General features: G+C 37.9%; 1 protein-coding gene across 1 annotated transcript; it reads right to left on the bottom strand.

Annotated features, from left to right (window-relative positions):
- Positions 1-31051: 31051 nt before the first annotated feature.
- Positions 31052-32394, bottom strand: LOC110914983 (BURP domain-containing protein BNM2A). Its single transcript, XM_022159598.2, has 2 exons — positions 32238-32394; positions 31052-32131 (listed from the first exon to the last, which is right to left on the bottom strand). The coding sequence occupies exons 1-2, from the start codon at positions 32283-32285 to the stop codon at positions 31310-31312; spliced, it is 870 nt and encodes a 289-aa protein (XP_022015290.1). The 5' UTR covers positions 32286-32394; the 3' UTR covers positions 31052-31309.
- Positions 32395-72089: the final 39695 nt, after the last annotated feature.

The following is a 72089-nucleotide window of genomic DNA, read 5'->3' as shown; positions in this document are numbered from 1 at the left end:
ACATCGTGCGGTCGTTTACTTATAATTCATTTCTTAACACTTTTCGGCCTATTAAGGCTTACTTCATAAGTGTCTTTTAAAACCAATAGTTATGGTGGACTATCTTGTTCCGTACGTCTACACGCCGGAACATCATACCTCAACTATGTATTTATCTTATTCGTAACTAATACGATAAGAGAATATTCTAAAATATAAGACTAGTGTAAGCCATACTTACCTTACTTCCCAAATTATGCTTTTCCGTCATTTTTGCTTCGTTTGACCCGCTTCATTCCCAAGCTTTCACCTAGCTTGTTAATCGTCAAACTATCATTGTAAATTGTAAGATGGTTGGACTAGTCATAATTATTCAAGACTATTCCATCTCACTTATTTCATAAGTCGAAACTACTATTCGACTTCATGATTAGTTAACTTAGCTTATTAAAGTTAACTACTTTCGATCACATGATTTACAACATTAGTTCAAATCAATATGATGATTAGAACTCTTCTTGTTTCATATTTCATATAACTTGCCATATTATTCAAATACACATTTTCACTCTAATTTCAACACTTTAGTTTTCATTTAGGCATTTTAACAAACACCTAATGGGCATACATTTTTACACATTTACAACTAGTTCATAACTAGTTATTTCTACTAAACATAAACATAATTTCAATTCCATTATGTCTAGCATGCATACTATTCTCAGATTCATCTCTTGGAAATCAGTTAATCATCATTTTAATAGTCATAATTCTAGGGTTCATCTTATTTCTACAAAACCCATTTAACACATAAATGGATAATCATGAAATTCATAACTATGAACCTCAATTCAACAAGTAAATGACTAGGGTTTACTCCTAGACATAAAAATCATTCCTAACTTCATCCTTGGATCATAATCCATCGATTTATTAGCAAGTAACCTACTTGTCTCAATTTTCAACTTCAACCAATCTAGTTTTTGCGACATACCTTGTGATCCCCATGACTTGGTGATCGTTTCTACGCGTTCATGCACGAATTTGAGACCCAAATACTCCTTCAATTTGGTGATTTGTTGAACTAGGGTTTATCCCCCTTTCTTTTGGTCTCCTGGTCGATCACGTACACACACACACTCTTAGTGTGTGTGTGTGTTGTGTGTTATTACTTGTTTTTAATTAAAACAAGTTTCCCCACTTGGCAAATATTAGTCCCTCATGTTTTATCTTGATCAATTGAAGCTACAACTTACCATTTATCACTTAGGCACATACTAGTAACTAGGTTAATTATCTCTAGTTAACTTACTAGGTTCGGGAAGTCATAACCTGTTTTATTTTAAGTCCCGTTAACTCGGGCTCTTATAAACTCAATTCTTAATTCTTTAATTCGCTTGTATTTAATTATTAGGATTTCTTATTTAAATCCAAATATTTACCGGGTTATTTTTTACTACTAACGGTACTTTACCCATCTTTTAGTATTAACGGAGTTTGATTACCAAACCCGTTTTCGGGGTGTTACAATGACTCATCCGGTTACCCGTTTATGCTTATACGTGTACGGTGCGGTTTATGTGACTAGTTTGCATAAATTAACCAAAACGGGTTAAACCTTATCATTTTAACTTCAAATTCCAGAATGTATTTAGTTTACCCATATAATAAAAGTCTCCATACTTGCCGGGTCTAAATTACATTCCAATCCGGTCATCTATTAATCTAGCGTTTCGTATCCTAATTCCTTCTTTAAACTAACCGGTCTAAGTTTACAACTTAAATAAGACCCGTTAGTAATCTAATAGGTTAATAAAACCTTCGTTCCAGATTAGGAGACCTGGTAAAAGCTACTTGCACTAGTTTGATTAGATTATACGGCTGAGTAGACAAATCTCGCATTTTAAAGCTCAGGTAAATACTTTTAACTTATTTTCCCTTATACGGGCTTGGGATATGGTAAAATATATTACCACTTGGTCGGGTATGGAATCATTAATCGAATAGTGGTTAATTCATTGACATAACCCGTTTAATCTGTTTTGTTTGATAACCTAAACATTTAGGGGTTAATACGACCGTGTCCTAGATATCCTCGGCTCATTTCATTTGTAAATGGCCACGACTTAAGCACGGGGTGTAGGCATATACCTGACAGTTGCGTATGTAAAAACATATACGCACTTGTTGGGGATAACTCCTTGTGGGTTTATATTAGTGGTGTGTTTATTAATTATGACTCGGCTTCTATCCCGGGCCTGAACGTACGACAAACATGTAAATCTGATACAAGATTATTTTTATATAATTGTCCCAAGTTATAAAAGAATATTTTGTGCATTTAAATCAATTTTCATAAATGTTTTCAAAAGAGTCGGTTAATTGTATTTACCAGTGTAAACTGACGTATTTTCAAAAAGGCTAAGTGACAGGTACTACTCGTAATTGGCTGGGAGCTTCTGGGCGTTAGTTAGAGAATCTTGCAAGTTCGTAATGCCTTAAGTCTGTTGAACAATGTTTTGTATTATATTTAGATTCGCTGTGGATCCTTTCTTTACAACCGTCTGTATATTCTTTTATTCGTACTTTACACTTTCGGTTTGTAATAGTAACTTCTACCAAGACTTCCGCTGTGCTATAAACTGTGTATATTTGACTATGATTATATCAACTACGTCACGATACTCCCCGCCGGGCCCACCGGTAATATGTGGAAATATCGGGGTGTGACAGAGTCTAGTCATCCTGGTTAACCAGATGTCCGATCGCCGCCAATTGGTCTGACAAACCCTTGAATTGACGACCAAAGTCAGCCACAGTTTTGGACCCTTTTAGAAGAGTGCGAAGCTGATCACGTAGGTTCTGGACCCGTTAAATAGAAGTGTTACCATAGGCAGCTTCAAGAGACTGCCACCTTTGACGAGCGGTGGCCTGGCCAACCACTACGGTCATCGCTTCCTCCGATAGCGTGGCATTGATGAGAATAATGGTGCGTTGATCAGCAGCGAGCCATGAAACATAATCAGGATTAGGGGAGGTTTTATCATTAGTGGTAACGATGGGAGTTGGGGAATTAACCGAGCCATCAACATGTGATGTTAGACCTTGAAGGGACAAAAGAGGCTCCATTTGGGTTTTCCAAAGTAGGTAATTGGAGGATGAGAGTTTGATGGGGATGAGATTATGAAGAGAGTAAGGGAGGGGGGTGGATTTGGAGAAAGAGGAAGCCATAGCAACCGACGATGAAGAATGAGGGAGGGAGGGTGGATCGGTTTTGGCTCTATACCATGTAGGAAATGATAACTCTCACTATGACTACAAGTTATAAGAGGATCATACATATAGGCAAAGAATGAATGTGAAATTAATAACAAACATCAATGAGAATAAATGAATAATTATGGAGACTCTTGAGTGTTAGGAGGAATGTGATAGGTTGTTAAAGGAGAACATGTCAACAAAGGTTGAAAGTCACACAAAGGTTGAAAGTCACACAAAGTCAATTTAGTTAACTAAAAATATAAGAGAAAGTGTTAATGTACAAACTACACGAATAAGTATCACTAGCAGGATATTACCGATAAATTGAATTTGTCAGTGATTATTGGTGTGAATCAGTAAAAAAGCAAAAAAATAAAAAATAAAAATAAAAAGAAGAATGGATTAATAAAGGTAAATTAAAAAGGTTGTAATATCAGTGTAAAAAAAAATTTTCCTCGTGTTTTTTGTATCGAGATACCTCTGAGCAAATATTAGTGTATTTTAACGTATTTCAGCGTATTTGATCGTAATTTGACGTATTTTAGCATATTTTCATGTATTTTAGCATATCTTAACGTATTTCAGCGTATTTTTGCGTATTTTAGAGTATTTTTGCGTATTTTAGCGTATTTGATCGTAGTATTTTAGCATATTGCAGAGTATTTTAGCATATTTTCATGTATTTTAGCGTATTTTAACGTATTTCGGCGTATTTTTGCATATTTTAGAGTATTTTTGCGTATTTTAGAGTATTTTAGCGTATTTTGACATATTTTAGCGTATTTTCGCATATTTTAGGGTATTTTAACGTATTTCGGCGTATTTTAGCGTATTTGATCGTAATTTGACGTATTTTAGCATATTGCAGCGTATTTTAGCATATTTTCATATATTTTAGCGCATTTTAACGTATTTCGTCATATTTTTGCGTATTTTGGAGTATTTTAGCGTATTTTGACATATTTTAGCGTATCTTCGCATATTTTAGGGTATTTTGAGACAACGAAAGATAATGAACGAACTGTTGGACTTCTTAAAAGATGCAACTTTACGGCATGCTTACCTTAATCACATCTTCCATGGAGTCACAGATCCGACAATAGGGCCCACGGATCTTATGCCCACTCGAGACCGACCTCTGGATTACACGTTCTCCGAAATCGATTCGGGTCACGCATTGAATGATAATATTAAAAACCGACCATCTTTCACAAAGAAGGATAACACAAACAAGTTCCCCACAGTTTGTTATTCACATCTCTATTCGGTCATCTTTCCAAACTGCAACACACGAATGTGTGGTTTCATCAAATTGGTGTGACTCGGTAGTTAAATAACGATAAGTTTAAACTTTATAGTGTGTGATTTGACCAGGAAAGGATTGGAGGTGATTTGTACTTTCTATAATTAAATTAGTTATTTTAGTCCTTCTCAATTAGATATTATTTATTGAAACATAACTGAAACAGTTGGAAAAAAATTGAACCAAACCAACATAGTTGAATTGATTGAAAAACCAGTGCGGTTGCCGTGAGCCTACGGAACTTTTAATAAGTTGTCACAGTTGTCAAATTCGTTGCGTGCATTCATATTGTTTGAACAGTCACATCCCAGCAATTAACATCCACTAACCATACTGTTATTACATCCGAGACGATTCAAGTGAGTTCTATGAAGCAAGTGTTTGTCTATTCAATTGAGAGAAATCATTGCATTACATTCCCGTTGAAAAACAGAATCGCAGTCCTTTTCCTTCAATTTCCAGAACAGCCAACAGGAATACCAGTTTGTTACAAGTGCAGTTGCCATGAGCCTGAGGAACTTTTAATAAGCTGTCACAGTTGTCAAATTCGTCGCGTGCATTCATATTGTTGAGACAACAACAGATAATGAATGAATTGTTGGACTTCTTAAAAGATGCAACTTTACGGCATGCTTACCTTAATCACATCTTCCATGGAGTCACAGATCCGATAATAGGGCCCACGGATCTTATGCCCACCCGAGACCGACCTCTGGATTACACGTTCTCCGAAATCGATTCGAGTCACGTGCTGAATGATAATATTAAAAACCAACCATCTTCACCAAGAAGGATAACGCAAACAAGTTCTGCACAGTATGTGCAAATGGAGGTTTCCCGAAGAAATCGCAGGCTGATACATAAAAATACACATAACGAGTTATCGTCTTCAGAATGGGTTGTCAAATTCGTTGCGTGCATTCTTTTTAATAATATTGTACAAGCATGGTTCACGTGTTGGATCAGTTCTGTTAAACATAAGGGAAAACATGTAAATAATACATGTTACAGCAGACAGGCCAGCAGAGAATCCAGTCAGAGATGCAGCCATTGAGTTCGACATACTTGTCAGGATGATCTGGTTCCTCCTTAGGGTGTAAAGTTATGATGGTGATAAACCGAGACTAGGGAGGAATCGGTTATGGAGAGAGAGCCGTGAATGATGTTATGAGGGTTGTGTGAATTGTGTAATTGTCTAACCCTTAAACTCTCTAATGATCTCCTTATATATACACCCAAGAGGAAACCTAATTAGTTAATTACGGGTAATATAGTCCATCAACAATTACCAACTAATTATTAATAGGTTATTAATATATTTTGATCTATATAATATAAATGATTATAATGGCCACAAGATTAAATATTATAACAATAATATATTTAATCTCACATTCTCCCACTTAGCCGAGTAATCATTTATCATGAGTATTAGCTGAGCCTGGCCAGGAGTTAACACTCATTTTAGCCTTAAACCAAGAACTATAGCAGAGAAATACAGCCGTTGAATCATCATTCGACTCAGGACCCCCATTAGTCATACTATAGCCTCAATTTAAAACCTAATAGTTATGATCAAAATACTTATAAGCCCTTTAGCGTCTGATTTGTATTTATATTTGTCTATATGTCATTACACCGGCAGAACATATGTTAGAGACATACAATATCAAACTGAGGAAATTTTATTAACTAAAACATAAGTTAGTACAATATGCCATTAAATAAGGTCTTTAGTAAGTCCCATATTCGATACATGTTCTTCGAAAACTTTAGGTGGGAGACCTTTAGTCATCGGATCCGCAAGCATATCTTTAGTACTAATATACTCAATACAAAGATTATTTTCCTCAACTCGTTCACGTACGAATAGATATTTTGTATCGAGATATAAACCAGCTCCAGTCGAATTGTTACTGTTCGAGAAACTAACGGCAGCTGAGTTATCACAGTAAAGCTTCAATGGTCTAGAAATGGAATTAACGATTTTGAGTCCAGTGATCAGATTTCTAAGCAACATTCCATGACAAGTTGCGTTGTAAATAGCAATGTATTCTGCCATCATTGTGGAAGTTGTAGTTAACTGTTGTTTATGACTCTTCCATGAGATAGGTCCGCCTGCTAACATAAAGATGTAGCCCGGAGTGGATTTCTTGTCATCTTTGCATTTGGCAAAGTCAGAATCAGAATAACCTACCACTTCTAAGTGATCACTTCTTCTATAAGTCAGTTTATAGTCTTTTGTCCCTTGCAGATATCTAAGGACCTTCTTAGTTGCTTTCCAGTGATCTAGGCCAGGATTAGTCTGATAACGGCCTAGCATTCCAGCAATATAAGCGATATCTGGGCGAGTACAGACTTGAGCATACATCAGGCTCCCGACTACTGACGCGTAAGTTATCTGGCTCATTTGCTCCTTTTCAACCTCTGTTGTCGGACACTGGAATGAACCGAAAACATCTCCCTTAACTACTGGAGCAACGGAGGGTTTACACTGTTGCATGTTGTAACGTGTAAGGACACGATCTATGTAAGTCTTCTAAGACAATCCTAAAATCCCTTTGTGTCTATCTCGGTGAATTTCGATGCCAATGACGTAAGAAGCATCTCCGAGATCCTTCATGTCGAAGTTATGCGAGAGTAACTGCTTTGACTCATGCAACATGTCTAAACTATTACTTGCCAATAGAATATCATCTACGTAAGGACATGTATAGTAAAATTACTCCCACTCATTTTGAGGTAGGTGCATTGATCCACTTGATTCTTCATAAAACCTTGCCTCTTCATGACTTCATCAAACTTGAGGTACCATTGATGTGATGCTTGTTTTAACTCATAAATGGATTTCTTCAACTTACAGACTAGATGCTCCTGACCTTCAGGTTTAAAGCCTTCAGGTTGTTTCATGTAAACATCTTCGTCTAAGTCTCCGTTAAGGAAAGCAGTTTTGACGTCCATCTGATGCAGCTCTAAATCAAAATGAGCTACTAGGGCCATAACGATCCTTAATGAATCTTTACGAGAGACAGGTGAAAACGTCTCTTGATAGTCAATTCCCTCTTTCTGAGTGTAGCCCTTTGCAACCAATCTCGCTTTGTAGCGTTCAACGTTCCCATTCGGATCCAGTTTTGTTTTGAACACCCATTTACAACCTACAGGTTTGACACCGTTGGGTAATTCTACCAAATCCCAAACGTCATTTTTCTTCATGGATTCAAGCTCATCAATCATTGCTTTATTCCATTCAGAAGACTGATCACTGCTAATGGCTTCATTATAAGAGATAGGATCATTGAGCTTTCCAACATCCATTTCAGTCAGGTAGGTAACATAATCATCCTAATTAGTAGGCCTTCTTTGCCTAGATGACCTCCTGAGTTGATTATCGGGTTCAGCGTTGTCTTGGTTTTGAGCGTTTGATGTGCCTTCGTTATGAGGTATAATGGGTTCTGATTGTGGAGATGGAATTGGTGCAGTAGCTTCAGGTGCAGTTGCATGGGGTACAAGAGGAGTAAACGGAGTAATGGTAAGCGACGAGTCTCTCCCCCCCGCGTCTTGTACTTCTTGCAATTCTTTGTAAGGGTTGGTACTGCTCCCACTGACCTTGAAATCCTCCAGGAACGCAGCACGCTTGGTTTCAACAATACGGGTGACATGGGAAGGACAATAGAAACGATAACCCTTTGAATGATCAGGATACCCGATAAAGAAACAGGTAACTGTTTTAGGGTCAAGTTTCCTTAGGAAAGGATTATAGAGTTTGCTTCAGCAATGCAGCCCCATACTTTCATATATTTAAGACTCGGTTTCTTTCATGTCCAAAGTTCATAAGGAGTCTTAGGGACAGACTTAGAAGGAACTCTATTGAGTATATGAACAACTGCTTTTAACGCTTCAGTCCAGAGGAATAAAGGCAAATTAGTGTTGGCTAACATACTGCGCACCATGTTCATAAGGGTACGATTTCTTCGTTCAGCGACACCATTCTGCTGAGGTGTACCAGGCATGGTGTATTGGTTCATAATCCCCTGGCCCTTACAAAACTCATAAAATGGACCAGGAGCTTGACCCACATCAGTATGTCTTCCATAATATTCAACGCCTCTGTCTGATCTCGCAACTTTAATCTGACGATCTAATTGCTTTTCAACTTCAGCTTTATAATCTTTAAAAGTTGTAAGAGATTCAGACTTTTCCTTAATGAGATACAAGTACATGTAACGAGAATAATCATCAATGAAAGTGATAAATGAAGTATGTCCCGTGATGCCAGCGATTTGATAGGGACCACTAATGTCAGTGTGAATGAGTTCTAATAAATTAGAGCTCCTAGTAGCACCTTTCTTATTCACTGATGTCATTTTGCCTTTAAGACATTTGACGCATGTTCCAAAATCAGTGAAATCGAGAGGAGGTAAGACTTCATCCTTTACGAGACGATTTAATCGTTCTCTTGAGATGTGGCCTAAATGTTGATGCCACAATATAGATGAAGTCTCTAAGTCTCGAATCTGTTTCATCTTTGTGAGTGATTCATTAATATTATATGACAACAAAGATTTGGAAAAATTATCATCTAGTTCTAATCTATAGAGACCACCATCCAGAATGCCAGTACCATAAACAACGGAATCATAGAGAATAGAGAGTTTGCGATGACCATGAGAAACGACAAAACCGTCCATGTCTAACTTTGGTCCTGATACAAGGTTTCGAGTTACCTCAGGAACATATAAGGTATCATAAAGTTTAATACATAAACCGGTTTTCAAAAATAATTATAATTTTCCTATGGCCTTCACTTCTAATTCCCGATCATCCCCAACTTTAAGTGTTCTTTGGTTTCTTCCCAGCTTCCGGATTGAAAGGAATCCCTGAGTAGAGTTAGTTACATAAACCATAGAACCAGAATCAAACCACCAAGAATTAGACGGAACATTTAAATTAAAGGACTCAAGTATCATGAAAAAATCGTTACCTTTCTTAGCCAGCCACTCCTTGAAATCAGGGCATTCCTTTTGCTTATGTCCTGTTTTCTTACAGAACTTGCAATAGGGTTTGCCTAAGGAGCTCTTAGAGCTGGAAGGTGCACTTGTATTAGGATTTGGCTTTTGAACTTTAGAAGCATCCTTTCTTTGATGATTGTGCTTCCTCTTCTTAGAGTTGGAGGTTGTGAAGTTAGCAACATCAGTAGTGCGATCCATCTTCATACGCTCTTCCTCCTGTACGCACATAGCGACCAGCTCACTCATCGTCCATTTCTCCTTCTGAGTGTTGTAATTGATCTTGAATGCTTCATAGGATGAAGGAAGCGAAGTGATGATGAAGTGAACAAGAAAACCATCACTGATTTCCATCTCTAGCCCTTTCAGCTTATTCGCCATGTCATGCATCATCATGATGTGCTCGCGAATGCCGCTCCTCCCATCATACTTAGTCGTCACCAGCTTGAGGATAAGAGTGCTAGCGTGTGCTTTTGATGTTCCTTTGAATTGAGCCTCCACAGAAGCCAGGTAGGTTTTAGCATCTTCAGAATCAGGAATGGCGCCTCTAATAGCATTGTGAATGGATTGCTTCATGAACATGAGAGACATGCGGTTACATCTAGTCCATTTTTCATGAACTATCTGATCAGCAGCAGTACTTTGAGTAGTAAGATCTGCTGGCTTATTCTCTCTAAGAGCATAATCGAAGTCTAGCAATCCTAGTGTAAGCATGAGGGCATCCTTCCATTCAGCAAAGTTATCACCAGTCAAAGGTGGAAACCCGCAATTGGGTGCTGATAGTGGAAATAAGATGAGCAAGTTATGATACTAAGAAAGAAGTCCTAATGTGATCTAAGGGCATGTTATACTAAGGCAGGCATAAATAATGACCATTTTAATTATGAAGCTGTGATAATGTCTATTACTAACATCAAAATAATAGACTTAGTAAAATTCTACTTAAACGAAGACAAATCAGCTTTGGCCAGAAGTGTAATCATTTAAGTATGTGTGCAAAGTAATCGTAACAAATCAGCTTTGGCCAGAAATGAGACAATCACTTTAGTTATGTACTTGTCAAGCATGCTAAACATAAATGAATTAAATCAGCTTTGGCCAGAATTAAGACATTTCACGTTTGTAATGCATACTCAACATAGCTTTTATAATACTTGAACAATAAATAGATGTATTAAATCAGCTTTGGCCAGAATTAATACATCAGAAGCTCATTCAAGTTAAGCTATTTTGGTTTTGTAAAAAATTGTATAATTCTGATTAGTTAATTAAGTGTTAACAAAACCAAGTATTTAATAGCAAACTACCTGGGGGTGCAGGGGGACAGCGTGCCCCCGCACGGGGTTCGGGGCGGAGCCCCGAGCTAAATTTTAGTTCACATCAAACAGCCCAAGGTAATGAGGTCTCGAGTTAGGTTTCGACTGAGTTTTGAGATCTCGAGTTAGTTATGAGGTCTCGAGTCGTAACCTTTGTCTCGAGTCGAAACCATGGTCTCGACTACTGTATTTTATGAGATCTCGAGTCGTAATAAGGTCTCGAGTCGCAACCACAGTCTCGAGTTGTGAAGATTATGGTCTTGAGTCGCAACCTTATGGTCTCGAGACGAGACCTTTGTCTCGAGTTATAAAGATTTAAGCCCTTATGATTTCGAGTCGAGACTTTGTGGTCTCGAGTCGAGATTTGTTGGTCTCGAGTTGTGAAGATTTAAGGACCTCATGATCTCGAGTCGAGACCTTATGGTCTCGAGTTGAGACTGATGATCTCGAGTCGTAATCTGATGGTCTTGAGACCACTGTTAACAGCTGTTTTGTGATAATAACTGGAAACTCGAAATTTTTGGGATTGTGGGATAATGTTTCCTGTTTTAATGCTGATCTAAACTTATCAAAAGATTTCAAAAATAATAACTGAAAATCTATTAACAGTTTTCGAAAATTTTAATAGATAAAATTCAGATCAAAATCAGTAAAAACACCCACTAATCCGGATTATATTCCAAAACTTAATGAATTTTCGAGTTTTCTTAGAACAATATGATGAACCCTAAAATATAAACATAATTCTGGAAATCCGAAACCTGAATTTTAATGGTTTTGTAATGGATTTCGTAACAACAAGTTTAACCCTTTATGATTTCGAGTCAAATATATAAACATTCTTCCGAAAACAGTGATTTCGGCACAAGGTACTCGAAATCAGCCGAGACATTTAAAAGGCTTTAAAAATTCCGTTTTCCAGATTTTTGATCCCAGAATAATGGATACGAAAGCAGAACTGATTTATCAACATATGCTCTGATACCACATGTTGGATCAGTTCTGTTAAACATAAGGGAAAACATGTAAATAATACCTGTTACAGCAGACAGGCCAGCAGAGAATCCAGTCAGAGATGCAGCCATTGAGTTCGACATACTTGTCAGGATGATCTAGTTCCTCCTTAGGGTGTAAAGTTATGATGGTGATAAACCGAGACTAGGGAGGAATCGGTTATGGAGAGAGAGCCGTGAATGATGTTATGAGGGTTGTGTGAATTGTGTAATTGTCTAACCCTTAAACTCTCTAATGATCTCCTTATATATACACCTAAGAGGAAACCTAATTAGTTAATAAGGGTAATATGGTCCATCAACAATTACCAACTAATTATTAATAGGTTATTAATATATTTTGATCTATATAATATAAATGATTATAATGGCTACAAGATTAAATATTATAACAATAATATATTTAATCTCACATCACGTTCAATACACTGTTTAGATTTTCCTAGATGTTTGAAGACCAACAAATGTCCAAACTTTAAGCAATAATGCTTATGAAACTCAGGCCAACCCTTCTGCAGCTAGAGCTTACTGTCGTTAGACACCGTCCAACCGAGAGGCCAAACCTTGTCAATATAATTCACTGTCCTGTCAATGTTAGGCTTCATTGTCGTTTCATACCACGCGATCCGTCCCGTGTAGTTTTCCATCCAATGTGCCGATTCTTCGCCCGTGTGACAGAAAGCTACCTTGGAAAATTAAATCAACACCTTCAATACGCATCGTATAGGCCTATACGATGCGTATTACTTTTTATAAGGGGGACATTGTCAGCCTTTGACTGAACTTGAAGTTTGAACCAACCTTAATACGCATCATATAGGCTTATACGATGCGTATTGAAGGTGTCGATTTAATTTCCAAGGTGTGCAAATAATACGACTCATAGTGTATAACAAAGGGGCATATGAAGAAAGAATGGTCTTTTCAAAACCAGAATGGCCAAAGTTTTACACTCAAGTTTACGTACAACTTGAAGTACACATTATTTTCCTATTATAAAAGCATACTGTGAGCAAAAAAAAAAAAAAAAAAAAGAGAGAATGGACAGCTCAATCAACTTATTATAACACTCATGACACACAAACCCAAACCCCCCCCCCCCCCCCCCCCCTAGCTCCCACCCACAAACATATATATAGTATAGGGTATTAACTAATAAAGTAATAATAAAAATACTACAAGAATAATCTAAAAAAATTGATATGTATACACACACATATACACATACAGATTTGAATTGATCCTTTTAAAAATATACATATTTTTAATTGATATATGCATGTCATCCCATGTATGTATATGTATATATAATAAACATTTATGTATGTGTAGTTTTAATACATTTCTCTAATCTACACATGTACAAAACTTATTACAAGAAAAAGAGGAGACAGAAAATAAGAAAGTTAATTAACGAGAAAAAAAATCAGTTAATCTTTTATATTTTATGTTGTATTTCAATGACTTCGATATCATTCCACACGAAAAAAGGCAATTATATGTGTATATATGTATTTGTGTTATTTCTGATTAGGCATTGAAAGTTTCACAATATATGTGTATATATGTATATATATTGTATATGTCAAAGCGACAACGAGTCATACTGATTCTATTTTTTTTTTTTTTTTTTTTTGAAAAGTGAACTTCATTAAGAAAACCAGCTACCTCAAACCGAGGCAACCACAAACAACTACAACGACATTACAAATTTACAAATTTACATCAATCGTCTCACGACGTTTCTATACCTTTATTCCTATTCTTGTACCATAAAAAACCCATCTTCTTGACCTCACCGATAATGTACTCCAGCTTAACCTCTTTATTCTTAAATCTCGCTTCATTTCTCATTATCTAAAAGACATGTAGTCATTATTTAAGTTGTGTATAACGTTAACATGTAGTCATTATTAAGACATATTAATATCATTTTCAAAAGACATGTTCATGTAATAAGGCTCTGACTTTTATAGATAGATTCCAAATTTAAAAAAAAAAACAAACTTGTTGGAGCATTCTATAAGACTTTCCAAGTACAATATAAACCACTAGGCATACACCTCAGCTAACATGGTTGATGGTGAATACTCTAGATTGTGGTTGTTTTCTAGAAAACAATTATAGACAAAAACTAGTTTTTGACCAAAATTTATAAAATAACAATATATTCTTAATATTGTGGGACCACAATTTTGACATAAAGTTTTAAGTCAAATTGTTATCAATCTATAAATAATAGCAATTGGTAAACCCTAGCAACGGACAACATCACCATACAAGACAAAGGCATGATGAAATTGAAATCTCTCTCAACTCTTATCACCTTCTTCTCCCTTCTCTTGGTAAGGACTCATCCTAACTTCATCTTTATATCAATTTTTTTCGAGTTCTTACCGCGTATAAATCGTTTCATTTTCTAAGTATTATTAAAACAAAACAAAGTAACTATCAAAACAAGATAAACCTTTGGTTCTCATAAGTTCATGACACGCCCCTAACAATCCGTTTGTGGACTACCTATACGCGGTGTACTTAATTTTAGTCGAGTATCATTAGGTTTTCTAAAACAAGTTTGACAAAATAATCTTTGAAGTTTTGTGTTGAAAAATGAAAACTAAGAAATGTGTAAAACTAATAAACCCTAATTTTGTGTTGTTATGTCATGTAAACAATCAGATTTTGAGCCGTATTGAAGCAAGAAGCGATCCTCGAGAATATTGGAGAAGTGTAATGAAAGATGAACCCATGCCAAAAACGATCCAAGATGTTTTGCCTCTCGAAGATGGTATGAAAGTGAACAAAGATATATTCACTAGGAACTTTAATTTAAAGCCGAATCTCATAATTTATCGTTCTCATGTTGTGTATAGTGAAAAGAATCATCACATAGTTTCTTCATCGTCATCTTCATTTGATGAGTTGAATTAACTAGTCTAAGTTGTTTGTGTATTTGTGAGGAGAAAAAAAAAGTCAAAACTTAATTGTTAAGTATGCATGTATGTATTGTTGGAAATAATAAAGAGGTAAACATACAAGTTGGTATGTTTCCTCCATCCCACATTGGTGGAGTGATTGAAATTAGAGTGGCTTATAAGGGATTTCCCCTTTTGGGCCTTCATAGTGATAAATGGGTTGAGAAGTGGGTGAAGCCCACACGCGCGCCGAGCCGAGCCGAGCCGCGAGCTCGCGAATGGTCGCGTTTGAGGCGCGAATGGGCGCGTTTGAGGCGCACTTCGCACTTCGCACGTACGCATCGTCGCTAGGAGCTGAGGAGCTGAGGAGCTGAGGAGCTTTTACTTTTAGCTAAGGTTCGGTTTCAGGTGGGTCAGATCTGTAAACCGAATGAGGTGAGATAAGAAGGAGATAGGGATGGATTCGAAAACTGTGGGGGTTATCCCATAGTCAATCGAATTCGTTTAAGGATAATTATCTAGTAACCGAATTCGTATGAGATAGGTAATTCGAATTGGTTATGGATTGTTATCTCTCTCCCTATTTTTCTCACTCTCTGGTATAACCCACAACTATAAATAAAGGCTTCCTGTTACCCATTCAAACACTGAAAATTTCGCAGCCTACTCTCCTCCATCTGGGTGTTCGTGTTTTCGTTCCAGCTTCTGCGTTTTCTGGTTTCCATTGCTGTTGGAATACCAGATCAGTTCTGCATTAAATCCTGGGAGTTTACGCTGCAGCTCACAGCAATACGAGCGCGTAAAATCCTTTAAGGACAGGAGTTTTTCCGTGCAGTTCAAGGCTTTCGTTCAAGGATCTTCGTTCTCACTCGCCAGGTTGGTTTTAATTTACTTGTTCTTTAAATTCGTCCGACAACGGGACAGTCTCCTTCTACCTTTCTTTAATCAGTTTGCTCAAGTTGGAACAAACTGGTTTGGCTGATAACTCGGTAATTAATAAATTAATTGTTGATTAAATTATTTTTTCAACAATCTTAAAGGATTTTAACTTGTGTTTTAATCAACAGAATTAATGGACTCTGAACTACCAACAGCCAATCTGAGATTCATGAATCAAGAGTTTGTCAAGTTGGACAGATTCGATGGTCAGAACTATACCCGCTGGGCGGACAAGGTTAAGTTCATGCTAGTTGTGCTGAAACTTTACTATATCCTTGATCCTGACTTGCCTGCAATCCCTGATGACCCTCCTGGTGAAGCAGGAGAGCTCCCAAATGAAGATTTGGCAAGGCAAAGACTTATCCGTAAGGAAGCTGAAGATCTTTGCCTGGGTCACATCAAAAATTCCCTTTCGGATCGTCTCTATGACTTGTACGCGCCAATAAAAAGTGCTAGAGAATTGTGGAAAGCTTTGGAAGATAAGTACAAGGCTCATGAAGAAGGTACTAACAAATACCTTATTGCCAAGTACCTAGACTTCCAAATGGTCGATGACAAGTCAATCTTGGAGCAGGTGCATGAACTCCAAGTTCTTGTTAACAAATTGACTGCACTTTCTATTCCGCTGCCAGAAATATTTCAAGTAGGGGTTATTATTGCAAAATTGCCTCCTGGTTGGAAGGATTTCTCAAAGAGAATGATGCACAAGTCTGAGGACTACTCTTTGGATGAACTGTTGAAGCACCTTCGAATTGAGGAGGAAACGCGCAACAGGGACAAAAGAGGTAAAGTCGGATCGAGTGTGAATCATGTTGCTGGTGGATCTGGTCAAAAGGGAAAAGGGGCATCATCAAAGAATAAGAAGTTTACAGCACCAAAGAAGAAAGAATTCAAGAAGTCACAACACACTAACAACCATCAACCAAAGAGGTCTGGTAAATGTCATGTTTGTGGAGAAACAGGGCATTATGCACGAGAGTGCTCTCAGAGGAAATCTGGATCTACGGTTGGTTCTACGAGTGCTATTGATGTTGAGAAAGTCACCAATCTAGTGGCCAATGTGGGTCTTGGTGAAGTTAACATGCTCTCTCAATATACACGCATTGTGACATGTAGAGGATGGTTTTTGGATTCTGGAGCCACTGTTCATGTTTGTGGGAATCGTGGCTCGTTTCTTACTTATGCTCCTGTTCCTCAAGGAACAGTGGTGGTATGTGCTGATGGACATCGTGTAGAGGTTCGAGGTAAAGGCACGGTGCGTCTAAACTTCAGAGATGGTCAAGTGGTTACTCTTCAGGACGTGTTGCATGTTCCTGGTATCACCAAGGGTCTTGTTTCTGCTGATAAGTTTGATCGGAATGGTTACAAGCTGGTTATCAAGAATCTCCGTGTGAAGTTTTCTCTAAATGACATCTATGTGGGTCAAGCAAAGAACACGGGTGGAATGTATCGTCTTGACTTAGCTGAAGATGGGATTGGTGAAGAAGAAGATTCGGATCAAGGGGGCGTTTCAGTGATTGACGGGTTTGGGAATGAAAGTGATAGTGATAGTGGTGGTAGTGTTAGTTCTAGTGTTGGTGAATGTAATGCAATTGGTTTTGATTTGAATGAAATTATGTCTTCTGATTATATCGCTTGTTCAATTTCTTTATGGCATAAACGTTTAGCTCATACAAATATTAAAAACATTGAAAAAATGCAAACTAAAGGTTTATTAAAATTAAATGATAAAGACTTTGAAAAATGCGAAACTTGTGTTAAATCAAAATTCACAAAGAAACCTTTTCCAAGTGTTCCTAAACGCAATACATCACTACTAGAACTAATTCATTCAGATATTTGTGAACTGAATGGAGTTCTTACTCGTGGGGGTAAGAGATACTTTATCACTTTCTGTGATGACTCGAGCCGATACTTATATGTTTATTTGTTGCATTCAAAAGACGAAGCTTTTGAGGCATTCAAAATATATAAGGCTGAGGTTGAAAAACAAAAGGAGAAACGCATTAAAATTCTTCGCTCGGACAGAGGCGGAGAATACTTTAACCGAAGGTTTGATGCATTCTGCGAAGAAGAAGGCATCATACATGAGAGAACTGCACCATATACTCCCCAACAAAATGGTTTGGCTGAGAGAAAGAACCGAACCTTGGTAGAGATGGCTAACTGTATGTTAAACCAATCGGGTCTACCTCGTAATATGTGGGGGGAAGCTGTGTTAACCGCATGTTATGTTCATAATAGGATCACTAGTCGTGTGATACCTACGAGTCCATATGAGTTATGGAAAGGAAGAAAACCAAACCTAGAGCATTTGAGGGTTTGGGGTTGTCTTGCTTACTATCGCGTACCTGATCCAAAGACACTCAAACTGGGAGAACGAGCTTTCAAGAGTGTATTCATTGGATATGCTTCGCATAGTAAATCTTACCGATTGTTGGATGACGAATCAGGTATAGTTGTAGAATCCAGAGATGTGGAATTCTTTGAGAACAAGTTTTCTAGAGATGATGAAAACTCAAATGGCACCACAACTTCTAGTACTTCTGAGAAAAGGGTTCATCCCTCACCAATAGTTGAAGAACCAAGGAAAAGTACTAGAGTTAGAAAAGAGAAAAGTTATGGAGATGATTTCTTTTCTTACCTGGTTGAAGGAACTCAAAAGAAAGTGACGAGAGAGGTCATTTTTGCTGTAAATTTGGATGATGATCCTAAAACTTTCAACGAGGCAATGTCATCAAGAGATGCTCCTTTGTGGAAAGAGGCAGTCAATGATGAAATGGATTCCATTATGGGAAATGGAACTTGGGAGTTAGCTGATCTACCCAAGGGAAAGAAACCTATTGGATCCAAATGGATCTTCAAAAGAAAGTATCATCCAGATGGATCCATCTCTGCCTATAAAGCGAGATTAGTGGCTAAAGGGTATAGGCAGAGAGAAGGGGTCGACTATTTTGATACCTATGCACCTGTGGCTAGAATAGGTTCTATTAGAACTCTAATAGCGGTGTCTGCTTTGAAAGGGCTGTACATCCATCAAATGGATGTAAAGACAGCATTTCTAAATGGGTATCTAAATGAGGAGATTTATTTGGAGCAACCAGAAGGGTTTGTGATGCCTGGACAAGAGAACAAAGTGTGTAGACTTATTAAATCTCTGTATGGTTTGAAGCAAGCTCCTAAACAGTGGCATGAGAGATTTGACACCACTGTGACTGCTTTCGGGTTTCGACACAACAGTGCTGACATATGTATTTATACTAAATGCGAACCCAGTTATACAGTCGTGATTTGTCTCTATGTTGATGATATGTTGATCATTAGCACTCACCTTGAAGGTATTTCTGAAACAAAGAAATATTTGTCCTTGAACTTTAAGATGAAAGATCTAGGAGAAGTTGATACTATTCTTGGGATCAAGGTGAAGAGAACTGGAAGTCAGATTTCTCTTAGTCAATCTCATTACATAGAGAAAATTCTGACTAAGTTTCAACACTTAAATATTAAAGAGTTTAATACTCCATTTGATCCAAGTGTGAAACTTAATGTGAACTCTGGAAGAGCAATGGCTCAACTGGAGTATGCGAGTGCTATTGGAAGTATGATGTATGCAACGCATTGCACTCGTCCTGATATTGCTTTTGCTGTAAGCAAACTGAGTCAGTATACTGTTAATCCAGGGACAGAACACTGGAAGGCAGTGGGTAGAGTACTTGGATACCTGAAAAGGACCAGTAACTTAGAACTGACATACACGTCTTCTTCCAGAATACTTGAAGGTTATTCTGATGCAAGCTGGATTGATCGCACAAATGATTCAAAATCTACAAGTGGGTGGATTTTCACTCTAGCAGGAGGAGCAGTTTCTTGGGCGAGCAAGAAACAGACGTGTATTGCCCACTCGACTATGGAAGCTGAGCTCATAGCGCTGGCTGCGGCTGGTAAGGAAGCAGAGTGGATTAGAGATCTACTTACTGACATCCGTCTGTGGGATGTTCCAATGCCGTCTATTCCCATGTATTGTGATAGTGAGGCCACACTATCTAAAGTGTACAACGCAGTGTATAATGGGGATCAAGACACATAGGTCTTCGGCACAATTATGTGAGACAACTGCTTGAAAGTGGTACCATCAAGGTTGTCTATGTCAAGACAAGTAAGAACTTGGCAGATCCATTTACTAAACCTCTGACGAGAGATTTGGTTGTGAATACCTCGAGAGACATGGGTCTAAAACCACAAAAGAATCGTTAGTGATGGAAACCCAACTTGAACTTAGTGCTCCTATTTCTCAAGTTTAAAGGGTAACAACGAAGTCACTTAACGATAGAAGGTACTATCAAATTTGATAGATCCATGTGAGGTATGATAGTACGTCGTTGCCGAGAACAAGGGTGAGCTTATGCTCTTAACAAAGTTTTGGAGGCATCCAAGCAACGTGGATGATGTAAAATTTTGCCTATATGATCTAGGGGTGGTGCCGCCTCGAGTGAAGATTAGTGGTTTATCTTCTAAAGGGTCATGAAAAGGATTTATAGCGCACGGCCATATTCGCGCTCAGTGAGAACGCAAAGTCAACTGGTGATGTGTGGGGGTAAACCGAAGGGGGCTATCAGGTTAATGGTTTAATTCCATAGGACACCATCTAATCTGTCTCTTCTTGTTTATCAACATAAACTGGGTTTAATCTTCGTGACACCTAGTGACATCATTAGTCTAAGTGAAAGGAAACATTCCAACTTGGTGGGGGATTGTTGGAAATAATAAAGAGGTAAACATACAAGTTGGTATGTTTCCTCCATCCCACATTGGTGGAGTGATTGAAATTAGAGTGGCTTATAAGGGATTTCCCCTTTTGGGCCTTCATAGTGATAAATGGGTTGAGAAGTGGGTGAAGCCCACACGCGCGCCGAGCCGAGCCGAGCCGCGAGCTCGCGAATGGTCGCGTTTGAGGCGCGAATGGGCGCGTTTGAGGCGCACTTTGCACTTCGCACGTACGCATCGTCGCTAGGAGCTGAGGAGCTGAGGAGCTTTTACTTTTAGCTAAGGTTCGGTTTCAGGTGGGTCAGATCTGTAAACCGAATGAGGTGAGATAAGAAGGAGATAGGGATGGATTCGAAAACTGTGGGGGTTATCCCATAGTCAATCGAATTCGTTTAAGGATAATTATCTAGTAACCGAATTCGTATGAGATAGGTAATTCGAATTGGTTATGGATTGTTATCTCTCTCCCTATTTTTCTCACTCTCTGGTATAACCCACAACTATAAATAAAGGCTTCCTGTTACCCATTCAAACACTGAAAATTTCGCAGCCTACTCTCCTCCATCTGGGTGTTCGTGTTTTCGTTCCAGCTTCTGCGTTTTCTGGTTTCCATTGCTGTTGGAATACCAGATCAGTTCTGCATTAAATCCTGGGAGTTTACGCTGCAGCTCACAGCAATACGAGCGCGTAAAATCCTTTAAGGACAGGAGTTTTTCCGTGCAGTTCAAGGCTTTCGTTCAAGGATCTTCGTTCTCACTCGCCAGGTTGGTTTTAATTTACTTGTTCTTTAAATTCGTCCGACAACGGGACAGTCTCCTTCTACCTTTCTTTAATCAGTTTGCTCAAGTTGGAACAAACTGGTTTGGCTGATAACTCGGTAATTAATAAATTAATTGTTGATTAAATTATTTTTTCAACATGTATTGTAGCCTTTTTGGTTTTAGCTGTGATGGGGTTACTATATATTGTTTATATCAATATATATATTGAATGTTATTCATCATAGCCCTGGTGTTTTTGGAAGCATATACCCTCCTCAATTATGCTGATTTAACATAATCATTTGATGAGTTGAATTAATTATGTTTTTGTTGAGTTATATTATATGATCGACTGAGAAGATTTTTGCTGAATAAATATCTATAACTCGAACTCGAAGTAGTTAACACAAGTTTACTAACACGATTTTTAGCAAGCCTCCTGTTGGATTCGTACGCCTTTAGACAATCAAATCAACGTTACTAGAAATATAACTTGCTGCAATGAAAAATTCACCAATATATATAGATCATATTTATAAAAAAGAAAAAACAAGGTTTTTAATTTTTATTACTCTTCATTGATCTGTTGGTATCGTTGTAATAGTCGACGGACTATCGATAAAAACGGAAAATCTAAATATCGGTCGGTAAAAAAACCAAGTAGCTAGCTATAGATAAGTAACTGTAAATCGATTTTACATCCTGTTGTTATATTGTCAAAACATAATCTATAAAGGGGGGTTGAATTTATGTCTCTCATGTTATTAACGCGTAGTCATACAATTTATTTAATATATTACATTAGTTACATAACAATGGACTAAAGTTGACTTGAATAGATTGGTGTCTACTATTTGGTTTCAAGATTTTTTTTATTAATAAAAATATGATCATTGTTGGAAGATGTATATAGTAACTTAGTAAGTTCAACGAGATGCGTATATATTACATGCATGATGTCAACATTTAGTTAGGGTCATCTTTTTTTACAATCAATCCTACATTGTTTGCATACAAAGTAGAAACTACTTACAAGTTATTTCACATAAGCATTAATATTCTTATTCTTATCTTTCTACCAAGTACGTACTTTAAGAATACAAAATGGTAGAACACGAACATACTTAACGGCATGTAAATTAGTAAAAGATGAATGCAAACGTTATGTGAGGAACCAAAACTTAATCGAACCTATATTAGGCGTACGAAGATAGACATTCATCCACGTATGAGGTTCGTCGTCCTCAATTGTCAACCTATATTCTGACACCACTGACGCCCCACCCACCCACTATTGCAACCTCTACCCCACCACCACCACCACCACCACTTTTCCACCAACATGTCCACTATTGTCATCGCCACACTACCACCGACACTCCATCATTGCCGCCTCCACCACCCACCACCACTACTATCGCCTCCATCTTCGCCACCATCGTCACAACATCATCCATCACTGCCGTAGCCGCCGCAACCACCTATACCATCGACACTAGCCACCTTAAAAAAAGCTATAGCATGTAAACCTATTTTGGTATTATTTAAAAAAAACGAATCATTTCGACTTACTTGCATTTTGACAAAACTCGTTTTCACACGAATTGAAATCAATATTCTTTTTAAATGACGTGTTTCGACCCAAACTCATTTTGCTTAATAGTATTGACCAAACCCATTTTGACCCGTCACCCGACAGTTTGCCATGCTTAGTGATCACCATCGGATCATATCGAATCACCATCAACTACCTTAATCCCCAATATGACCCAGAAAGCACAAAGTCAACAAATAAAAAATAAAACAAAATTAGAATTTAATCAAACTAAAACATGAGTTAATAAGTAAAACACAAGAAAATCAAAATCCCAATATAAATGGTTTGGGCCAAAACTATGGATCAAGGCGTTGTTATTCAATCAAAATAATTACAGGGGCTAATGCTGCTATTTGTTTCCTTGGCCCAAATCCATGCTTGTCCGTTATGCACTTATGTTAACCATATGCTCCTTGCGATACGTATGCTTTGATCTTTTCTTTTTTAGGAATTACGGAATTTGTTTTCACTCTTTGTTGAATCGTAACGTGTTTCATTCTTGTTACTAACAAACGTTAAAACATATGCTAAGACTATACGGAGTGGGGGAATGAAAGAGTTGCGCCAGAAAAAGTAGCCTGGTACAAAAAAGGAGGAGTGGGATGGGGCGTGAAAGAGTGGTGTTATTCAACACGCGACACACATTTTTTATTATTATTTTAAAATTAAAAAAAAACATCAGTACTAAACTAAACAAATGACAATAATAGAAAAAAACATTAGATAATTTAAAAATAAAAACATTACATAACTTTAAAAAATCGAAACTACAAAAAACACAAGATATAAACTAAAAAAACTTTACATAATTAAATAAAAACGTTAAACCTAAGCACAATTAAACAAAAAATCTAATTCTTCGTCATGCAAAAACGTGTTTAAAGTCACGGTTGTAAGCGTGTCTGTAGTTGATGAGGGCGACTTTTATGATGTCGTCTTCCGCAAGGTCAACACCTTCATTTTCCACCGTGTTGTGCACCATTTCAAATCTTTTACTATCCAAACGGATAATCCTAAAACGTGAAGAAAGTGCATCCATGGTTCGGGTGTTGTTACCCCTATGAATACAAAATTGTTGGAAAATACGCCCCTAAAACGGACCCCCTGAGCGATTACGAGGCGTGTAGTGGGTAAGCGCTTCGACCCACGATTCACACAACGCAATGTCCTCTTCTTCGGTCCACGGAATCGTTGCCATTTTTTTTTTTTTGAAATTTTTGAAGTGAAAATGTAACGAAAGTTGATAGGAAATTAGATGAATTGAGAGAGTTTGTAAAATGATACGGTAGAAATGAGATTGTTTATATAGGAGATGTTATTTAAATAGTATAAATTAGCAAGTTAGTTATTCATATATGTGTTGTATGCTTTGGGAGTTTTTCAAAAATAATTTTGAAATTTTCATTTCTAACTCTAAAGTTTACATATTTGGCAAATTAGGTTTAAGGGTTTTTTTTTTTTTTTTTATTTTAACACAAAGTTTTTCAACTTTTACAATTTAACCCCAACACTTTTTTACTTTTAATTTTGATCTCTTAGACTTTTCATCTTTCGTAAATTTTCCGTTTAACGTTTCGTTCTAAATTTTCCGAGTTAACACGTCGCAATGTCCGTGTGGGGTTCAATGTTTTTTCATCTACTTTTCCCGTTTGACAGGCCCATCGCAGTGCGTCTATTTTTCCTGTTTGATAGGTCTGTCGCAACACGCGGTCAGAAATCGACTTAGTTATTCTTTTCTATGTTTTACACACAGACTCGTGGTCATGCAAGAAACGTTTGCATTTCATCTAATACGATATATAACTAAAGAATCCCCGTCGCATTGCGGCGGGTGGTAATTCTAGTTTTTATTTAAAAGGTAAAAAAAAAAATTAATTTATCCGTTGGCACAAAACAATTATAACCCACGTCCATTCACAACGTGCCACGTCGCTCCACATCAGTCCTCCACACCAGTAGAAATCTTACCGCCTCAAGCTCCACGCCGCCCCCACGCTGTTGGAGGGCCGGTGTGCACGCCATGGAGAGGCCACCACACCATATTTCCACCCCCATGCTGTATAGAAAAAATATGAACGATATCCCTAATTTATCCTACTTCCCTCTTCCTTTCTTCTTTTGTGTGTCCCCTGCCCCAACCCATCTTAAACTGCAATGGATTGCCCTCTACTACCTCTCCACTGGCAAATAACTTCATAGTCGGTCTTCGTTCATAAATTAAAATACTGATTTCATCGTTTCTAGAGTTTTTTTTTTTTTTTTTGGTTAATTTTACGTATGAATTATGATGCTATATGTGACAAAAGTTTAGCATCAAATATATATTTTTATCAAACATATATAAAGTAAATGTTTGATAGATTTAGAAGATTTCTAAAGTTTACTCATACTACAAAAATTCACACATTTTGTATATGTTGGATCAGAGGAAAACGAGACTTGATCGGTGCATATTAGACACACTCTATTTTATATTAAATTGTATTATATATGCATCGATATGAATATAAAACACTCTCTTTATATAAGTTTATCTTTTATAGGTCTCAAGTGACAATAAATTAAAAATGATAGAATTTATACGCATTAAAGGAGTAAACAATAATTAATATTAGCTGAACTCAAATTACTAAATTATTGTTTTGATTCATAATTTCTTTCTTCGATATTGCAGCTTGTTATTTCATATAGTGGAATAAAGAAATCAAGTGCATAGAAAAGAAAGAACTAATGGATAGTGTAATATATAAATTTGGTCTTGTATGTTGTCTAGAGAAAAAGAGTGAATTAAATTGTTGAGTAGACTGCCATTTTGGTTCCTGTGGTTTGGCCAGTTTTGCCACTTTAGTCCAAATCTCAAACTTATTACATCTGGGTCCCTGTGGTTTGCATTTTGTTGCCATTTTAGTCCAAAATCCAAAAACCCTCTATTTTGACTGTTGAAAAATGGTTATTTTGTCCTTTAGTGCAGGGGCATTTTGGTCCATATTAATTTATTATAACATCTCAATAATTAATAACATAATCTTCAAGAACATCATCATCAAAACCCAGAAAATCAAGAACATCTTCAAGAAAATAAAGAACCCAGAAAATCATCATCTTCAAGAATATCATCAAAACCCAGACATCGTTCATCTTCAAACATCATCATCAAAACCCAGAAAAATTACAAAAATCAACATACGATTTCTGAACAAAAACAAATAGACAAAAAACACAAGATGAATTACCATTCTCCTTCTCATTAATCTCTCCAGAGCTCACATCTGATTTCTGAACAAAATCCGATTCGATTACTGAACAAAATCAACAAACCAACTAGTTCAGTACAAATCAACAAAACCCAGAAAAATTACAAAAATCAACAAACGATTACAAATCCGATTTCTGAACATCCATTGTATATGTGAACATCATCAAAACCCAGAGATGCAGATTCAAGTAACAAAAACCAATCCAAAAACACAAGATTTCTGGTGGTTACCTAATGTAACTTGAATCGGATTCAAGTACCCCTCAGAAATCAAATCGGATTTCTGGTGTTATTGTTCAGAAATCAAATCCGATTCAAGTACCCTCATCACCATCTCGCCAAGCACCACCACCACCGCCGCCGTTCTTGCCCATCTCTCTCCTCCTCCGAAGAAGACGATCTATTAAACCCTTGAGGATGAACTTGTGTAGCAGTGGCAGAACACGATAAATCCCCAATAAGTGAACGTTTGGCTCGATTAGGAACAAGAGGGTTTCTGGAATTCGTGGTGGACGCCAGATCTGGTTTTCTTTTCAGCTGCAAAACCTTTGACGATGTTAGAACCCCAGATCGATATGGGTTTTAAATTCGACTGTGCATTGTTGTTTTTAGCCCTTAACGGCACTCGATTCTCATCGGAGTACTTTGCTGATTGCTTCAATCTGTTCTCCGATGATGATTTGGTTTCTCCCATTTGAAAAACTTAACGGGCAATTCGTCGAACAAGTTGTGTGCACGTCGGAAAGCTGGGGAAATTTCCAGGTTGATTGGGAGTGGTGGTGGTGGTGGTGGTGGATGGTAGTTGTTGGTGGTGGAAAAATGTAGAGAGTGGGGGTAGAGAGAGAGGATGCAGGTTCTATATAATTTTAGAGAGAGAGAGAGAGCGCACAGTTGTATGTTGAGAGAGAGATATTTATTATAATTGAGTTATAATAAAAAGATAATAAATCTAAAATGACCATAATGCCCCTGAGGGTAAAGACAAAATAGCAGGTCATTAATGGGAAATCTGGTCAAATTTGAAATTTGGACTAAAATGGCAACAAAATGCAAACCACAGGGACCCAGATGTAATAAGTTTGAGATTTGGACTAAAGTGGCAAAACTGGCCAAACCACAGGGACCAAAATGGCAGTTTAGTCTAAATTGTTTAATGGGCAAATTAGTTATGGTGGGCTCTTGATTGAGTTGTTTTGGGTTGCCAAAGTAAAACGACCGACCTATTGCAAATCACAAGGGAATAAAAGGATAAGGAATTCTACGGCAGCTTTTACGTTGTGTTCCCGAGTTTAATAAACAAAAGAAAAGAAGAGAAAATGAATCAAGGAGAGAAAAGAAAATGAGTGGAAAGAAATGATTTAATTAAATATTGTGTTCTCGAGTTCGAGAGAAATAAAAAGAAAACTAAAGATTATATGTGTTAAAAACGTTTTCCTTTCAAATCTCTCCAATTTGGAAGGATTTAAAATGAAGGAAAATTACTTAAGTTTTCCTTCCATTTCCCTCCGTTTTCTTTCTTAAAAAAACTCAGGAACACGACTTTTTTTTTCTAAATCCCCCCAAATCATTTCTTTTCCTTCATTACATGAACCGTCACCCTAGGGGGGGGGGGTAGACGGTTGAAGTTTTGAGTTTGTTTTAGCTGCCCTACACAGTTCAAGGCGGTTAGACTCTCAGTGGCTTCCTCTAAGGTGACGGTTCGTAGGGTTTAACACTTTTCCAGTTTTTTTTCATGTTTGGATTTGTTTTAACATTGACAACGTGCTATAAACAATTTGATGTGTTGGTTTATTTAAACTATTTGCATGTATTTTGAGTTCTTGCTTTACAATTTGTTCAGTTGATGACAAAAACTAGTAGCTTGTTGGTTGACATAAAGTAGGTTGACTCATACTAGTAAATAGGGTAATTGAACTGTAAAAGATCTGATGACAAAGACCTATTTTTTATTACCATTTAAATTAACCAACTTTTCAGCACCATGTCTATGTGGTGGCCAATCAACTGAGTAAACTGAGTTTGTGTAAATCTAGAATCTGAACTTGGAGGAGGTTACCTTTTTCTAAACCTTTTGTGACTTCCCCCGGATGAACGATTGTTTGGTTTTTATATAAATACTCTGTTTTTATGATTGCTACAACCGATATATCTTGATCACTCGTGTTTAGATTTGATAAACATTATTTATATTTGAATTGTCTGTCTTTTATCAAACGTATTGGCGGTTTCTTGCATCGTTAGCGGGTTGATAATTAGGTGGGTAGTCGGTATATCTTAAAGGATCATTAGGTCGTACGGTGATTACCAAAAACTATCCCTAATCATTATTTCAAATTCATAAATTCAAAGACCATGTCTATATGGTGTTTAAATCATTGAAACGGAGTTGTGTTAAACTTGCAATCAGGATTCTAGGTGGGGGTTACTTCTTCTTAAACTGATAACACTTTTCTTAGTTAATTAATTAGATAATCTAGCTAAACACTAATTGCATATTATCTGTGGAGATGACCTTAATTACACGTACTAGTACAGGTATTTAAGTCTTAAAAATACTTGTTTTTTATTAGGCCACGACAAATACATCAAGACTTAAACAGTTATACACCTAAGAAAATAGGCAAGGAACTATTTTAGTTTGTTTTAGTTAAGTCATTCATACATTTTTTTGTCTTCCTAAAGTAACTAAACTTTATTATAGTGTTTTAACAGGTCATTAGGTTACTATTTATTTCTTTTATTTTTATATTTTTTAATTTTTAATGCTTATTCCTTCGACTACTAACCCAACCATGGCTGACGTTTCAGATCCGACAAAGAGGCATGTGTGCTCGTGTATGGAGTAGCTTTTTCAACAGGTATGAGATCTCATATTGATACATAATTGAAATAAAAAAAAAAAAATTTAGAGTAAACTGCTATTTTGGTCCCTGTGGTTTGGCCAGTTTTGCCACTTTAGTCCAAATCTCAAACTTATTACATATGGGTCCCTGTGGTTTGCATTTTGTTGCCATTTTAGTCCAAAATTCAAAAACCTCATTTTTTTTACTGTTACAACCTCCTATTTTGTCCTTTAGTGCAGGGGCATTTTGGTCATTTTTTAAATTTTATTTGTTTTAGTTTTTTTTAATATATATTGAGGATGATGATGTTGGGGATGATGATGATCATAATCAGTTCTCTCTCTCTTCTCTCTCTCTCTCTATAGCACCACAACCGCCACCTCCTCCCCCTCTCTCTCTTCTCTCTCTCTATAGCACCACCACCACCGCCACCTCCACCCCCTTCCCACCACCACCACCGTGAACTCCACCACCGCCACCACTGAAACCCTAAAGCGCCACCACCGTTGTCACCATGTGGTCAGAGATGGTGGTGGTGGAGGGTTTACGGTGATGGTGGTGGATGGGAGACGGTGGTGGAGGGTGTACGGTGGTGGAGGGGAGACGGATGATGATCTGTGATTTTGTGATGGATGATGATCTTTGATTTTGTTAGTTTTAAGGGATCGAGATGATGGATGATGATATGTTAGTTCCTTTTATTCACATCGAGATGATCTGTGATTTTGTTAGTTTTTGTGATGGATGATGATATCTGATTTTGTTAGTTCCTTTTATTCACCACGAGGCTGTGATGATTTCACCTAATCCGAGTCAAAATTGGGTCAACATTTGAGATTTTCCGCAGCTTGGCGTGGCAGAATCGGAGGAGGGCAAGTGCACTTGCAACCTCTGTTTGCAGCCATGGCGGTTTTGATTTGTTGTTGGAGCCTCATTTCTTTTTACAAATCGGTTTTTGATTTTCTTGAAGATGATGTTCTTGATTTTCTGGATTTTCTGGGTTTTGATGATGATGTTTGATGATGTTCTTGAAAAGGTTTTTGATTTTCTTGAAGATGATGTTCTTGATTTTCTGGATTTTCTGGGTTTTGATGATGATGTTCTTGAAGATACAGATCTGAGCCTCGTTTCTTTTTACAAATCGGTTTTTGTTTTGATTTGTTGTTGTCTGTATTTTGATTTTTGTGATGGTTTCTGGTTTTGTTCTGGGTTCTTGATTTTCTTGAAGATGACGTTCTTGATTTTCTGGGTTTTGATGATGAAGTTTGATGATGTTCTTGAAGATGAATTTATTAATTATTGAAATGTTATAATAAATTAACATGGACCAAAATGCCCCTGCACTAAAGGACAAAATAGGATGTTGTAACAGTAAAAAAATGAGGTTTTTGAATTTTGGACTAAAATGGCAACAAAATGCAAACCACAGGGACCCAGATGTAATAAGTTTGAGATTTGGACTAAAGTAACAAAACTGGTCAAACCACAGGGACCAAAATGGCAGTTTACTCATTTTTTTATTTAAAAAACAGAACACCCACATGGTTCTTCTTTACAAACCTCCATGATCCTCACCAGCAAAACCCATTTGGAAATTACATCCAGAGAGTGGAATGAAAGCAAAGTAGATTGCCGTGTTTGGGGTTTTAATAAAAAAATCCATGTTGCTATTTATTGTACATTAAAAAATAAAAAATGTAACTGAACCTGACAAGTCATCAAGTGTAACCACTTAACCTGGTTATTACGCAAGATTGAACATAGGATAGAAGTTTGGTGATTTTATGGAGACGAAGAAGGTTTAAGTGACTTAAATAGAACAATTGATAAACTTGGTTACATTTTTACAAATTCACCTCCTAAATTTAACGTGAAGTTTTATTTTATAAATAAGAAATATGGTGTATAATTATGATATAACATGACATTAATATATATACACTCATGGGTTTATCAAACAACCAAGTTTTCTAGTTTGTAAATATAGTGATTTGATTAGTTATATACATAAGAAAAGAAGTATAACATGTTGGTTAAAAGAAAAACAAGAGTATAATATATTGGTAAGAAAATAAAAATGCAAAGTAATAGAACTACGTACATTTAGTAAATGACTTTATTTTAGTAACATCATTCAAACTAAAAGTACACATTTGTGTTAACTACGAAAAATAAATAACACTTTCTATAGTCTTCATTAACATGCCAAGAAGTACCTGACATCGATCGTTTAAGTATAACACATGACAAAACATTACATAAACAAGCTGGGACGACTCGTAGACAAACTTTTTAACGTTACAAATGAAGGTTATGTAAACTTTAAACCGTTCTTTATTTGAGCTCAAAGGACTTATTACACCGTTGCGAAAGAAGGTATGAGCACGAAATTATCACTAGGAAAGAAGTGGCAAACCGAGGTCTCTCCTGGCTCGACCCCAAGCACGCTAAACGCGATGTGACCACGGCCCCAGTGAGACGTGTCCATGTGGCAAACACTCAATGCCTCGACCACATCACCGTCTTCGCCTTCTAATGTAACCATAAGCACTTTGTTTTCACTTTCTTGGCTATGGCAATAGAACACCGCATAGGCATATGGCATGGTGTGACAAGCCACTAATTTTGGAGATGGTATGTTTTGTGAGATTGCAATAACTTTATAGTTTTGTAAAACTCCAATTGGTGGATCTTTTAGGTGGGTTGTGGCCAAAGTTTGGACTCGAGTGTCGGATCCAAATATATCGCCTGCGAATTCTTGCACGGATTCCAAAGAAGTCGCACAAAGTTTGGTCTCGCCCTTGATGGGCTTGACCTCACATTCTTTGAGTGTGCTTTCCATGGCTTTGGCTTGTGGCGAGCCTTGCGAGAAAGAGAACAAACGAAGGATGTTAGGCAATTCGGCTAGCGAAAAAGGGATGTTATCGGCTTCGTGTTTAGGCAGTAGTTGAGAAGGAGAAACGTGTCGGTTTGGGAAGTGAATTGGCATGATTTCACCTACTTTTAGATCTTGTAACATGAAGAAAACCATGACTCGAGGGTCTTTTTGATTCTTGGATGACGACGACGACGGATGATGACCATGAACATGACCTTGGTGCATATGGTCATGTTGATGGACATCATCCATGGTATTGAGTCTTATGACACTTGCTCCTTTAGATCCATCTCCTTTCACCTACAAAACAAATTATAGACTAAATAAACAAATGGCTAGCTAACAAGTGTGTGTGTGTGTGAGAGAGAGAGAGAGAGAGAGAGAGAGAGAGAGAGAGAGGTGTTACAAGAGTAAGAAGAAGGAAAAGAACCCAAGATGCCAATCTGAAAGCCATCACTTGTTGTATGAAGGTGAGTGTGTTTTCTCTTAATACCTGAGAAGCTTAAAGAGGATGTATATCTAAAACTATACACAATTAAAATAATGGAAAAATACTATTTACGGAAACAAAAATAAATAAAAAACTTATGTTAAACAAGCTAAATCGAATATATATTAAAATAAACTTGAAAAGAACATATGGTTGGTTATCTTATATAATACAATATGTATTTAGTAATCAAATACAAGTTTCTAATGTGTTCTCTTAGAAAGTTTTCTAGCATTAACATAATCATTGAACTTGATTGCCTATCAAAAAAATCAGAATAAAATAACTAGAACACGTTTTATTACAGTTAGAAAGAATAAAATAGTTCTACATTTAGGTGGTGTTTGTTTTTTGGCCAGAAGCACTTTTGGCCATTCATGTCTGCGCCGCGCAGACGCGCGCAGAGGTTTGGAGTCCGCAGCTTGTTTGTTTTCTTGCAGACCTTTCATTAAAAAAGGTCTGCGAGACCTCTTCACCACACAGACATGATTCCATGTCTTCTTGGAACCTCTTCTTGGCAGACCTCTTCTTCCACCACCTCCACCACCACATCCCTGCCTCCACCTCCACCACCACATCCCTGCCCAAACCTCCACCACCACATCCCTACCCAAAAACCCCAAATCGAACCAAAACCCCCAAATCAATATCGGTGAGAGAAATACCGTAGAGAGAAAGAGTGAGAGAGATACCGTAGAGAGAGAGAGAGATCGGTGGTGGTGCTACCAGATCGGAGATCGGTGGTGGTGCTACCGCCGTTGTCACAGGAACCACAACCACCGTCGTTGGCACAGGAACCACAACCACCGCCGTCATCATCTGTTATCGTCATCATCGATCATCATCATCCTCGTACTCTCTCTCTCTCTGGATCTCTCTCCTCCCTCGATCTCTCTCTCTCTCTCTCTCTCTTCAGAAACCCCCAAATCGAAATTAGGGTTTCGGTTGGGTGGTGGCTGAAGTGGTGGTGCTTGGTTGTGGTGAAATTAGGGTTTTGGTTGGGTGGTGGCTGAAGTGGGGGGGACGGTGGTTGTGGTGGTGGAGGTGGACGGTGGTTGTGGTGGTGGAGGTGGACGGTGGTTGTGGTGGTAGAGGGAGGGAGAGAGAGATCAGACAGATGTGTGTGTTTGTGTGTGTTGAGAAGATCTTTTGTAGAATAAAAAAAACAAACCATCTTCTCCTTGCAGACTGCAGACATTTGGTCCACCTCTTCTCCTGCAGATGCTTGCAGATGTGGTCCGCAGACTGCAGACCTTTTCCCGCAGAAAAAACAAACAGCACCTAAGGCATTTACTTTAAAAAATATTTAGAGTAAACTACAATTTTGGCCCATTGGTTATATCACTTTTACCCTTTTAGCACAAAAAGGAATTTTTTAACATCTGAGCCCCCAACGTCTTTTTTTCTAACCCTTTTGGCCTCAACGTCTTTTTTTAACCCTTTTGGCCCCTAAAAGTAAATGGAGGGGGTTAGTGTTAGGGGCTAAAAATGTTAGAAAAAAAAGACGTTGGGACCAGATGTTAAAAGATTCTTTTTAGGCTAAAAGGGTAAAAGTGATATAACCACAAGGGCTAAAATCGTAATTTACTCAAATATTTATATTAATACTATGATAGTAAAACAAAACAGAATACAAACATATCTACTAGAAATGGATTATTATTAGTTATGGGAAGATATTAAAAGTAAATTAGAGCTTATCCAGTAATTGAGGTTGGGTATTTCATATATCAAGTTTGACTTTACTCTTAAGCTTAGGGGTAGGGGTGGAATAACTCACTAACCATTCCATTACTCACAACATCCAATTAGGTTCTACCATGTCATCAACCATTATTTCCATCACTCACTAATTTTTTTATTTTTTATTTTTTTACATTATAAATTAACAATGGTTAAATGATATAAAGTATATATAAAGGTTTTCACAAATCTCGCGTTTTTGTTGAATTACGATTGACTTTAACGGTTCGTTGAGATGGTTGTGCGGCTCATACAAGATTTTTAAATCTGTAAACCGTTTTTTTATAAAAAACTGTAAACTGTTTTTTTTTATAAAAAATCTGTAACTGTTTTTTTTAATCTATAAACTGTTTTTTTTAAATCTGTAAACTGTTTTTTAATAAAAAAATCTGTAAACTGTTTTTTATTTAATAATAAATGTAAACTGTTTTTATTAATAAAAAAAGACCCACAACCATTCCATTTTCAATTTTGAAAACGCGTGCTCCGTTTGACGCGTTATATGTAAAACGCGTTATACATAGGGGCGGCGCCGGTGTTTGGTTTTCAATCACGAGTGATGGGGGGTCGATAACGGACCACCCCGGGTACTCTAAACGACTATGTTATGAATATTATTACAATAACTTCTAGGAAGCGTGAATCGTGATGTTTATAAAGGTAGTGTCTGAGACAAAAAAAAAGCATATGAAATTAAGTTGGGAGCGTGAGGGAAAGGATGGACGGGTTTTTGTAAAGGGGCATGACATTAAGTTAAAATCGCAAATTAATTTGGATTTATGTTAGGATGGTCTACTATAAGGCGAATATACACATCTTAAGGAGTGTAAAAGAAAAGTATAAGGAGAAAAAACAAAGATTTGCGTATGGTGTTAATTGACCTTTAAGCGATTTACGACAACGTACCCTGTAGCGTAATTTAGGATAGTCTTGTAGGGAGAGGTTTCCAGGGAGATACTTGGAGGTGACTAGGGATATGTATGTTGGGGCCAAAACAAGTGTCCGAGCACCAGTGGGGTATACAAACCTTCACCAAGGGTCCGTGTTGAGCTCATTTCTTTTTGTCATAGTCTTAGATAAGTTGTCCAGATCGATTTAAAAGGCAATCTCGGGATGCATGCTTTTCGCCAATAATATTGCGTTAGTAGTGGAGAGTAAAACGAGGCTAGATGAGAGACGAGCAACCTCAGAGCGCAAAGGTTTAAAGATAAGTCGCTCTAAACTTGAGTGCCTTTACTATATAACTCAACTTGTGTAAATAATGAGAAGGATACCCAAATCAGTATTGAAGGCCTAGTTGGCCCACAGACAACCAGGTCGTTCAACCAGGACATTGATAGTGATGTAGCTCATCGAGTCTTATTAGGTTGGTGCAAGTGAAGAATAGCCATAGGTATATTGTGTGTGTGTGTGTGTGACAAAAGGTTCCCAACAATATTAAATGGGAAATTTTATAAGGCTGCAGCTCGACCAATTATGTACGGAACCCATGTTGGGCCATCAAGAAGACAAAGGCACGAACGTTGGAGATAAATGAGCAAGTTGAAGTGGATATGCAGGCACACAAGGATGGAGCAAATCAAAAATGAAGTTTTTTCGAGATAAATTGGGGTGGCATACATCTCAGATAAGATAAGGGGTGAGATATTGAGATGGTTTTGGCAAGTGAAGAAAAAACTGATGACTCTGGTTATAACCATGGAAGCTCTCACGATGGAAAGGAGGAGGTGCATAGGCGGACCCAAACTAACATTGGATGAGCGGATTATGAATGATTTGTTAGATGTGCACCTCTCATATGACATGATCGAGGATATGAGTATTAAAGACGTTGTATTAAGGTTATGAACCCTTTAAAGAATGTATAGATTTTATAATGAAAAAAAAAACTTAAGTTTTATATATGTGTTTCATTCATATCATTTTATTTAGATTTTATTATGTAAAAAATAAGTTTTATATGTGTGTTTCATTCATATCGTTTTATATAACATATATAAAAATATTTATAACTTTTAAACAGAGTGAAGAAATTTGATTAAATTAATTGACATATCTTTGATGAAAAAAAGAAAGAAAAACGTTTCAAATTCTTTGGAAAAGTGGGATGAGTTTTTAGGGTATAAGGAGTGGTTAAACAGTTTAGAGTGGCAAAACATTGAACCGACCAATGAGAGCGTGCCATGTCAATTAGGCAAAAGTGTTTAAACTTTGGTGAAAAATGTTGGCAATGGTTTAAACATTTGGTGTAGTGGTAAACTTTTTAAATAAAAAAAAGGAAAAAAGATGTGATTGGTTGAGATTGGAATGGACCCCACCCCACACCCCTCTCTCTCTCCTCTTCTTCCCTTTGCCGCAGCGGTGTTCCATCACCGATTTACCCCCCATTTCATCAAACACCCACGCAGCAAACAAGTTGGCAATGGTTTGCCGTGCTCTTGCCGATCGGTGATGGCCTTTTGCCGCCCACCACTCCGCATCCCCTTAAGATTATTACTCAATATCTTCCAAAATCCAATAATTTAAGATTATTGCTCAATATCTTCCAAATCCAATAAATAATTGAGATAACTGTCCTTTTGGAAGCACTGAAAATGCACAAAAATACATGAATCATCAGGTCAATTATTGTTCTCTACTTTTTTTTTAGAGTAAATTACAAATCTCATCCTTTATGTTAACATCATATTGCAAAGTGTGTCCTTTGTCTTTAAAAATTATAAAAAACATACTTGATGTTTGCAAACCCTTGCACATTATGTCCTTTAGCCCTAACTCTGTTATTTTTCATGGTTAAATCGGACCAAATGTACCCCACATGAGGGTATTTTGGTCATTTTACCCTAAAAAATAAATAAATAATAAAAACCCATCTTTCCATCTCCTTCAAAACTCTCTCTCATTCCCTCAACTCTCTCTCTCTACAATCAGGAGGCACGACCGCCTGTCGCACCACCACTGCCGCCCTAGCACCACCGCCATCACATCACCACCCACCGGCTACCGCCTCCTCACTCCTGAAATATCTCCTACCAATTTCACACCTGATCTCCTAATTTCTTCACTCCAAGTCAAACACCAAATTCCTTTAATAAATCTACAAAATTCGAAATCAAATTCATCGCATTTCATTTCATTTCAATTAATTGTGAATATGTGATCATAATTTCGATCTGCAATCGATGGGTGAAGAAGTGAGCAACGACGACGAGGACGTTCGAGTTTTAGTGTGGGAGCAAGGGTTACCGACCGTCGATGATCTGATGCCATTGCACCAAAACAGCGCTGCCGTCTTCAGAACCATAGATTCAGATCCGTCGGTGCCGTTCCACTTCCGTGCTTGGGACGGTGGTGGTTATGGGTGCAGCGCTGCCGTCTTCAGAACCATAGATTCAGATCCGTGGTCGCCGTTCCACTGTCATGCTTGGTACGGTGGTGGTTGTGGGTGCAGCACTGCCGTCTTCAGAACCATAGATTCAGATCCACCGTCGCCATTCCACTGTCGTGCTTGGTACGGTGGTGGTTGTGGGTATTTGTGGAAGATGGTGTGTGGAGTGTGGAGGTGGTTGCAGGTGGGTGGTTGCCGGAGCTAGGTGGTAGTGGTGACAGGGGTCTTGTGGCCGGAGAGGATAAAGAGACTGCATTGTGTTTGTGTTTAACTGTTTATAGTGAGAGAGTAAATTGCTTTATATAAATAAATGGTAAAATGACCAAAATACCCTCATGTGGGGTACACTTAGTCTGATTTAACCATGAAAAATAACATAGTTAGTGCTAAAGGACATAATGTGCAAAGGTTTACAAACATCAAGTACGTTTTTTGTAATTTTTGAAGACAAAGGACACACTTTGCAATATAGTATCAACATAAAGGACGAGATTTGTAATTTACTCTTTTTTTAATCTATATCGGCTCATCGCATTTTTTTTATTAGAGGCTTAGTCCTACTAAGGTCAGACAGTCGTTCATAACAACAAGGTCTATGTTGACATAGAGAGTGACACGACATTCAACTAGATAAAATCCCCCCAAAACTACCAAACCGGTTAAGTGCTCCCACCCATAGTACAACAAGCGAGACTCGAACCTGAGCTTCAAAGGCAAAATCAGAAGGCCTGAACCATATTACCATGTCATCATTGCCTATTGTTCTCTACTTTATTTTGATCCAATACACGTGTTTTATACATACTAGCTATTAAAATTTGTTTACATGTGCAATTGTATCGTGTTTTTAAACAAACGATCAGTAACTAGACAATATATGCATAGAAATATTTGTAGATATTGTTTTAAATGTGATACATGATATTATTATATAGAGGCGCAACTATTAAGGGGCCGGGAGAGGGGAGGGCGTCCGACCCCTCGAATTTTTCGCTCAAAAGTATTATATATGTACGTTTCGTATATAAATTTTTAGGTATATTCGTTTCGATCCCCCGGTTTTATAAAAAAAAAATTAGATATATTCATTTTCGACCCCCAAATATTATATAGCCCAAATAATCATATTTGGCCCGAAATATTGTATTTGTAAACATGTTTGGAAGAATGTATTGTTTATAGCCCAAATAATTAGATACTAGATAGCCCAATTCCCTAATTAATACAATTAGACAAAGCCCAGCCCACCCTATTATAAAAAAAACCCAAAATCGCTGCTTGTTGGATACGACCAGACACCAGACGTTGTGCTTAACTGCTTGTTGGAGGATACGACCAGTCGACCACACCCAAAATTGATGTGCTAGTGGCTGTTGCCCTTCAATCTTCAACGGATTGCGACGGATTCTTCTTAAATCTTCATAAGGTATGTGTTTTTAATCTTTAGGTTTAATTTAGAGCTGCAATATATATGATTTTGGTTGAAATTTTGGGGCCAAATTTTTGCCCTAAACTTGTTGAATCTTTCTCTTAACTTGAAATTTGAGGTGATTTCTTAACTTGTTAGAGCATTCACATCCCGGGAATCAAAATCTGTGTGTGTGGTTTTTAAAATATAAAGAGTATAAAAAGTGGTTGTGAGTGGAGGAGAGAGAAAATGTTACTATTCATCTGTATATTTGGGGAGACATTGTTCACCCACTGTAATTTTTTAATATATATTGAAAGTGGTTGTGAGTGAAGGAGAGAGAAAAATGTAATGATAAAGGTATAAAAATATTATCTAATTGAAAAGGAGAGAGAAAACGTATTTGTTTTTAGTGGAAATATATTGATATAGGAGTTGTTTTTTAGTGGAATGTATGTATATTTTTAGGGAGCTGGATGTGAATGCTCTTATTAGATTATGCTATGGGGAAGAATAAAACTATAACTTCTTTTTTCAAAAGAACGAATGAAGAACAAGGAAGGGGAATTGATGATGAAAACCATGAGATTAAACGTCAAAAACCTTCAACTAGCGAATCGGTTAATGAACCGATTAATAAAGCGGATCAAAACATTCAACAAGAGCATGATATTCCTCAAAATAAGATTAACATCAATGAAGTGGATGTTAGTAGTCTAGAAAGAGATCCCGCTAAGCGACTCGGAATGTGAAAATATCCGGTTAATATAAGGGAGCAAGTAAGACTAGCTTATGTATCATTAGAAGTGTATCAAATAAAGCTTGAAGAGTATAATCCTAGAGGTCCAAAGAACAATCTTCGTAGATTTAAATATGCTTGGTTTGATATGTTCTCTAATTGGTTAGAGTATTCTCCAACGAAACACAAGGCTTATTGTTTCCTTTGTTATTTATATAATGATTAACTGAATGAGAACCACAGACATAGTGTATTTACTAGTGAAGGATTTGACAATTGGAAAAAAGTTAATGATGGGGATAAATGTCCATTGTTGAAGCACATTAAATCTTCAAATTATAAAAACGCTTTTCTATTCTACAAGAACTTGTTGAATCAAGAAGCACACCTTGAAAATTTCATAGAAACGCGAAGAGAGTCACGAGATGAGTAAAAAATGAGCAACTGGCGATATTTTTGAGAATTGTTGATGCAGAAGGGGTGATACGGGAAAGGTTCTTGGATTTAGTTCATGTTACGGATACTTTATCAGTAACCTTAAAAGTAAATTTGTTGAATACATTTTTGCATTACAATTTTGATGTTAGTAAAATCCGTGGTCAAGGCTATGATGGTGCTAGCAATATCAGAGGAGAATGGAATGGATTACAAGAACTTGTTCGATAATATAGTCCTTATGCATATTATGTTCACTACTTTAGTCACAGGTCAATTACTTGTCCTTTTTATCTTTCTTTCTTCAGTTTGACTAAAATACTCTTATGGTTACATTTTTGTTTTTTGCTTACTGGTTGCAACTTGCCTTGGTTTATGTCTCAAGGGATGTTACTCCGGTACACCAATTCTTCTCATACATAGTTTTTATAATTATGTGGTTTGTGCTTCTAGTAAGCGCCATGATGAGTTACAAATGGCAAAGGCAGTTGAGATTAAAAAGTTACTAGAACTGGATGAAATCAAATCGGGAAAATGACAAAATCGGGTTGTGTAACACCCCAAAAATATTAAATCATACACACACACACACACATATATATATATATATATATGTTGGTTATAACTTTATAAACAATAACTAGGAACATCTAACCTAGTTAATGGCATGAAGAAAATAATGAAATCATGAAATATGGTCCTTTTTATAACAAAATGAACATGAGGGACTAAAATGGTCAAGTGAGTAAGCTTGTTTTATTAAAACTATTAATCAAAACACAGCACACTCATTAGAGAGTGTGTGTGTGTGTGTGTGTGTGCGTGCGACCAGAAAGGGGAAAGAACACCAAACCCTTACTCTCATCAAAAGACCAAATTAAAAGTGTAACCGAGTCCCTTATTTGTGCATTAACGAAGAATATTGATCACCTATACTAGGGAATCATAAGGTATGTTGAAATTTAACATTTGGTGATGTTATAAAGTTTGATGAAATTCTTGATTTTTCAATTCTTGCACAAATCGTAAGAATTAAAGATAAATAAAGGTAGAATAGATGTTTAGAATCATCACACTTGCTATGTTCATGAAACGATTTCTTAAATAAAGTGTTAAGGTTAGTTAACACAACTATAAGTAGGTGGGTTTTGGTGAAAAGGCTAAATCAATGAAAACTAGATGTTTAACTTGAGTATATGAGGTTGTAGTAAACTGAATTGTTATGATTAAAACGATCATAGTAAATGTACCTACTTGATAGGTTGAGTTTACATGGTTAGAATATTGTTAAATTGAAATAACATAACTAGATAAAAGTTATGCACGTAAGGTGTTTGACAAAACGCCTAAACGAGATATATGTTGTTGTCAATGATAAACGAGTAGCGTTGATACGACTTATGATTTAATGTTTGGCAAATATATATTCCATGGTATTGGACAAAAAGGTCTTATTGATAATTTGGGTTGCACACTTTAGGCAATACAAGTGAAGCATCGGGAAGTCAAGTCGGAGCAAACACACGGTTGAAGGAAAAGCTATAAGGTACGTGGCTTTATGCTTTGTAGAATTTCATTAATATTATGTATTGATATTTGTTGAATAATTAAGATAAAAGCATGAAATTCGATTTGTTCTAAAGCGGTGGATTTCGTATGAATGAACCGAATGGATTAATGTGATTGTTTGGTTATTAAAAGTGATGGATTTCAGTAAAACATTCAAACGGGTCAAAATGATGAACTGATAAGGGTTTGGTTGAATAAAAGCGATAGATTTCGCTAAGTCAACCAAACGGATCAAAAACGAAGTCATAATGCAGACCTGAATGGTTGCATTAATGACGACTTCGGTTAATACCCGATTGAGGGGTAAGATTTGGGTTTTGGTTGTTAAAAGTGATGGATTTCACTAAAACATCCAAACGGGTCAAAAGAATGAATTGATAAAGGTTTGGTTGAATAAAAGCGATGGATTTCGCTAAGTCATCCAAACGGGTTAAAAATGAAGTCATAATGCAGACCTCAATGGTTGCATTAATGATAACTTCGGCTAATACCCAGTTGATGGGTAGAATTTAAAATATATGCGTAAACCGAGAAAACAGGAGCGCAGATTAAAAACCAAAGAACTCAGACAATGAGTTATGACTAAAATATGGCGAATTTCGCAAATAGAATTTGTGTTAATCAAGTTCAACTATTTAGAGGTTGAACGGGTTGGATAATTATAATGCATACCGGGTAACTGATGCATAAAATTTAAGGATGGTAACCCGAGTAATGGGTAATAATCATAGATAAAACATCCATGTAAATGAGATGTGTGTATCAAGCTTCTTGTTAAAAATTGCAAATGGGTCGAATAATTTTCATAAATAAATGTTAGGCCGAAGCTTGTAGGATAAGAAATTTGTTAATCCGGATGGAGGATCTTGAGTCTATAATATGGGCGATCCAATTACGATCACGTAGAAACAAACGTGAGGTTAAACGGATAAGCGGATAAAAAGTTATGGTTGTTTTCGTGTTAAGGGCAAAACACGGAATTTCAGTTCAGCAGAGCTGAACCGTAGCCTACAGTTGAAGGCCGTAAGCTACGGTGGTGAGAAACAAGTTTGGCAAATCAAGCCGTAACCTACGGCTGGAGGCCATAGGCTAGGGCTAGCGCTTTCTGTTCTCTTTTGACATCGTCGACCGTAAGCTACGGTCTCTTAACCGTAGCTTATGGTGGGAGTTAAAATGTTGTTTTGTTTGATGTTGTTGATCATTGTGAGTTGGTTAATCATATCTAAATTGTCGTTTAACTAATGTATAACATGGTTTTGACTCATAGGTGATAGTAAACCTCGTGATGGATGAAGATCAAGCGAAATGAAGAACCAAACACGTCTAACGTCACGTTTCCGCAATTTTTGTACCTATGAATATTAAACTTAGTTTATGGATAGTTTATTGACATGTTTTGATAAATCTTTGGAATTATAAGAAGCTCGAAGTTTAGTTTTGTTATGTCCCAAACTTATGATCAAACTCAAAAAGTAAACAAATAGAGTTAGTTGCCAAAATCGTCCCTGAGGTTTGAGCAGGTTTGTCATTTTCGTCCAAAATAACACCTTTGTACCAAATTGACCCCAACGTTTGTAACTTTTTACCATTTTCATCCAAACCACTAACTTAATTTATTTTTTCTGTTAAGTTGAGGATATTTGGATGAAACTGGCAAATATAAAACCATAGGGACGATTTTGGTAATTTACTCAAACTCTTTTATTGCGAGAACCACCCTTTATTGCGAGAACCGCGAGAACCAGTGTGAACACAAACAGTAATACCTAAAAAAATCTAAAAAACACCCAAAAAAATTTTTTTTATTTTTTTACTATTTTTTATATAAAAATCGCTACTTTTAGTAAAAAAGTAAAAAAAAAATTTAGATTTTTTTTGATTTTTTTTTTGATTTTTTTTATTTTTTAGGTTTTTGGGGGGTTTAGTTTTTAGCATTTTAGCTTGGGGGGGGGGGGTTTGGTTTTTGGGGGGTGGGGGAGGGGGGTTTAGGTTTTGGGGGGGGGGGGGTGGGGTGGGGGGGTTAGGTTTTTTTGGGGGGGGGAGGGTTAGGTTTTTGGGGGGTGGGGGAGGGGGGTTTAGGTTTTTTTTTTGGGGGGGGGGAGGGTTAGGTTTTTGGGGGGGGGGGGTGGGGGGTTTAGGTTTTTCGGGGGTGGGGGGTGGGGGTTAGGTTTTTTTTAGGGTTTTTTTAGGTTTTTTTAGCTATTTTAGCTTGTGTTCACATTGGTTCTCGCGGTTCTCGCAATAAAGGTGGTTCTCGCATGAACCTTACCCTATATATATATATATATATATATATATATATATATATATATAGAGGAGGAGTTGGGTAGAAAGTGGATTTTTCCTAGAAAGTCTAGGAAGCAATCAGAATGCAACACGTGGCATTGAAGGATTTCAACTAGAAGGACAATTATGTACTTTCACAATCTATTTTTATTTTAGGAAATTATCTTCAATAACTAACTATCCATAATGAAAACGATTTGCTCCATAAATTTTGGAATTTTTTGTTTTCGATTTCTGATCTCCCTTAATATCAATCATTCCTTCGTTTTCTTGCTCACAAGATTCATCGCTGATCATATTTTTATACGGAGAGAAAAATCATGGCATCTGGAATCTATCAGCATGATCTTGGTACTGTGTTTTAACAGTTAGAGGGTTAAAGTCAATGTTTTTATAGATCCCATAATATGAATGATGTTTGGTAGCGCTGGAGGATTTATCGACATTGTGTTTTAACAGCAAGCAGATTAATACAGTTGTGTTTTAGCATTCATGTTGGTAATGCTGGAGGTTTTCTTGACACTGTGTTTTGCCAGCAAGCAGATTAATATAGTTGTGTTTTAGCATTCATGTTTGTAATGCTGGAGGATTTCTTGACGTTGTGTTTCACCATCCATACTGGTAATGCTGGAGGATTTCTTGACATTGTGTTTTAACAGCAGGCAGATTAATACAATTGTGTTTTAGCATTCATGTTGGTAATGCTGGAGGATTTCTTGACGCTATGTTTTACCATCCATGCTGGTAATGCTGGAGGATTTCTTGACATTGCGTTTTAACAACAAGCGGTTTGATACCGTTGTGTTTTAGCATTCATGCTGGTAATGTTGGAGGATTTCTTGACGCTGTGTTTTACCATTCATGCTAGTAATGCTGGAGGATTTCTTGACATTGTGTTTTAACATCAAACAGTTTGATACCGTTGTGTTTTAGCATTCATGCTGGTAATGCTGGAGGATTTCTTGACGTTGTGTTTTACCATTCATGCTGTTACGATGTGTGACATTTGTCACGATGTGTTTTCTTGATGTTGTGTTTCTTCATGAAGGATAGAAGGAAGAGAGAGAGAGAGAGAGAGAGAGAGAGAAAATCGCAAGAAATGTGGGGTGGTTATGGAATGACAGTTATTTCCATATTTAAAACAAGCTAATTGACATATCTACCCCTGAGTAATTAAATAATCCTATTTTTAAGACACACATATTACCAAAATGCCACCAATATGATCTCAACCATTAAACACACCCATTGGATGGCCCAGATCGCTTCCTAGACTTTCTAGGAAAAACACACTTTCCGCAGGATCCCCACTCTATATATATATATATATATATATATATATAGGGTGAGGTTCGGCTAGAAAGTCCAAATTTCCTAAAAAGTGTAAAAAGTCATAAAACACAATAATTTCAGGCATAAAACACACCTAAAACTCACAAATAATAGAATGAAGATTACTAAAGCACCAAATTCAAACTCTAATAGTCCATAAATACTTCAAACACATCATCGTAGAACTATGAATATAAAACACAAAATGCTAAACAACATAAAACACAATAATATTGGTCATTCCATAATCAGAGCCTTAACATCTAAAACACAACACAAAACCCACATACATGATGTTTTAGTAATCTTCATCATGTTATTTGTGGGTTTTTGGTGTGTTTTATGGTTGACATTGTGGTGTTTTATGACTTTTTATACTTTTTAGGAAATTTGGACTTTCTAGCCAACTCCTAGCCTATATATATATATATATATATATATATATGGTGGAGTTTTAGAGTGAACAATAGTGTATATGTGAACTGAGTGAACAAATCCTGACCATTGACTTACATCATCAAATTGTTAAATACACTACTGTATTTTCATCATCAAATCTCGGCCATTGATTTACACTAGTGTATACACTTGTGTATTGATAATCAAGGGCTTGGATTAGTTCACTAGTGTTCATAATCAAGGGGGTTGTTCACTAATGAACCTGACCCTATATATATATATATATATATATATATATATATATAGGGTAGGGATTCTAAGAGAAGTCCACCTTATTTGAGAAACTTGAGAAGCATTCTGGACCACAAGTTTCCCTAAGCTTTTCGTCATATACACATATGTATAGTTTAAAATCGACTATATACATATATGTATATTGTCAAATCTTGAATTATACACATATGTATACAGTCGATTTTAAACTATACATATGTGTATAGCACGAAAAGCTTAAAGAAAATGTGTGGTCCAGAATGCTTCTCAAGTTTCTCAATTAGCCTAATGCTTCTCACACGATCCTAATCCTATATATATATATATATAGGGGAAGGTTCAAATGAAAACCACTTTTATTATGAAAACTCGATAACTAACTAAAAAATCCTAAAAAACACACCAATTTTTTTATTTCAATTTTTTTTATAAAAATCGTAGGATTTTTTATATAAAGAAAATTTTCAAAAAAAAAATTGTAGTACACATGTGCACTACAATTTTTTTTTTTGAAAATATTTTTATATATAAAAAATGGCGAAAATTGGTATGCAAAAAAAAAATTTGTATGTTTTTTTGGCTTTTTTAATTAGTTTTCGAGTTTTCACCATAACTAGTGGTTTTCATTTGAACCTTCCCCTATATATATATATATAGGATAAGGATCATGTGAGAAGTAGTAGGCTATTTGAGAAACTTGAGAAGCATTCTGGACCACACATTTTCCTTAAGCAAAAAAAAGAATAAAAAATGTAAAAAAAATGCAATTTTTTTTTTGAAAAATCGCAGGTTTTTCTTTAAGAATTTTATTTTTTATTATTATTTTTTTTTCAAATTGTTTTTTTTGGATTTATATACATGTGTATATTGTTAATCTTTTTAACTATACATATATGTATATTGTCAATTATACATATATGTATATACATGTTTAAAATTGAAAAATAAGTGTTATTTAGGGTTTAGCATTAGTATTTAGCGTTTAGCATTAGGGTTTAGGGTTTACCTTTATGGTTTAGGGTTTAGCTTTAGGGTTTAGCATTAGGGTTTAATAATAGTATTTAGGGTTTAGCATTAGGGTTTAGCTTTTGGGTTTAGCATTAGGGTTTAGCTTTAACTTTTGGGTTTAGCTTTATCTTTAGGGTTTGCATCAGGGTTTAGCATTAAGGGTTTAGCTTTAGGGTTTAGTTTTAGCTTTAGGGTTTAGCATTAGGGTTTAGCTTTAGGGTTTAGAATTAGGGTTTAGCTTTAGGGTTTAGCATTAGGGTTTAGAATTAGGGTTTAGCTTTAGGGTTTAGGGTTTAGCATTAAGGTTTATCTTTAGTGTTTATGGTATAAGGTTTAGGATTTATAACACATATTTTTTCAATTTTAAACATTTATATACATATATGTATAATTGTCAATATACATATATGTATAGTTAAAAGATTAACAATATACACATGTGTATAAATCCCAAAAAAAAAATTTTAAAAAAATTAAAAAAAATAATCCTTAAAGGAAAAGCTGTGATTTTTCCAAAAAAAAAAATTGAATTTTTTTCACCTTTTTTTTGCTTAGGGAAAATGTGTGGTCCAGATTGCATTACTATATTAAAGTTAAACAAACTTTTACTAAATTTTCATTTAGTAAGTATGGGTCTTACATGTTAGGACATTAAGACGGGCTGGTGATACACATTGGGGTTCTCATTTTAAATCTGTTTCTGTTTGTAGTTTGGTTAACATGTTTGATGTCTCCTGTGCTGTTCTCAAGGGAATAATTGAAGACACGTCTCATGCTACTGGTTCTCAACGTGGAGATGCTAATATAGCTTATGCTACTGGTATATTAGCTTATGCTAATATACCTCGCAATGAGATGTCAGATGTCACACCTCAACCGATGGCGGAAACATCGGGGCACGACACTAAGCGAATCATATTGCTCGAGAGATTCCACAACACTATTTGTTTCGATAATGATTAATCAAATTTCATAAATAAATCTAAAACATCCAACATGTTCCACAACCACATAAAGTATCAAAATAACATAAGATTCAAACATTGTTCAAAATAGTCTAAATTTTCTAATATGAGTTTCTAAGCATCATCCTAGCTTGTTTCTTGAATCCCAGTGTCACACCCCAACCAATGGCGGAAACATCGGGGCGCGGCACTGAGCAAAGCAGATTGTCCAGAAGTTTCCATAACAATTACATTTACCAAATATTTTAAGTAACATGTCCCATACCATGTCATATAAGATAAAAAAAAATTATTACAGTACAAATCTAGGCAAATTGTTCTGTTCCGACAACTCAGGTTTCATTAGTACAGACAACTATTTGTTGGTCTCTAAGACTCTTTCCTAGCCTTGATTTCCAAGCAAATAGACACCTTAAGCACCTGTCACATACGTTAAAATAACAGTCAATACACATAGTGTAAAGGCGAGCATACAAGTTTGATAATAGCTGATGCGTGTGTAGTGTAATATATTTTTAATGTATAATTAAGCCCTTTTTTACACCTTTAGCCAAGTTTTAAATTTATAAAACACGATATTTACTAACACTAAACACACATATGGGCAAGTGCACCCATCGTGGACGTAGTATAGTGTTGGTAAGCTACCGAGGTCGTCCAAGGACACAAGAGCTTTTAATACCGGTTTATCCTCAACGTCTAATCAAATCAAAAAGTTAGAAAAGATTTTTAGACTAAGAAAATAAAAACTAACTAAATGCTGAAAAATAAAAATAAAATAAAAACAGATAGACAAGATGAATCACTTGGATCCGACTCGTGTATTAGTATAACCTTTGATTATTTTCGCACTTTTGCACTTGTTTAAGAGATTATCTTAGTTATTGTAGTAGGCCCCTCTTTTGAAGGCGACGTTACCCTCAACCCAGTAGTTTGAGTCAGGAAGGATACAATCCTAAAGGGTTGGATTATTGGAAGATAATGAATTAAGTTATTAATGCAAATTATGGTAGGCCCCGCTTTTGGCGGTGACGTTACCCTCGGCTAAGTAGTCTGAGTCAGCAGGGATACAGTCCTAAATAGCCAGGTTATATTATTAATAGTAGTTAACTTATGAGGGGGTCAAAGAGTTTGGATCCCCGCCATCCAATACCTATGGGCATTGAAGGAAATCCTACTAAATTTGACCCAGGTCCCTTGCAGGACCTCTAAACGCTGAACAAGGGTAAGACCCTTACCAAACCGTTCCCTTAACCCCCGACCAGGTAGCCAACATACCTCCATATAGACCGTGGAGATATGAATGGTGAAAATCTTTTATTTTATATAGATAGTAAAATAATGCCAACACACCACGGACAAACGATAAGGAAAGATCACCTTCAACATAAGCAACTAGTTATTAAAGTCATTAATACAAAACCAAATAAAAAGTGCAAAAGATTAAAAAATAAAAAGTATTATACTAAACACTTGTCTTCACCAAGTGATGTAAGAGACTTAGGCAAACATGGCCTTGATTGTCAAGAACTCTTAGTATCAATCTTGGATCCCGAGACGACTCACACACTCTACGATGGACAATGGATGATGGTGGTGGATGATGGTGTTATGGTGGTGGTGGGTGGTGGATGAAGTGTGAGAGAGGTGGTGTGCCAAGGGATGAGTTGGAATGAAACCAAGCACCCCTATTTATAAACTGAACAGAAGGCTGGGCACGGCCCCGTGTCCGCTGGACACGCCCTCGTGCCCCTCTGACATTCTCTCTCTTCATTAATTGTAATTCGCAATTACAATTATTGCGCCTGCTGTACTTTCGCCACGCCCCCGTGCTCACTGGACACGGCCCCGTGGTGGGCAATAGAAGCTTCTACAGGTTTGTCTTTTCTGCTGCTTCTTGGGCACGGCCCCGTGCTGGCTGAGCACGGGGCGTGTTCAGTCTTCTGTTTTCTCTTCTTTGCTTGGGAGGATGCCGTTGAGGGTTCGGGCAGTCTACTTTTATCCCTTTTCTTGTATTTATGTTAGATTTAGCTGTCTTTTTGCTTCTTTTGTGAATTTGAGCTCATTTCATCCTGAAAATACAAAAGGAAGACAAAAACACTCTTTTTCCAACATTAGTACTTAAAAAGGGTTAGTTTTATGCCTCATTTGATGTAATTTATATGTTGCATTTTACACACATCAAATACCCCCACACTTGAACTTTTGCTTGTCCTCAAGCAAAACTCTTTAAATGTGGCTTACACTCCCAAATGGAATGGGTAGAAGAGAAGGTTTTTGGCTTGTCATAGAGTGTCGGGAATCCAAGAATTTTTTTGGGTTTTATTTTTATTTATTTACAATCCTATTCGTTATGATTTATTTAGAACGTTTCATAAGATAAATTACTTATTTGGGCATAACATGCCTTTTTTTTTTAAATTTCATTTATATACAAGTTCACATACCTCACGGGAGAAATCACTCAACACTCGGCCGAAGGTGTATTTTTAGTGAATCACTCGAGAGCGGCATGGAACTTACGCCTACCATAGGCTTGCCAAGCAATCAATCCTCCTCCTTTTTAACTTTATACCTTTGTAAATATCAAGAGGACTTTTTGGGTGAAGGGTTAGGCTTGGGCTAAAGGTGGGTGGTTGGGTTAGTGGTTAGTAAAAGGGCGAAAAGCGTAAAAAGCGTCGGTTTTCGTAAAACACTTTGTTTTTAGTGACTTTTTATTTTGAAGTATTTCTCCAAACAAGCTTTTGTTTGCATAGCTTTGTTTGTTTTTAACTTCATCAATTTTTTTTTCAGTCACATAAAAGAACGAGCTTGCGAAAAACCGAGCTTGTTACTAAAATAAAGGGTGAAAAGTAAAAAGGGTTTTTGGTGGGTAAAAAGGGTTTAGGGTAAAGAAACGAAAGGTTTAGGCTCAAAGGGGTTAACTAGGGGGATTTTGGGTAGGTGGTAAAAAAAAAATTGAAAAATAATGGTGTAGAAAGAAAAATGGTTAGTCCTAATGCCTCCATCATTTACTTACTTGGGTTTAAGTTGGTAAGGACCGGGAATGAATCGTCGTGGCAAGTTCTAGAGTTGTAAGAACCAAGCGGCTATTCACACAAGAAACGAAAAATGAGCATTTAGTCTAAGGATGTAAATTTGTATGCTCAATAAAGGCTCAAAACTCACTTTTGTGGGAATGGGTTTTTAATGTGATCAAGTATATATAATCAAATTTTAACTAGACTTGTTATGCCGTTTCATAATTTTCTTGTGTTGGTTCTTGTTATCACGACGCTCTCGGTTGTAAAATTTATAAAAATATAACCTTATTAATCTTGGGATCCCTAACTTAAACTTTAGACAAGTAAAAAAAATGAAAATTTTTTTGAAAAAATTTGGGGTGTTTAGCGGTTCCAATAGAGTTTTGTGTAAGGCTTGTTGTTAGGACTTGCAAAATTTCAAGGTGTTAGCTTCCCCCCCCCCCCACACACACTTAAATTACACATTGTCCTCAATGTGTCCCAAAAATAAATTTTTAGGTTGAATGGATATGTAATGTGGTGTTAAAAAGCAAAGATTTATGTTACTGGCAGTCTGGACACGGCCCCGTGGGGACCGGACACGGCCCCGTGTTCAGGTGCCAGTAACAGAAATTAAAGAAATGAGACAGAAGCCTGGACACGGGGGCGTGTCTGGTGAACATGGCCTGTGTCCAGTTACCTGAACTGGGCGTTTTTTCTGCAGGTAGCTCAACACGGGGCCGTGTTGGTTGAGCACGGCCCGTGTTGAGCCTTCTGTAATGGAGATTTGTGTCGGGTTGCCTCGTTCTTGTGCATGGGGCCATTTTTCTCGTTCCCTTTTTCATCCATTACCACCACGAGTGCGTTTTATTTATTATAAACCATCAAACTTTAGAAACCATCATTTCATTGCAACCATAGAGAGATATTACATAAACATAAATATTAAACCATGGAGTTCTAGCCTTATGTTTTATTTTAATTAGCAAAATTTCCAAGGAGCTACTAATCTTGGTTAGATAAGGCTTTTAAAACTCCTTCTCCCGGATGTGGCCCTCCTCACATGTCGGCGAGCCACTCCTCCACCTCCCTTGGAAGGAGAAAGGAGGGCTCATTTGCATTAGTTTGAGGAGTTTCGATTTCCGCTGGAATCTCTTGTTGGTGTTCCATGGGAGGTTCCGCTGGAAAGTCTTCCCACCCGGTAGGGTTGTTAACCCCGAGTGCCAAGTTCCAATCCTGTTGTGGAAGGACTGGTTCCATCGGGGGTGCTACAAGAATATTTAACCTCTGGTGCAAGAGGTTAATTTCTTGGAAGCTGCTTTCGAGCCCCACCGTAAGATCGTTAATACGGTCAATTAGGATCTCCTCTACTAATGTCATTTCGTTGAGAGCCTCCCTTAATGCTATCACATAGTGCACAAGCGTAGCTTCAACGGAGGGCCTCCTTCCTCTTCGGCTGTTTGATGAATGAACGGATGATGTTTCGCTGTTTTCACTCGACACTCTACGAAAAATAAACCGAAAAACAGTTTATTTGATGAAACAGTATCTGGACACGGCCTCGTGCTCATTGAGCACGGCCCCGTGTTCATCTTTCTGCAGAATTTTGAAGCAAGGAAACTTGAAGTTTTAAGTTATTTTCTGAACTTATGTAGGCTTTTTAGATATTAATAACTTTAAGCAATGTTACTTAACATGTTTTTACCAAGATTCCTTAAACAAAACTCATTGCTTCCTACAACAAAGTTTGAAGAATTCAAACTTTTAATGGTAGTTCTTGGAGAAAGATGAAAAAGAAGGAAATGGCTAGAAGAGGAAAGGACAAGATGGGTTGTTGAAACCTTCTTTTAGACTTACCTAGGATAGTTTGAGAGAAGATTCCTTCAAATCTCTGTCCCAAGTTGGTCCAAATATGCAGAATTCTTGGCTGCATTTATAGAAAACGACAGCATCCTGGACACGGCCCCGTGTTCGTTGGACACAGCCCCGTGTGCAGGTGAATTCTGACACAGTTTGTCCGTATTCTGACGTACTGATCAGAAAGGAATCTTTTGGTGAACACGGGGGCGTGTTGGCTGGACACAGCCCCGTGTTGAGGGATCATTTTTATGAAGTTGTCTAGTTTTTAAGGAGCTTCCTGTATCGGGTGGCTCTTGATTGGTTGGAACAACCCCAAAGTGCCTAAGATACCTTAATTGTCCCATACTAAGGCGAGAACGCAAGAGGTTGTCGGTGAGGGTAATTCCTATTTTCATTCTAGGTGGACAAGTCCAACCCTTTCCCGGGCTCTCGTTAAAGAAGGTGTATGCCGAATCGCTCAGGTCTATGTATGCATCGAACGAAGTCAATGGAGAGTCCTTCACGGCACAATCGGCACAGGGACGACTATCGTCCAAGTCTTTTCTAGGTATGAAGGTATTTTCGGGAGCAACGAGGTTGTCGGAATGCGGTTCCAACATTTCTTCATGGTCATCGTCTTGGGGTGGATCAATAAAATCCTTCCTAAGTTCTTTTGACCAATTTAGAATTAGTTCTTCTAGTTGAAATAACTTGTCAAGGAGCATTTCTCCTAGAATATCTGGCTGGGCGCATTCGAGGGAGAGATAGTGCTTATTTTTACTTTCGCCCCTCTTAAGGTTATAAGGGATTGGTGGGTCTATATAGTGGGGCCTATAATTTAGAAAATAACATTTTAATTCTTCATGTTCGCCTCCACATAATTGACACCACATACCATAAGAGTGCCGAAAGTAAAAAGAATTACTATCACTCATGTTTATGTCAGAAATTACCAACCGCCGGGATCTAACGGTTCTGTTTTCAGTAGGAGAATCTTCGGCACGGGGGCGTGTTCAGTGAGCACGGCCCCGTGTTCAGCTTACTGTCTGACTTAAAACAGGATTGCCAGTTCCAATGATTGAGCACGGGGGCGTGTTCAGCGGGCACGGCCCGTGCTGAGCTCTGCAGAAGCTGAAAAACTAAGAAAATCCAAAAAAATTAAAAAGAAAAATAAAAATATGATTAGGCCGTTGATTCCTAACTTTCTTAAAATCCTTGTGTCCCCGGCAGCGGCGCCAAAAACTTGATGCGTGTGTAGTGTAATATATTTTTAATGTATAATTAAGCCCTTTTTTACACCTTTAGCCAAGTTTTAAATTTATAAAACACGATATTTACTAACACTAAACACACATATGGGCAAGTGCACCCATCGTGGACGTAGTATAGTGTTGGTAAGATACCGAGGTCGTCCAAGGACACAAGAGCTTTTAATACCGGTTTATCCTCAACGTTTAATCAAATCAAAAAGTTAGAAAAAATTTTTAAACTAAGAAAATAAAAACTAACTAAATGCTGAAAAATAAAAATAAAATAAAAAAAGATAGACAAGATGAATCACTTGGATCTGACTCGTGTATTAGTATAACCTTTGATTATTTTCGCACTTTTGCACTTGTTTAAGAGATTATCTTAGTTATTGTAGTAGGCCCCTCTTTTGAAGGCGACGTTACCCTCAACCCAGTAGTTTGAGTCAGCAAGGATACAATCCTAAAGGGTTGGATTATTGGAAGATAATGAATTAAGTTATTAATGCAAATTATGGTAGGCCCCGCTTTTGGCGGTGACGTTACCCTCGGCTAAGTAGTCTGAGTCAGCAGGGATACAGTCCTAAATAGCCGGGTTATAGTATTAATAGTAGTTAACTTATGTGGGGGTCAAAGAGTTTGGATCCCCGCCATCCAATACCTATGGGCATTGAAGGAGATCCTACTAAATTTGACCCAGGTCCCTTGCAGGACCTCTAAACGCTGAACAAGGGCAAGACCCTTACCAAACCGTTCCCTTAACCCCAGACCAGGTAGCCAACATACCTCCATATAGACCGTGGAGATATGAATGGTGAAAATCTTTTATTTTATATAGACAGTAAAATAATGCCAAGACACCACGGACAAACGATAAGGAAAGATCATCTTCAACATAAGCAACTAGTTATTAAAGTCATTAATACAAAACCAAATAAAAAGTGCAAAAGATTAAAAAATAAAAAGTATTATACTAAACACTTGTCTTCACCAAGTGATGTAAGAGACTTAGGCAAACATGGCCTTGATTGTCAAGAACTCTTAGTATCAATCTTGGATCCCGAGACGACTCACACACTCTACGATGGACAATGGATGATGGTGGTGGATGATGGTGTTATGGTGGTGGTGGGTGGTGGATGAAGTGTGAGAGAGGTGGTGTGCCAAGGGATGAGTTGGAATGAAACCAAGCACCCCTATTTATAAACTGAACAGAAGGCTGGGCACGGCCCCGTGTCCGCTGGACACGCCCCTGTGCCCCTCTGACATTCTCTCTCTTCATTAATTGTAATTCGCAATTACAATTATTGCGCCTGCTGTACTTTCGCCACGCCCCCGTGCTCACTGGACACGGCCCCGTGGTGGGCAATAGAAGCTTCTATAGGTTTGTCTTTTCTGCTGCTTCTTGGGCACGGCCCCGTGCTGGCTGAACACGGGGCGTGTTCAGTCTTCATTTTTCTCTTCTTTGCTTGGGAGGATGCCGTTGAGGGTTCGAGCAGTCTACTTTTATCCCTTTTCTTGTATTTATGTTAGATTTAGCTGTCTTTTTGCTTCTTTTTGTGAATTTGAGCTCATTTCATCCTGAAAATACAAAAGGAAGACAAAAACACTCTTTTTCCAACATTAGTACTTAAAAAGGGTTAGTTTTATGCCTCATTTGATGTAATTTATATGTTGCATTTTACACACATCAATAGCATATAGAGTTCGAAATAGTTTACGCATAACCAACATGTACACTGAGTAAAACGAAGCATGTTAGTTATCGACATGAACCTATCGATACCAATGACTGCGGGTTGACTGCCCAAGGCAGTTCGTAATACATGATCACCACTGTAATCCATGCAAATAATTGTCCTTAACAACCCCCGTGTGAACGGGTGCTGAGTCCAAACTATAGTACTATTGTTGCTAAGGCAGGTAGACAGCATTCCATGTGTAAACATAACAAACAAGCATTCATTAAGTCATGTATAACATGCGATAACGGTTAACGTTAAAATTATTGCGTAGTGTGTTCGATGTGATTTAGAATAAGTAACGTATGTAACACCCAAAAGTGCGAAAGCGAAAAGGGATCGAGTATACTCACAGCGGTTGATGGATTGAAGGGAGCGCTTGAGAGTAAGGTTAGCCTGAATAGTCGATAGCATAACGATAAGTGACGCGTAAAACGAGAGCAAGTGTTGGTGGGTCGAACAGCTGGTCGATCGGATGGTAGTCCGATCGGACAGTTGATCGTGCGAGTGACAATCCGTTTGGACGACTATCCGGTCGGATGGTCATTCGAGTGGATTGTTTCTTCCTTTGGGAAGGATGTGTTTGTGTATGATGGTTTGACTTTTGAAGTTTTTGTTGTAGCATTTGAAAACATTGAAGTGTCTCTACCTCTCACGTCGGTCGGTCGATTGGACGGTCGTTCGATCGGCCAGCAACCCGTTCGGTTGGGCACTTCAGTGAGAACAAGTTCACAGCAGGATGTCACTCGATCGGACAACAGTTCGATCGGGTGGCATTCCTAGTGCATTGAACATGTTGAAAATTGTTTAAGTGTTGAAGCCTAATGGTCACACGTTCGAGCGGTTAACCCGATCGGATGGTAGTCCGATCGGACAACAACTCGTTCAACGATCAGACTTTGAATGTCGATGAATAGTTTAAGTGTAGGACCCAAAGTGCAAGTCGTTCGGTCTGGCCAATCGATCGGGTTGGATGTTCGATCGGACAGCAGTCCGATCGGACGGCACTCCGTCCTGGTCGACCTGTCCGTCTTACCCTTGGTTGTTTGATTGTTTGTCGTTTTTATCGAGGAGTTATGACAACGTGCAAAACAACAGTAATCTCGTCACTACTTGGTACTCCTGATCGAATAGGAATCACCCAAATCCGGTCAGTTAGCTTTTCGTGACGGTATTCCATGTTTAACCCGAAATCGGTGAACCTCGTGGATAGAATCCAGATCTTGGCCAATCAACCACGAGAATGAGTAGTAGGTCGGCACAAGTTCCGTCTCTATCAGTTTTGAAGGCATTGAGTGTAAAAGAGTTAAAAGAAAGTTGGAAAACCATCTTTCAATCCTTTTTATTGTGAATATGTTTAGATCTACGAAAGATCTTTGTTAGTTTATGTGGAAATCGGCTAGATCTAAGTTGTTCTTGGTGGATTGAGGCCAAAACATGAAGCTCTTCAAGAACACGTGATGACGTCATCCTAGAACACCTTGAATCTTGATGATTTCACGGTTAAAAGTTAAGATTCAAAAGATAGGAAGGTGTAGGAGTGCATGTAGATCAAGAAAGTACAAGATTTAGGACGAGATCTTACCGGAATCGAGAGAAATCTGAAGAAAAGTAAGGAAAGCGTGCTGTTCGGACAGAGAGTTGCCAAAAGTAGAAAGAATGATAGTGACATGGAGTATTTATAGGATTACCCAAAGAGGAAAGGGCTGGCCGATCGGCCAAGCAGCTCGATCGGACAGCCTGTCCGATCGGACGGCAGTCCGAGCGGACGACTGGTCGATCGGCGAGTTGCCTGATCGATCGGTCGCCTGGTTCGAGTGTTCGGTGCGACGAGTTTTGCTGTTTCGATTTCGATTGCGAGCGTTGCGATGCGATGAAGTTTCCTAGTCAAATTACTTTTAATCCCAACTACTCATATCTCGCGCTATCTCTTCTCCACCAATTATCATACTATATCTACATACAAGCATCCTTGTTTCGTATTCGTTCAGCGTTTGCGATTCGATTTCAATTGAATTTGATTGCGATTCGATTGATTACCACACATAACATAAATAAACATGCACAAGTAACACATAAGGCACACACACACGTAAAACAATCACCAAAATGCGTAATTCGAGTTGCGAGCGCGATGTTGATTAGATTAGTTCGATTAGCGATTAATTGACTTTATCGTATTGTTACTTCCTATTGATCACAGTCGTAAGACGATTCATTGCGATAAGTATACATTGATTACTGCAATTCTTAACAATTACTCCACATAATACAACTAAAGAGAAAATAAAATATACTAATCTATAAGTCAAAGAAGTCAAAACAGGAATTGAGCAAGGAGAGGCAGATTGCAATTAGCAATCTTTTCTTCCTTTGACTTCAATCTTGACTTTGACTTTGACTTCCGAAACACGGGGTGTTATAGCCTCCCCTAGTTGAGGGAATTTCGTCCCGAAATTAGGCCGAAGCCGTAACAAACAACTGCGGGTACTTCGCCCTCATGTCGCTTTCGAGTTCCCAAGTGAACTTTGCGCCTCGTTTGCCTTCCCATCGGACTTTCGCAATAGGAATGCGCGAGCGTTTGAGCTGCTTGGTTTGGCGATCCATGATTTCGACGGGCTTCTCCACAAAGTGTAGTGTTTCGTTTATTTGGAGGCCATCGAGAGGTACAATTAAATCATGCTCAGCCAGGCACTTTCGGAGGTTTGACACATGGAAAGTCGGGTGGACATTACTCAGTTCCTCCGGTAGTTCGAGTCCGTAGGCGACTTTTCCGATCCTTTCCAGAATCTTAAAAGGTCCAACATATCGAGGCGCTAGTTTCCCTTTCTTGCCGAATCGGACCACACCCTTCCAAGGTGATACCTTTAGGAGTACGTAGTCGCCAACGTCAAATTCAAGGGGCTTGCGTCGTCTATCGGCGTAACTTTTCTGTCGACTTCGAGCTTTCAACAAATTGTCTCGAATTTGGAGGACTTTGTCAGTCGTTTCTTGCAATAGCTCAGGACCGGTTAATTGCGAGTGATCGATCTCGTGCCATACAATAGGCGATCGACATCTTCTTCCGTATAACGCCTTGAATGGTGCCATTTGAATGCTGGAATGATAACTGTTGTTATACAAGAATTCGACTAACGGCAGGTAAGTATCCCAATTACCACCGAAGTCTATGACACACGAACGGAGCATGTCTTCAAGGGTGCGGATCGTTCTCTCAGTCTGACCGTCGGTTTGAGGGTGGAATGCGGTACTTAGGTTAAGCGTAGTACCGAGAGCAGCTTGAAACGTTTCCCATAGTCGCGAGGTAAACCAAGCGTCATGGTCAGAGATGATGTCGCGAGGCGTCCCATGATTACAAATGATCTCGTTGGTGTAGATTCGGGCTAATCGTTCTACCTTGTAGTCTTCTTGTATTGGCAAAAAGTGGGCAGATTTGGTCAAACGGTCAACAACCACCCAAATGCTGTCGTGACCTGATGACATGTGTGGAAGCTTTGTTATGAAGTCCATAGCTATACTCTCCCACTTCCACATGGGGATTGGGGGTTGTTCGAGTAAGCCAGAGGGCCTTTGATGTTCAGCCTTGACCCTGGCACAAGTCAGGCACTTCCCAACGTAGAGAGCAATATCCCTTTTCATGCCCGGCCACCAGTACTTGTAGCGAAGATCCTGGTACATTTTATCGGCACCGGGATGAATAGAATACCGGGATTTGTTGGCTTCGTCCATCAATATATGTTGCAAATTGGTCCGTTTAGGGATCTAGATTCGGTTCAGGAAGTGGAATATCCCATTCGACTTATTCACTAGCTGAGCTCCATCGTGATAGATTCGTTCCTTCTTCAGCGTGCGTTCATTAAAACATGCATGCTGGGCTTCACGGATGAGGGTTTCGAGATCATATTGGGCTTGGGTATCGCGAATGCTGAGCAAATAACTCTGTCTGCTGAGAGCGTCGGCAACGACATTTGCTTTGCCTGGGTGATAGCGAATCTCACAGTCGTAATCGTTGAGAAGTTCTACCCATCGGCGTTGACGCATATTAAGTTCTTTCTGATCAAAGATATGTTGTAGGCTCCTATGATTGGTGAAGATCGTACACTTGGTATCATACAGGTAGTGTCGCCAAATCTTTAACGCAAAAACAACCGCGCCTAGCTCGAGATCGTGGGTTGTATAGTTCTTCTCGTGGATTTTGAGCTGTCGAGACGCGTAAGCTATAACCTTGTCCCGTTGCATGAGAACACAACCAAGACCAAGGTTGGAAGCATCACAATAGACAATGAAACCATCGTTTCCATCAGGCAACGTGAGAACAGGAGCATTGCAGAGCATGTGCTTGAGGGTTTGGAAAGCAGACTCTTGTTTAGTTCCCCAAACAAAAGGCTTGTCTTTATGTGTAAGAGCGGTAAGCGGCACAACGATCTTTGAGAATCCTTCGATAAATCGTCGATAATAGCCTGCTAGTCCGAGAAAAGAATGGACTTCAGACGGGTTCTTAGGTGTAATCCAACCCTTAACTGCTTCAATCTTCGCGGGATCGACATGAATACCTTGAATATTTACAATGTGACCCAGAAACTGAAAACCCTCTTGCCAGAATTCACACTTGGAGAACTTGGCATAGAGTCAATTCCCCTGGAGTAGTTCGAGAACCAAACATAGATGTTGTGCGTGTTCGGCTTTCGATTTGGAATAGATCATGACATCGTCGATAAACACGATGACAAAACGGTCGAGATATGGTTTACACACGCGATTCATCAGATCCATAAAAACCGCGGGTGCATTGGTTAAACCAAAAGGCATAACAACGAACTCATAGTGGCCGTAACGTGTGCGAAATGCGGTTTTGGGTATATCCTCCTCTTGAATGCGTAGTTGGTCGAGTGGTTAAGGTAATTAGTTCACGCCCGTCCTCCCCGGTACGGTATGCGGGTGACAAACCTAATAGCGATATCAACTAATAACCCCGTTGCCTCCCCGGCAACCAATTCGGTATATGATGGGACTTAAGTGATAGATATGAGTGTATTAACCAACATCCCAAGTTTAACATTCCAGTTAAACCCATTTACCCAATATTCCTCCCCGGAATATTTACCAGATGTCCCTCCCTGGGACACATGCTAGAAAAAGACAGTGAACTCACCCTGGATTTGCTCGGTATATTAAGTTACCCTTTCCAGTTAGTCAACCAACCCCACCGTGGTTACCAATGAGATCAGTTTCATAATCAATTGTCACGTATATTCACAGGGTGCATTCATAGCAAAGATCATCGTATACAGATAGCAATTATCCAGTGTCATACATGTCATAACTATAGGGACCCTATTGTTTTGAAAGGTTCTGTTTGCTCACATTGCAGCATCTTCATGAAGAACCAGTTCTTCGTGGAGTGCCTCCTTGGCGAAGAACCCTATGGTGAAGAACAATTCTTCGTCGATCATGGGTGTGACGAAGTACTCTCTGGCGAAGGATTATCCTTCGTCGAGAACGATTGTGACGAAAGACCCTAATGGTTCGTCAAAACCGTCCAACGAAGAACCAAGTTCTTCATTGAGTCCTGTTCCTCGTCAGGCAGTCCTTCGTCGCTGTCTTCACAGACAGTTACACATCCTCTATTTCAGCCGTAACATATGCTAACAAGTTCATCAGTTTCCAAACAGATCAAACAACACTTTTTAAACGATGATCATGCACCCTAATTATGAACAATCACTGATTCAAAACGTAACAGTTTGCATCCATCATACGATTCATTTAACCATTGAACAATATCAATCATTCTAACCGATCAAACAATCATTACCCAAATCACCCAATGACCCCACACACTATCAGGTTATTATTTTATCATGAAATAATTTCATCAAGCAGACTTATCAATCTTATCATGAATATGAACGTATACAGATCATCAAATCCTCAACATGCAAGTGCTAGATTTACAACCTTATCAATGAACCCTAATCACACTTATGATCATATCACCCATATTTTAGAAATTAACGATGGTAAGCACTAACCGTGATACCAAAGTGATTAGGTTATTCAAGATGAAGGGCTTCGAGAGCCTAAAGCCGTCGCCGCACAGGAAGGAGAGAACGAGAGAGAGTTTTAGGGTTTTTGAGTTATGATTGACGATCACTAGTGATTATACAAACAAAACAACTGGCGGTTCATCATGGGCCACGAATGGTTCTGGGTCGAGGCCCTTTTTGGCGAAAGACCTCCTGGCGAAGAACCTTCTTCGTCGTGAGGTGATAGCGACGAAGAACCATCTTCGTCGTGAGGTGATAGCGACGAAGAACTCTAGTTTTTCGTCGACATGCTTGGGCGAAGAACCCTAGTTCTTCGCTAGCTTAGGTTTCTCGTGAATCAAGTGTGGTGCCATGTTATGTCTAAACATTACACATCTAACAACCAAACATCAGAATATTCTTAATCATTCAAATAAACTACACATGACATCACATAAAACAGATTTTAAAAACAGGATTGCGAAACAAGCGATGCGTAGAGAAAAGACCTTGAAATCTCGGGTTGTCACATCATCCCCAACTTGAAAGAAATTTCGTCCCGAAATTTGATAAGTGACCCAAAGCAGCATAGTGTTAGGTCAGGATGACTGTGGATTTTCCCCAGGTGCCACGTCATCCCCAACTTGAAAGGGAATTTTGTCCCGAAATTCACCAGTTGTATCAGGATTAGATTGGTCAGTTGGGAATAGTTGAGGGTACTTGAGCTTCATCTGATCTTCGTGTTCCCACGTGAACTCCGGTCCACGTCTTGAGTTCCAACGAACTCTCACAATCGGAATTCGACTATGCTTACGGACCTTGACTTCCCGATCCATAATTTCGATAGGTTCCTCGACAAACTGCAAATTGTCATCGATTTTCAGCTCTTGAAACAGTACCACAAGTGTTTCATCGGACAAACACTTCTTTAGTTGCGACGCGTGGAAGACATCGTGAACGTTACCTAACTCAACAGGTAACTCGAGCTTGTAAGCCACTTTACCGATCCGTTCCAGAATTTTGAAAGGCCCTACATAACGCGGGTTAAGCTTGCCGCGTTTCCCAAACCGCACCACACCCTTCCGCGTTTCCCAAACCGAACTCCAAAGGTTTCCTACGCTTGTCAACGTAGCTTTTCTGACGGTCACGTGCTGCCGCCATACGATTTCTAATCTGAACAATATTTTCTGAAGTTTCAAGTACAAGTTCCGGACCTGTGATCTGGTTGTCACCCACCCCAGCCCAACAGAGAGGAGAACGACATTTCTGTCCGTATAATGCTTCGAACGGGGCTGCTTGTATACTAGAATGGTAACTGTTGTTATAAGAAAACTCTATCAGCGGCAAGTGTATCTCCCAGCCTTTACCAAAATCAATCACACATGCTCGCAGCATGTCTTCAAGTGTTTGGATGGTCCGTTCACTTTGACCATCCGTCTGTGGGTGATAAGCAGTACTCATGTCGAGACGTGAGCCGAATGATTTGTGCATCGACTACCACAAATCTGAAATGAAATGCGGGTCACGATCAGAAATAATAGCGGTTGGCACCCCGTGCCTAGAAACCACTTCCTTTAGATAAACGGCAGCAAGTTGTGAGAAATTATCCGTTTCCTTGAATGCTAGAAAGTGTGCAGATTTTGTGAAACGATTAACGATCACCCAGATGGTATCGTTTCTGTTTTGAGTTCTTGGCAACCCAGTGACGATATCCATAGCTATTTGCTCCCATTTCCACATGGGTATCTCTGGTTGCTGAAGCAGGCCTGAGGGTTTCTGATATTCTACCTTAACTTTCGCATAGGTCAAACATTTACTTACATATGTCGCGATGTGGGCTTTCATCTTCGGCCACCAATACATGACTTTTAGATCCTGATACATCTTATCAGAACCTGGGTGAACAGAGTATCGAGAGTTGTGCGTTTCGTCCATCACGAGATCTCTAAGATTACCAAACAAAGGGACCCATATTCGCTCCATGAAATAGAGAATACCATCAGATCTCTCTACAAGTCGTTTCTCCATGCCCCGCAAGTACTCTGCTTTAAGGTTTTCTTCCTTCAGTGCTCCAGTTTGAGCAGAGCGGATCTGGTCAGGGAGGTTTGAGTGAATAGTGAGCTGCAAGCTCGCACACGCTTAGGTTTTGCCTCCTTTCGACTAAGGGCATCAGCTACAACGTTAGCTTTGCCAGGATGATACTTGATGGCACAACATCGTAGTCATTTAAGAGTTCCACCCAGCGACGCTGTCGCATGTTCAACTCTTTTTGGTCGAAGATATGCTGAAGGCTCCTGTGGTCGGTATAAATAGTGCATTTACTACCGTACACGTAATGCTTCCAAATTTTCAACGCGAAAATCACGGCCCCCAACTCTAAGTCGTGAGTCGTGTAATTCTTCTCGTGAACCTTCAACTGTCGAGAGGCGTAAACTATCACTTTCTCACGTTGCATCAGCACGCAACCGAGACCTTGAATAGAGGCGTCACAGTACACCACAAAATCTTCGGTACCCTCAGGTAAGGACAGAATCGGTGCACTGCAAAGTTTTTGTTTCAACAACTGGAAAACATCTTCATGCTTCGTTTCCCAAGAATATACTACGCCTTTTTGTGTTAGTGCGGTGAGAGGTTGAGCGATCTTCGAGAAGTCTTTAATAAATCTGCGATAATACCCAGCGAGACCAAAAAATTGTCGCACCTCCGAAGGATTCTTTGGTGCCGCCCAACTTCTGATAGCATCAATCTTTGCAGGATCCACGTGTATCCCCGATTCGTTCACAATGTGGCCGAGGAAGTGTACCTCTCGAATCCAGAAGTCACACTTAGAGAATTTCGCGTAGAGTTGCTCCTTCCTCAGAAGCTCCAAGATTAGACGCAAGTGCCACTCGTGATCCTCCTTGCTCTCCGAGTAAATCAGAATGTCATCAATAAACACGATGACGAAATCGTCGAGATACGGTTTGCACACGCTGTTCATGAGGTCCATGAAAACCGCTGGTGCATTAGTTAACCCGAATGGCATAACTAGAAACTCATAATGGCCATATCGTGTTCGGAAAGCCGTTTTAGGAACATCCTCCTCTCGAACTCTCATCTGATGATAGCCCGATCTTAAATCGATCTTCGAGTAAAAACTTGACCCTTGCAACTGGTCAAACAGGTCATCGATACGTGGTAAAGGATAGCGGTTCTTGACGGTCACCTTGTTGAGTTCTCGATAATCAATGCACATACGAAAGGACCCGTCTTTCTTCTTTACGAATAGAACTGGGGCTCCCCAAGGCGAAGAACTGGGTCGGATAAAACCTCTATCCAACAGTTCTTGAAGTTGATTAGATAACTCTTGCAACTCCCCAGGTGCAAGACGATAAGGAGCTCGAGCAATTGGGGCCGCTCCTGGTGTAAGTTCAATCTGAAATTCCATTTGACGGTGAGGAGGTAAACCAGGAATTTCCTCAGGAAACACATCAGAAAACTCACGAACAACAGGCAGATCTTCGAGTTTCCTTTCTTCAGACTGAGTGTCAGTAACAAGTGCTAAAATAGTAGGATAGCCCTTACGTAAACACTTCTAGGCTTTCATAGCTGAGATGATGCCAACCATTGCACCACTACAATGACCTTGAACCAACAAAGGCTCTCCACTAGGGAGAGGAATACGCACGATTTTCTCTTTACAGAGAATTTTCGCTTGATGCTTAGACAACCATTCCATACCAACCACTACGTCAAAACTACCAAGAGTAACAGGAAGAAGGTCGATGTCGAACACTTGACCCACAAGATTGAGTTTACATCCCATAATAATGTGTGAGGCTTCAATTGTCTTACCATCAGCTAATTCTACTACACGCTTAGCTTCTAGAGGTGTTGGAGTTAACCCTAATCGTTAACTGAACTCTAAGGACACATAACTCCAATCGGCACCAGAATCAAATAACACAGAAGCAAAGAGGTTGTTCACAGAAAATGTACCAGTCACGACATTGCCGTACTGGAAGGGTTACGTACCGGTAGTCGGGTTACGTACCGGTAGTCGGGACGTCCTATCAAGGCTGGCATTCGTATAAATCCAATTAATGGACCAGTTTGCCTACCTGGGGACTATCGATGAGAGTACCGATACCTATTAGGCCAAAGCATGTCACAGCAAACGTCACGTGAACTAACAAAACCTTGATATGTCAAACGTGTCCGTGTTAATTCATGGATACTATCCTAAACATCGTTTTACAACACCCCAAAACTCGAGTCATTTATTGATTCACGATTTTCTTCAGGTTAAGTTGTACGTCAATGGGTAGACATATGAGGACTATGCGAAAGCTCGGTAATTGCGGGTGCACACGTAATTACGAAAGTGACGCACGGGAGTCATACTAAACCCTATGATGTGCCAAACCTAGATTTTCAATATTTTATGATGAAATATTATTTTATCATATTTTTATTATTTTATTTTATTCCATGTGGTTATCATATTGTTTTATATATAAACCACCGGAATAAATCCTTAAAGATTCCACGAGATTCTAATGAATTTTTCACCCTAATCTTATTATACTTTGTCAAAGGGTTAGACTTTTGTTACCCTTTGATACTCTATAATATTTTCATGAGATTTGTATTCTTGAATCATAGGATTTTCCCTAAGTTCCATGATTTCACAAATCTATGAATTCCAACCACCTGACCATCAATTCTCGTTATGGGCTATACATCTTACTTATGTTGTCCCTCGCAGATGCCGCCTTATCGTCGTTGTCAATCGAAGATTTCTAGCTACCGAATGGCAGCTTTAATAGCTGAACAAATGGTAACACTTATTCCTACCATCGCCATCCAAGTTCAACAGGCCCTCAATGCCCACGTCTCCACGAATCAAATCGAAGAGGCTGAAGCTGAACCGTCTTCCTCTGATAACACCCATCAAAGGAGTGAAACCAACCACGATTACACCATACCAGCTATTCCGCTAAACCTAGTTGCTCCTAGTCCTGTACCTGACAGAAAACCTTATCGCGAACATTTTACACAATGCCCCACCTGTCAAAAACATCACCCATGCAACACTTTGTGCTGCCTTTGCACTTATTGTGGACTTTATGGTCACTTAATCGACACATGTCGACGCTATAACCCTCAAACAAAACCACCTATGGCACCATTTAATGTACAACACGGGACAACTCCATTTAACCAACTAAACACCCACCTTATGATCCAACCGTATATCCACCCTGATGCTCCACAAGTGGATCAATCGACCAACCTCTATGACACCCAACTCGTTCCTTATAATCGAGACGATCATACCGAACTAGAGGACCAGGATAACTAGAAGGCACACGAACGAACACTCATCTGGATCCAAGACAACTATGACGTGGTCCGCAGCACGACGAAGTTTTATGCGATGAGTTATTGCGAATAAAATGTTGTAAGTTAAAATTTATATAAACTAAATGGAAATAAATAAGGATTGTTCCGACTTTCCGAGCACAAGAGTAATAATGTGAATTTTTGTTATATGTTTTGAACCTTAACGAGTCGTCTAATATGAGTTGAACGTTACAACCCTAACTAATATCATAACCTATGCCCGGAGTTTGGAAAATACGAGTCGAGGGCACATGGTGATGATAAAATTTTTCTGATCTCAAAAATGTGGTTTTTATAAAATAATAAAAAATGTAATAAATATATTTTGTAAATGTTCTACTTTAGGCCGAAAATGTTTTCCCTGAAGTTTAACGAAATATTTTTCTAAATAAACTAAGTTGTTTTTGTACATAAACAATTTAAAATGCCAATGTGCTACACTTGGTGAAGTGTAAAAATAGTTAACAAAACGAAATGCACTTGAGTTAAGTTAAAAAAGTTATGGTTTTCCTAATTTATCTTAGGACCCTTCTACTTTTGTCTGAATCGTAATTATCGCCCGAAGGATGGGAGTGTAAATCAGTGTTGCTACTCCATCTCCTCTGCCATTCGACTTCACGTTTAGTTTTCCCTCACTAACGACTTTACCTGCTACTCTCACTTCGTATCCTTGGCGTTCGCACTAACGCCCATCGATACAATCATCAACTCTTAATCAGTACCGTTGATAGCTGGTGCCGTTGTCACGCTTTCAACGTTACTATTTGTAGTCGTTTTCATCCTTTAGTCAGACGTTTTTATGTATCACTATGTTATGCCTTTATTATTTGTTTTATTGCTAGTTCATGTTGTTGCAGTTTCACATCATCACTCATCACGGCGTACCTTTTCCCATAATTTGTGACATGGGTGTCGTTTCACTTTTTCATAGACCGACCCTTCCTCCATAACTATGGATGTAGGTACTGCCACCAGTTAGTCGCACCCTTTTTGGGTTCGAGACTCATACAATGGTTGTTTGTGGTTTGGTTGTGGTTATTTAATTAGTAAGTTGAGTCGTCGCATAGAACCAATCAAAACTGCTAACGAAGCCGATGAAACTTGATAAAGACATGGTGGATACGCCGCTGGTACTTCCTATATATAAGTGTTCTTATCAAACTATCAAAAGCCTCGTTAGATTGGTTGAGAGAAGTTCTATGCAAGTTGTGTTGTCAATCATGATTCGAATAACGATGTGGATGAAAATTTGATGGAGACATGGTGGATACGCCGCTGGTACTTCCTATATATAAGTGTGTCTGTCAAATTTTCAAAAGCTGCGTTAGACTAATCATGAGTGTTTTAGTTAGTTTGTTTTGGTTTTGTGATTGGAGAATTCAAATTCTATAATTTCGCTCATTCAACTCTAATTGTGGCGTTTTATAAGAATTTTTCTTTTCAAAATCCCAAGTCGTGACACAGATTGCAGTTGGGCATCACATGTATACCTCACGACTCAGTTGCAAACTCTCTCGTGTTACAAGTCATCCTTGGGAGGTGATTTTCTCTTTAGCTGCAATACATCTTTGATATGCCAATCCTGAGCTTCGTGATTGTAATGATCATAGAGCCTATAACCGGCTATCTTGTACATAACAATTAACACTCTTCATTTTCTGCATCCTTGGCATTTGAAAGCGATTCCTATAATTGGGTATGTAACCCTTGTCAGGAACGCTACCGCCTCAATAAATCTACACCTTTTTTAATATATCATAGCTCGAGCATATTCTTAGCAAAGTTAGGACTTGTGTTTAACACTTGTTACCTGACATTCCTAAGGAACAATCTGTATCTAAGATTCAAGTTCCTAACGCTATTACTAAATCGAACCGGATTGTAAAACCGGACCCTTATCAATAAAATAAAATAAAAAGAAGAATTTTTATTAGTATTTTTTTATGTAATTAATCGACACGTTTTGCGTTGGATTAAAACCGGAATAAAAGTGGATGTTTACAAGCGAGACTCAGTTAGCTCGGTTAATACTTATGACGGAAATAATTAACTACGTTAAAATTGATGGTTAAAACAAGTTTTTAAACTTAAAAGGATTAAAACCGTCAAAATATCAAAGTTACAAGTTAAGGGGTTGTTTTTGTAATCTATGGAAACTATACATTTAAAACAGGTAAGTTAACTAGGTTGGTAAACCTAGTTAAGTTGGTATATATTGATATTAACTAGGTTAGTTTATTGGTTAGGTTTATAAAAGAAATGAATAAACTTAGTTAGTCTATTATATATATTAACTTAGTTAATTTAATTATATATTAACTTAGTTAATTTAATTATATATTAACTAGGTTAGCTTTATAAAAGAACTCAAGTTAGCAAACTGTTTAATCATGAGGGGCCTCAGTGTAAATAGGGAAACTTTTAAATAATGAAAATAAGAACAAAAAATGTGTGGAGTAGGTTTCAAACTTGGGGACCTCCACACCGTAGCACACATTAAGACCACAGCACCACCAACAAATTTGATTATCTAATCAGATGTGAATTAAACTTAAACGGCATTTAATGCAATTTTATAAATAACAGAGAAGCATTTAATGCAGTTTATTAAATAAAGAAAGAAAAATGACGAGAATGGTGAAACTCGAACTCGGGCGCTTCATATGGACAAGAAACGTATTAGCAAACTGAACTACCAGCTTTCTGTGTTAACACTCGACAGCTATTTTATTAAGCCACAACCCGCACATCTGAAACCCTTCTCCTTCGTTGTCATCCACGCTGAATGAACAAGAAACTAAAGGATTCGAATTTCAGCTCATTAAAACGCGACTAACCGACTACTTTTGGGTCCCATTACACTCGTTAAAAAGGATAAATCAGTTACATGTCTCTTAATTGACCCATTACACTACTAATTAACCAAATTTAACTTCAATTTTTATCACCATTAAAGATCTTGAAGAACACAAATGGGTTTTATACAATTCGTCACAATCAGCACACCATAATTTTAACACTTAATCTCTTGATCAAACCACGCAAAACCGCACTGAAATTTCTCCATTTCATCATCTCTACATCGCGTATTTGATCGAAGAACATTCTAGGGCTCGTATCTTCCACGGACGATATCTCCTTCACTTATCAATCTTTTCAGGTGATTCCAAAGCCCAACTTGCTTAATTTTTCAGTCTCTACAAAAGCCCTCTATCAATTTCAGTGATAGAAGGCTAATTTATCCGAATTTAATTTTAGTTGAAATTAGGGTTCTTCATGCATAGAATTTAGGGCTTTTAGATGTAGACTTTTGTTTTGATGAAATTGAAAGTATAAAATTGTTATATATCATACTAGTGTCCTTTGTGTAAATTTTGGAAATTTTTAGATATCAATTGGAATTTCGGTGAATTGTTTATTTTTTAATCACTAGATAAATCGAATAAAAAATACAAGATAATTTTTAAATAAATTCAATAAATAATTTATTGGGTATTTCAGATTATATAAACATTAGGGAAATTTTTATAATTTTCCTTGATTTTTGGGGAATTCATAAATATAAAATGGATATATATATGTTTTAATTATTTAAAATACAAGATTGTCATACATAAAATTTATAAATATTCCTACTGATTTTTATAGTGTGTATAATTGTTATAGATATTTTTTTAATATTATTTCTATAATTTATTTTATAACTATTATGCAATTAAATAGTGGGTGAAATTATTATACAAATCATTCCCATTATAAAATTATTGTTTTTAAACTAAAAAATTGTGACAATCAATAAATCATTAAATCTATTATATATGACAATTAGATGGGTTCATGAACTTATTAAATTATTGGCTTTGTCAAATATTTGAAAATCATTAAAATGGTAATTTTATAATTTTGTCGTTTTAATAAAATTCTAATACATATATAACTATTGTTTTGGATATTTCTTTGTTGAACAAATATGATTTTATATATTTCCAAGTCCCCAAATAGGAGAACCCAATTTCCTAAAATCAATAGGTTTTCCTTTCGATTAGTATGTCTATTAATTACAATACGGTTATTATCTTAGAATTCCACGTATTCCAGTTCGTGCGTTAATTCTCGTGGAACGTCTCTTTGCAACCTGTGAGTAATTTCTTCCATTTCCCCTTTTTAATCTTTTACAAATTTTGGGGTGCATCACGTTACACTTTTCGATTTACTTAACATGTTATGATCAAGTGTTATTATGTGAACGTCTTATGTGTATTCTATTATTCTATATGCTATCAGATGTCAAGTCTCTTGCATGCTATTGTGTCTAGTGGATCCACGGCTGACTAGGTTCCCCACGGCCATGGGTTGTAGCCTAGTATCGCCAACAGTATTAGACTCGCTCCTCGGGGCTTGAGCCTAATGCACGCTATTATCAGGAGTCTATTTATTTTGGATGTTTGTGGTATTTGATTGTGTATTCTTGTTTGGTAAATGTGGATTTATGGATATGTTGACTATGTTGATGATATGAGACCATTTACACACTAACCTTGAGGTGCATGTTAAAAATATTTTTTTTAAAAAAAAAGAAATAAATACTAAACTGTTTTCTATAAAAAGGAGGAAATTATTCACCAACATTTTGTTGACCCAAAAATATATTTTTCTAACGTGGTGCAGGTTTTCAAAGTTAATGATCAAGTGATGTGGACACATAGCATGGGCCTTAGGAAATTAAATTGAAATCTTAATATGTTTATTTTGAACAATGTATGAACAATTTTGATTATTATATGTTATGTGACTTTAAATGGATATGCTTTAAATATTGAAACAATAATTAGTTGTCATGAGCTATGGGCAATCATCATGCCCCGTACCTTTCCACTGCGGGTCGGGGTGTGACATTTGCTAGCTCATGAGTTCGTTTCGTGTAAGCCTCGATCTCGGACCCCTCCATCTTCAGATTGTAGTATTCATTCTCGAGTTTTTGA

Source organism: Helianthus annuus, chromosome 16 (genome assembly GCF_002127325.2).
Source record: "Helianthus annuus cultivar XRQ/B chromosome 16, HanXRQr2.0-SUNRISE, whole genome shotgun sequence".
NCBI lineage: Eukaryota > Viridiplantae > Streptophyta > Magnoliopsida > Asterales > Asteraceae > Helianthus > Helianthus annuus.
Note: the sequence above shows the minus strand (reverse complement) of the source record. Positions and strands in the feature narration are given on the sequence as shown.

Bases quoted from the DNA above. Each gene is read 5' to 3' on its own strand.
- LOC110914983 (XM_022159598.2), bottom strand. From the start codon at position 32,285: ATGGCTTTCAGATTGGCATCTTGGGTTCTTTTCCTTCTTCTTACTCTT. The intron at 32,132-32,237 runs GTAACACCTCTC...TTTGTTTTGTAG, and splicing joins TTTTCCTTCTTCTTACTCTT to GTGAAAGGAGATGGATCTAA.